Source organism: Silurus meridionalis, chromosome 14 (assembly GCF_014805685.1).
Source record: "Silurus meridionalis isolate SWU-2019-XX chromosome 14, ASM1480568v1, whole genome shotgun sequence".
NCBI lineage: Eukaryota > Metazoa > Chordata > Actinopteri > Siluriformes > Siluridae > Silurus > Silurus meridionalis.
This window is the reverse complement of record NC_060897.1, coordinates 18,461,106-18,533,194: the sequence shown is the minus strand read 5'-3', so window position 1 is coordinate 18,533,194 and position 72,089 is coordinate 18,461,106. Positions and strand designations below refer to the sequence as shown.

General features: G+C 40.2%; 4 protein-coding genes across 10 annotated transcripts in view; 1 reads left to right on the top strand and 3 right to left on the bottom strand.

Annotated features, from left to right (window-relative positions):
• rbbp6 (retinoblastoma binding protein 6) overlaps positions 1-8,810 on the bottom strand; it is an 18,641-nt gene extending 9,831 nt beyond the window's left edge. For all 4 annotated transcript variants that reach the window (XM_046865759.1, XM_046865761.1, XM_046865760.1 and 1 more), the window contains exons 1-4: positions 7,649-8,810; positions 6,325-6,424; positions 5,458-5,494; positions 1,810-1,851 (exon numbers count right to left, since the gene is read on the bottom strand). In XM_046865759.1, coding sequence (XP_046721715.1) covers positions 1,810-1,851; positions 5,458-5,494; positions 6,325-6,424; positions 7,649-7,814 — 345 coding nt within the window. In that variant the 5' untranslated portion in view covers positions 7,815-8,810. The remainder of the gene's footprint in view (positions 1-1,809; positions 1,852-5,457; positions 5,495-6,324; positions 6,425-7,648) is intronic.
• A 4,786-nt stretch (positions 8,811-13,596) lies between these two features.
• On the bottom strand, positions 13,597-42,637 carry LOC124396612 (trinucleotide repeat-containing gene 6A protein-like). 3 transcript variants are annotated; one of them, XM_046865763.1, is made up of 23 exons: positions 42,456-42,637; positions 39,082-39,126; positions 32,493-32,766; positions 32,075-32,122; positions 28,310-30,847; positions 26,433-26,609; positions 25,856-26,010; positions 25,564-25,638; positions 25,048-25,096; positions 24,686-24,801; positions 24,149-24,235; positions 23,883-24,014; positions 23,570-23,707; positions 23,285-23,359; positions 22,438-22,633; positions 22,182-22,319; positions 21,867-22,022; positions 21,523-21,663; positions 21,233-21,340; positions 20,398-20,607; positions 20,200-20,267; positions 18,929-19,068; positions 13,597-18,838 (listed from the first exon to the last, which is right to left on the bottom strand). In XM_046865763.1, exons 4-23 carry the CDS (start codon positions 32,118-32,120, stop codon positions 18,508-18,510), a joined length of 5,076 nt encoding a protein of 1,691 aa, XP_046721719.1. In that variant the 5' UTR covers positions 32,121-32,122; positions 32,493-32,766; positions 39,082-39,126; positions 42,456-42,637; the 3' UTR covers positions 13,597-18,507. The 3 variants fall into 3 exon arrangements, with proteins under 3 accessions (XP_046721719.1, XP_046721721.1, XP_046721720.1); XM_046865765.1 differs by lacking the exon at positions 24,149-24,235; XM_046865764.1 differs by lacking the exon at positions 39,082-39,126.
• Positions 42,638-63,965: 21,328 nt separating this feature from the next.
• On the bottom strand, positions 63,966-69,776 carry ndufab1b (NADH:ubiquinone oxidoreductase subunit AB1b). Its single transcript, XM_046866350.1, has 5 exons — positions 69,601-69,776; positions 68,206-68,328; positions 67,914-68,001; positions 66,525-66,640; positions 63,966-64,095 (listed from the first exon to the last, which is right to left on the bottom strand). The coding sequence occupies exons 1-4, from the start codon at positions 69,733-69,735 to the stop codon at positions 66,549-66,551; spliced, it is 438 nt and encodes a 145-aa protein (XP_046722306.1). The 5' UTR covers positions 69,736-69,776; the 3' UTR covers positions 63,966-64,095; positions 66,525-66,548.
• Positions 69,777-70,023: 247 nt separating this feature from the next.
• Positions 70,024-72,089, top strand: part of rpusd1 (RNA pseudouridine synthase domain containing 1) — a 4,228-nt gene continuing 2,162 nt past the window's right edge. The window contains exons 1-3 of one of the 2 annotated variants that reach the window (XM_046866347.1): positions 70,024-70,239; positions 70,591-70,818; positions 71,524-71,647. In XM_046866347.1, coding sequence (XP_046722303.1) covers positions 70,637-70,818; positions 71,524-71,647 — 306 coding nt within the window. In that variant the 5' untranslated portion in view covers positions 70,024-70,239; positions 70,591-70,636. The remainder of the gene's footprint in view (positions 70,240-70,590; positions 70,819-71,523; positions 71,648-72,089) is intronic. The other variant, XM_046866346.1, reaches the window with a different exon arrangement.

Below are 72,089 nucleotides of genomic sequence, written 5' to 3'. Positions count from 1 at the left end.
CAGTATGGGAAATTTCGGCTCCGTCTTTGACAAATAAAAAAAAAATAGACAGCAGGCGTCGTCTTTACAGCACCAAGCATGCTCATGGCTCACACACTATTTCAGAAAATCACAAAAATCACCTAATATACGAGTTGCAGCTTTCACTCGGTTATGTTTATAGACCACGTGACATGAAAATCTGGAGTAAGTTGCTGTAAGCAGTTAGTTTTCTCAAGTTATTCCACACACACGTCGCATTCTTCCAATTTGACGAAAGATCGGAATCGCAACAAACATTCCTGGATAGAATGAAAGATGGGATTCTCGTTTCTAATGCCGCATCATTATTATAGCGTGCTCATTCCGATACATTAGACCTCTGAAAAGTAACTTACAGACTCACATCGTTTATAGAAAGTCTCCAATGAGAAAAACCTTCTTGAGCATATTTGGAAGGAGTCTCCAGTGTCAGTGCTTTAGAAGTGTGACAAACTGCAGAATCTCTTTTTATGACATTAATAAAGATTTAAAAAAAAAACAATAAAGCCGAAACTGGTGAGGGAGCAACCAGTTACAGCTGATGTGAGTCAGGAAAAGCGATTTTCACACAAAAATACATACAAAACCTCCAAACCCTCAGGTCACTGGAAAATTTCAAGAAAAAGCTGAGCAGTTTTTTAAACACTGAAACTCAACATCATTTAACACAAGTGTCTCGTTCCTGTAGAAGAAACTTCCTGTACACCAAACAGAACACGCATCAAACCACGCATTACTGTAGTAACCCAAAATTCCATCCCTCCATCCATCCCTGAAATCATTCCATCCTTCTACCAAAGCCTCCCATCTAGCAAATCTATCTATTCATCCACCCATCAAATGCATCCATCTATCACATCCATCCATCATTCAACCAATTAATCTATCCATCCACTCGTCTAGCAATCTGTCCACCTATCCGTCGTTCAAATCTATCAATTCCTCCATCCTTCAAATCTATTCATCCATCCATCCTTCAAATCTATCTATCCATTAATTTCTTCATCCTTCAAATCTATTCATCAATCCATCAAATCTGGACATCCACATACCAATCTATCTATCCACCCATCTTACTATCCATCCATCCTTCAAATCCATCCTCCCATTCTGTCATATCAATCCATTCCTCCATCCTTCTAATCGATCCATTCATCCAGTTAAATCTATCCATTCCTCTATCCCTTAAATCTATTCACCAAATCCATCCATTCTTGAAATCTACCCATTAGTCTTTCCAACCACACATCTAGCTATCCATCCATCAAATCTATCCATCTATCAATCAAAACTATCCCCTCATCTATCCATCCATTCATCCATCCTTTAAAACTATCCATCCAATCAAAACTATCCCTTCATATCTCTAAAATCCAGCTATTATATCATTAATCCACACTACAAATATCCATCCATCGATCCTTCGAATACATTTATTCATCCATCCTGCTTAAGATATATCCATATATCCACATCCAACAAATCTCTCCATCCACCCACCCACCCATTATTCCACAGAATTATAAATGAAGACATTTTAAACAGTTAGCAAATTTAAAGAAAAGTGAATTAGAGCAGGACAAACACTGACAGCTGCACGCCTTGTTCTTTTATTTGAAAATGAAATGCTGTTTAACTGTTTGTTACAGATTCAATAAAAGGTTTACATAAAAATACCAGAAAATGTCACTCAGAAGTTTTTCAAACTATGGAATACAGGGACTAAAAAGATGCTAAATTCACATGCACTACACATAAAAGGGGTTAAATAAAACAAATGATATATACCTTGGAGAGCTGCGCCAGAGTAATGGAGGGAGAATCATCGATCTGTTTATACAAAGACAAAATATTGGACAAGATATTATACTGCAGTGACATCCAACAGTGAAATGGCTCCGAACTGAGTGACGATGTAATCGCAAAGTTGTATTACATACATTAAAAAAAAAACAATACACAAACACACATACAGAAATCTGTTTTTAACTGTTTTTACAAACAGCGCCGCATCTTCGGTCGATCGGCTGAACATGTTAATGAAGCCACAGCGGACTTTACCGTAATGAAAGCTCTTCGTTTGGCCGACTTCGGGACAGAAGTGAAAACACGAGGCCGTGGGAATGTTATTATGACGTTTGAAATCGCAGGGATTTTATTGATCAAGCTCAATGATGTTCAGCATCATACAAACAATTACTTTAGTCAAAAAAACAAAAAAATATCAATGAGTGGTACTGCGAGCACTGATGAGACACCATTGCAAAATAAATTATAAGAAAAAGAAGAATGGTGGATGATTTCTTTCTTAGGGGTTTTGTTCAGTTGTAGCAAATGACAAAGAATAAACAGAACATTGAAATTAGATTTAAATATAAATATCTGTATATAATAAATCTGTAGATCATAAAATCCAACATTTACACAAATGTGACCAAAAAGTGTTTTCATACACACAAAAAATATAAATGAAATATATGACCTGGTACAGTTACCGTGGAAACAAGCACAGCGCAATCCAGTAAGAGAAGAAATATATATAAATTAAGATATCAAGATCACGATGGCAGAACAATTCTACATGCAGTATATGGTACATGATAATGCGACATACGTATCAGTCACAATGGTGATTATTGTAATCAAGAGAATCGACAGATTGGACAATCAAATATCTGGTGTAGAAATACATCCCCCACCCCATCAAAAAAAACAAAAAACAAACAAAAAACAACAACACAACTGGCATCAGTTTGAATAAATCATAACCTCCTGTGTGAGTATTATAAGGAAATGTACCCGGTTAGTATTTAATAGAAAATGTTTCATTTTTTGTTATTTTTAATCAATTAAATGCAGATCAACGGTTCCACTCGAGAGAACAACTGAACAATTTATATTAAATTGCACCAACACTCAGAAATTAGAAGTACACCGTCAATGACCCAACCCTCTGTAGTGACCTGTACACAAACATCTATAATCTATCCATCAAGAGAAACAGACAGACAGACATACACAAAATGAACACACGGTCAGGTGTGTGTGTGTGTGTGTGTGTGTGTGTGTGTGTGTGCAAGTAGTTGCAGATCTGAAAACAAATAGACGCTGAACGACGACCCAGTAATACATTAACTGTAGTAAAATGTCTAAAAGAACTATTTTTATTAGTTATTTTAGATTTTGTGTACTCCTGATAAGTTTGGTTTTTTAGATCATTGTGATTGAGCGCTGGTCAAAAACAATACATTTCCTAAATGATTAAAACCACTGGATTTTTTTTTTTTTATTAGTTTGTTATAAATCTGGTCAGTCACCAGTTTTCGGGCCATGCAAAGTCAATCTTTTGCATAATACGTTTAAGCAAAAAACAAAAGCAAAAAATGAAGAAAAAGAAGAAAAAGAAAAGTAAAGGCATGCCTGCTCTGTCGGTATTCAGGTATTCTTCACTGTGCTTTTGTTGACCAATCAAAAGGACCTAACTGACCTGATTTCATTTCTAAAAAGAAAGACTTAAATACTTGCGTCATTTTTTATGACAGCTGAAGTGACGTCCTTTTTGACGTATCTGAAACTTTGCTGCTGACAAAATATGAGCGATCGTTTATTTAAAAAACGATCATGAAAAAGACATCTGTCTGGGGTGATCAACACACCTGGTCAGTTGTTTAAGACCAAGACCCCTATTAACCAGCTGAGCGCAGGCGTTCCTTCAGTTACTCAGCACAACAAACGGTTCATACCCGACTCCGATTGGCCGGAAGGTGCGAGCACAGGCGGTTGAACACACATGTTCTTTTTTTGTTTAATTACCGTTCTGTGTTAATGTTTTGTCTATAACTGTAACCATAGTAACATACAAGGGAAAATCACTGGGTTTTTTTTTTTTGGTTTGCAATTTGGGGGGAAAAAAGGCAAAGGTATGAGATTGGTTTGACAAACTTGGGGGAGGAAAGATGGGAGGGCAGAAAAAAATAAATAAATTTAAGTACAATGAGAATTCCAACATCTGGATTATTAGTAGATACGCAGCACATATGCACTCAATTCACACGCGCTCTCTCTCTCTCTCTCACTCACACACACCTCGCTTTCGCAACAAATGTAGTTACAGCACTACTGTGTATATGAATAAGAGCTCCTGTGTATATAAAAATCTATACTAAAAAAAAGTTTATTTTAATTAATTTCCTTGTGCACAATGGTGGTGGTTTTATCTTGTCAAATGCTGCCAGGTATTCACGTTTTAAGCAGGACGATTCACAGCTTGATGTGTTCTAGACAATTTGAATGCACTTTGCAGAGGCCAGCATCGGGAGGTTCTTTTGCCTCTCCGCCATGCACTGAAATTGTTAAGCGCACACACTAGACTGTCATCTTTTTTGTGATCAGGATTGAAATAGAATTAGTGCCACTTCTACTTATTAAAACAGGTCAGCATTAATTTGGGAATGGGGAAACAGAAATTCTTTATTTAAGAATGGCATTGACTTGTACACTTGTTTGCAGAATGACATGGTTGGAAGCGGTGAAAGCTGTTAATTCAATTGAGAGGAAAAGAAAACAAAAAATACAAAATAAGGAGGGCTGAGACAATTCTCAAGTTTAGAAAATAATATACATATCTATAATATAATTGAATTCCTTTTTTTACTAATTGCTAAATATTTAACTTTTTAGTTAAACAAACGTATACACAGTGTAAAAGGCCGCGGTATTAGTTTGAGATTCATCCGAACGTTTTTGAGATTCACATTAACCCATACTGCGGATCAAAAATGTAAAAAAACTTAAGCAGGGTAACTAAGGACGCAGTCATGGAGAGACAGGAACACACACTCGTTCCGTCATGGTTTATTCCACAGAAACCCTGTTCATCACATCATCGGTTTATCCACACCAGAAATATTTACACCAACATTCAACAAATGTGCATGAAAAACAAGGCTTTTCAGAAAAGTGCACTATCATCAATATAACTTGGCAAAAAAAGGCAGAAATGCGGACACTTTTCTTTCAATAATAGTATTTCACCTGAGCATGAAATAGTTGATCATTACCATTATCATTAAGGTGATCACAGTGGTTTAAACAGACAGTGAAGCTGTTTCCGTAAAGAAATAAATAACTTCGACAAAATGGTTTTTATTCATAAAACAGAAAGACAGATTGTACAAAGTACAACAGGCAGACTTTAAGATCTTATAAAGATCAGTGTGATCAGACAGTACATCAAACTGTACAGTATTTAACCCCCCCCAGGTGTGTGACACGGTGTAGTAGCGAGTGCACGCACCTCCGTACACATGGCTCAGAGTAATTAGCAAAGTCTCAGCACAACGCACGACAGGAAAGAACAAGGAACGCGTGGGTGAGAGAAAAACGGTGTGTGGTGCAGGTGTGAAAGGTTAGAATAAATGAGCTGGTGTTACATACGGCTTTTGAAGGTCCAACTGACTGTTCGGATCGGTCACTGCAACGCAGAAAGAAAAAAAGAAAAAAGGTCAGGGGGGGCAGCGCAACACAACCAATAATGCTGTTCACACACACAAAAGGACGGATGCGCACGAACACACAATGAGTATAATACCTCATTATCTGTCTGTTTTACGAGTCATTCGCACGTAAAGTTTCAGCTTCTCTATCGATCTATATCTACTATATAGACAAAAGTTTGTGGACACCTGAGCACAACACATTTAATCCCCCATTCACTTTTATAATAACTTTCACTCTCTAGGAATATATTTCCTCTAGGTTCTGGTCAGGTACTTGTGTAAAAAAAGATGGAGGCGGCCTGGGGTGCAGTTAGCGTTCCAATTCATCCCAAAGATGTTCATTATGCTTAATGGTCAGAACTCTATTTTAGAAGATCTTCCACTCCAACCAATGTCAACCTTGTAGTCATAAAGATCCTATTTCAAGCGCTACATTATCTACTATCTGCTACTGTATCTGGAGACATTCTATACAATTGTGTGCCTCTGGCGTGTAAAATAAGAAACACGTACGGCTGGAAAAGTCAAGTGTCCCAATACTTTTGCCAATAGACTATCTGTACAGTGATTTTTTTTCCCCTTCTTCGCCACTTGTGTAAATACTAGCTGAAAACCTCTACTGAGCATCCCACAAATGTACTGGAGGTTACACCTCCCAATCTGACTAATCCCACCCTCTCAGGCAGCACATTTCATTAAGAGTTAAGTAAGTAAGAAGTTACACACCACCTGTTACAACAGGGTTGCAATTAGAATTTTGCAGAATTTAGAATTAACCACCTGTAGACATAAAAAGCTGACTTACATGAGAAATGTTTTGCTTGTTGCCTTTACACCACCGATTGGTATTCGCCGGATGATGACGGAGGAGTTTTTGGGGATTAGAGCCACATCATCAGTGTATTCTGTGGGAAAAGAGGAACAAAACACACAAAAAAAAAAAGAAACAAGATTTACTAACGTACAAAAATTCCACACAGACCTGAAACTTAAGGTGAACCGTCCAAGCCAGGAATTCGTTCTCATTTGACTACTTTGTTAAAACTCTGAGCTCCACAGGAGCAAATGCATCAATAACACATTTATAGTATTTTCATGCTCAAACCCAAAGCTCTCAGATTGGCACCAATGGGGGGAGCTTCTATTAATTCCCCAATATACTCGACTGACTCTCTCTGGCACGGACCACCATGGCCAGCTTGGTTTATCACACACACTGCATGAGCAAACGTACATGTACTCTCTTCATGTTGTGTAACATTGCATACTTCGTTTTTTTTATGTGTTGCGGTGGAAGTGTGTGTGTGTGTGTGTGTGTGTGTGTGTGTGAGAGAGAGGTTTTAAGTGCTCCATCTGAGCAGTGTGTGTTCACTATCTAACAGGAAGGTGCAATTCAATGCTGACTAACGAGACTTAAAAAAAAAAAAAAAAACATTCATAACTCATTCATGTGTAGTGCTTTTACATTAAAAGTACAAATCCCTGAGTCAACATCCAGACTTCTGTCTTCACTGCTGAGTCACGATCTCTTTTTCCGGAAATCTAAAACCCTAATGTCCGACAGCAGGGTCTGACCTGCGAGAACATGCGACCACCAAACAACATGGTCCTGGTTTTCATTTGGACATTTTTAATCGCGAGAACAAACACTGTCGCGATATCGCTGTGTATGAACCCTCTTCCGTGTTTTGAATGTGCGCGCCAGCTAACCGGAAACGTCCAAGAACCAAAGACGTCACTTCCTCGCATGAACGAATGGCCGATCGAAATTATATATATTAAGTGTGTGGAAGACGTTTTTTTGTTGCCTTCATTCGAACTAGGTGAAGAAGACACGAGCCTATTTTATCATGAACAGAGCAAATGTGCTTGTAGTGAAAGATCTCCTGCTATGGAGCTCCAACCAGTATATATATCGCCACAAAATCTAGTGGACCATCTTCCAGGAAGAGTGGAGAATTTTATAAGAGCAAATAGGGACACTGTGGGATGGGATGATCTGAAGGGAGGGAATGATTTGTCAGGTGTAAACAAACTCTTGGTCACAGAGAACAGGTCTAATACGGAAGATCTTAACTAGTATATAAAGACTTCAGGTAAGACAGTTGTGTGTGTAAGAAAGATCTTACCTTCTTTAGTCTGGGCGTTGGTGATCTGGAGGTCGCAGTCCGCAGCCTTTAGCTTCTCCCTGCCCATGATCTGGCGCTTCAGCTCGCTCACGGTGATGTGCAGCCCATCGAAAGTCACCGTGTCGTAATTAAGTTTAGAAGAAAACTTATAATGAACACAAGACATGTTTTTTGGGTTTTGTGTTTCTTTTCTTTTTTAAAACACACACGTTTGTCAGATCAGAATATCCACTTTATCATAACACAATGACCTAACGCTCCCTTCACTGCTGCTCTCTCTCTCTCACGCCAAAGGCCTACAATCCCCCATTCAAGCCCAAAGCCCAAGAATTAGCAGCTAAAGAAAACCCGCAGGTGGTCATGCCGGATCCAGAGACGGTTCATGAGCACAAAACACTACAATCAGTCCGGGATAAGGAGCGATCACAGCGGGGAGCGCCCACGGTTCAGGCTCCCAGTGTCCATCAACGCGTCCAAGCTCGAGCGGCGTGTTTTCACCGCGTCAGATCGCAACGTCCAACCTTAGAGACAAACGCACGTACTCCAAAAAATACTCAAAAAATAAGTCCAGGTGTTCACAGAGTGTCCTTTAAAGTATAAATATCAATAAAGAAACTCCTGTAGTGGGAAATCCAACAAAAAAAACATACAGGTGAAGGAAAAACAAAGCGGGAAAAGGCCTAGATTAGTGCGGCTAGGGAAACTAGCAGCAAGCTAAACATAGAAACGGGCTAAAACACGAAAGAAAAAAACAACAAAAATGACCAGGAAAAAAAACAAAGAACAATAAATACAATATCTAAATGCTTATCAATTCGTATATTATGTAAACCAACGCAACATTATATAGTCTGTTTTATTTAAAGTAATACCATCCTCAACGGGAGCGCGCCTTACACCGAACAGGCCGCTCGTTCAACGGGGTCACTTGTGCACAAACGCAGGGGCGACGGCATCGACGTCATAAACATGAGACGAACGCCACAGGCCTCTCTTACTCGTAATTTCCTACGAGGAAAAAAAGACAACAACAACTCGGAGTTCGTGCTCGTAGATTCAATAATGGGCTTCTCTTCCTTCACGAGTTCAGCAATTGAAATCATCAAATCATCATGGCTGCCAAATAGCATGAGCAGAACCCACACGCTGGTTTCTGAACTGGGAAATCGGACCTCTTTTTTTTGTTTGTTTTTTTGTGCGTGACGTCATTTAACGAGCCACAACGTGCGTCATTGTTTAGCTCTAAACCGCCGCCATTTTGATCTCATTATTGCAATCACGAATTTAACAATAACAATCACAACACAGATACAACAAAAAGAAGAGGATGAGATACATACATTACAAAATAATAGAAAATCCAACATTTGTCACCGTTAAAAACCCTAAAAGTTTTTAACAATGGATTTAAGAATATTAGACGTTTTAGAGGCATTTGAGTTAAAAAGTTCTTATGTACCTTAAAGGAAGTAAACAGGGACTTCATATCATAGGAAAATAATTTAAAGTTTGGTTTACAATGAATAGCTCTGGTTATAGGCTGAGAAGACAAAGTAACAAAATGGTATAATCAAAATAAACATTCTTAAAGTGCAAATCTGATTTTAAAAAAAGCTTCTTTGATAGTTTTGAAATAAATACTAGTTTAAATGTCGGAATGATGTCATTCCATGAGCTCAGAAGAGTTCGTGATGGAGAAGAGAGCCAGAGTTTGGGAATTACAAGTTACGACCTTCTAGTTGAACGCAGCCTTTTCCCAATTTTGTCATTATTCTTATTATTATAGGAATTCTTTTATGGTCTTACAGTAGCAGCCAGGAGGTACATACACACAGATATAAGTGAAAAAAACAATAATACATAAATTATATTGCCAAAAGCAAAGTTTGCAGACACCTGGTCATAAGGATGGTATGTGCTTTTTGAACATCGCATTCCACATGTAGTCCCAATTTTATCTTAGAATCTCCTCCACTCTTCTGGGGAAGATGTTCCACTAGATTTTGGAGTGTGCTTGTGAACATTTGTGTTCATCAGCCACAAGCGCTGAGGAGGCCTGGGGGTGCAGTCAGTGTTTCAATTCATCCCCAAGGTGTTCAGTATGCTTGAGATCAGAGCTCTATAGCAGGAGACTGAAGATCTTCCTCTCCAAAGCATGTAAAGCATCTTCATGGAGCTCACTTTGTGCACAAGGGCATCGCCATGCTGGAACAGGTTTAGGTTTCCAAGTTCAAATGAAGGAAAATGTTATTATACTGCATCCAACGATGCCCTGTAAAATTGTGTGCCTCCGTCTTTGTGGTAACAGTTTGGAGAAGTACTACTTATGACAGGAAAGGTCAGGTGTCCCAATATTTTTGTCTATATAGTGTGTATGTGCATATTTATGTGCACTTTTCGATTTTTCACAATTGCTACTATTTGCAATTCAGGTAGATGCAGTAAATCTATCTATCGATCTATCTATCTATAATATATTTATATTATAAAATAATATATTTATTTATATTTATTTGTCACATACATGCAGTGAAATGCTTTTTACGACAGTCCAACATTCAAGCATAAAAGGGAATGGAATATAAAGGGATTAGAATGAGGAAAAATAAACCAAGAAAAAAAAAAGGTATATAAATAAAAAGTATAAACTATATAAAATATATGTGAAAATATGTGTATATACATGGCAGTAAACCAGTAAAATTTCAGGTGAATAATAACTAATTATTTCATTCTCTCAAAATAATGAAATACATCAAACTGCTTCATAATCAATAATTAATATCATGCTAAATTAAAACAGAAGAAGCCAATGTATCAGGTAATGTTTCTTATATGTTTCTTTATATTAATCTATCAATAGAAACGTTGACGGACATAACACATTTTTCAGGCCCAAGCTGTGGAAGAAAAGATCCAAAAACGAGCAGAAAAATCTGAGCATTCGGATAAAGAAAACTACAAAATAAGCGACAAATCTTTCCGTATGCACACAATAAACCGGTGCATTTATGAGGGCATCTTTAATGACTTTATTACTCCATACAAGTTTTCATTCTGTTTGTGATTCTCCATATTGTAGTTTGTCTGAACACAGGTGCAGACTTTCTGCTTTCTACATCTATTCTGTATACACTGTGGACACCTGACCGTAAGATTGAATGCTTTTTGAACATCCTGTTGCACAATGTATCCCCATTACGCTGTTATAATTCTCTCCACTCTTCTGGGAAGACGTTGTTGGATTCTGGAGCGTGACTGTGTAACGGTTTCTTTCCGCAAGCCCTGAGACTTCTCAATACGAATTATTATTATATGTACAGTAATCATTTAGCAGACGCCCTTGTCCAGAGCGACATACAAAAGCGCGTTGAGTCTCTCTCAATGATTTTTTTTCATGTAAAAGACAAAGCAAACCTGGAAAAGTGCTAGTTAAAGTGTTTCAGGAAAAGGTAGACCTTCACCCGTCCCTTGAATAAGTATTCAGTATTATATGGGTAAATTCTGTAGTAGTTGGTGCTGCAGTGTCCCAGTGTCTTCTTTCTCATGTTGCCTTTTCTTGGACTAAATGTCACACAAATGCCTTGCCCCTGTAAGTTCTGTGTCGTGTGTTACCTTTTTTGTGCACTTATATTGAACCTTGTTCCCAGAGCAATGCTGTTTCATTTCACTGTGTACTCTATATGATTGGAACGACAAGAAAAGCCGACTTGACTGGTGTGTGCTCCTGCAAAGACAAGGGTGTTAGTAAAAAAAATAATCAGGTACTGATGCAGGTGAGGAGGCCTGGGTTGCAGTCAGCAGTCCAATTCAGCATATACACAAGGGTTAATTGCTCTATAGGAGGGGATGTTCCACTCCAGTCCATTGTAAAGCATATATTCATGAAGCTGTTTTTGGGTCTCCTGGTTCAAGTGAAGGGAAAATCTCATGTTACTGTATCTATAAAAATCCTATACAATTGTGTGTGTAACTTTTTGGTAACAGCATGAAAATATGAGTTTCAATACTTTTGGCCACTTGTTAAATGTCCTCAGTTTGCACACGCACATTGAACAATCTGTGTAAATGGGCTTAAACCTAGAACGCCAAATGTTTGATGGATGCGTTTGAGACCTCTGCACCACCTGCATTAAATAATACTTTCCTCAAAAACCTGTTGTATACAATCTGAGATTGTCTACTGCCCCCTGTTGGATTTATCAATGCTCTGCAGTCATTAGGCTTCAGGCAGGTTTTTTCCAATATGGCTTCCTTCATGGAGTGACTCACCAAGTTTTTTTTTTTTTTTTTTTTGCAGGGACATCTTTGCTGATTTTGAACAAGTTGTTACTATATTTTTTTATATGAGCATGTACTCTTTTGAAGCAAGTAAATTTATATTTTGGTAGAATTTTTATTGTAAAATCCTGTTGAAAATGTGTATCAAATATGATGTTCATAATACATATATATATATATATATATATATATATATATATATATATATATATATATATATTCATCTGTATATTATTGTTCATAGTACATATATACTCATCTGTAATTATATTTATATTTATAGTACATATATATACACTACTCTGTATATTGTGTTTTACATATAACATATATTCATCTGTATACTACATATTCATCTTTTAATTACTGTTTATAGTCTTTATTTTATTTAACTGTAAATTCATGCTAAATCTATATATCCTGCACTTGCTGTTATTGCACTCTGGTTAGACCCAAACTGCATTTCGTTGCATTGTACTTGTACATGTGTAATGACAATAAAGTTGAATCTAATCTAATCTAATCTAATCTAATACAGCAGGTATATAAGGTCATTTAGCGTAGTCATAAATACAGTGCATTTCAGGATGCCATCTGCATTATTCCTGCCATAATGCCAAATAAAGTTATTTAATAAATATTTAAAAATTTTAATGTAATTCAAATTATTTTTAACCGATTTCATTCTAGTGGAAATGAAATTTGTGATTTTTTTGTAATACATTGAATCTAAGGTTGTAGCTCGATAATGTGTCGTTTCAGTAAAAACAATTAAATTATCATAATCTCAACCAATTTAGAAAAATTCAGAATACAGATTTTTGTATGTAGTATTAGATGCTTATGGATGGCAATTCAAGTGATTTGGAAGTTTGTGGAAGATGAGTGATGTGGATTTTACATTCCAAATACAATAATCAGTTTTTGTTATAAAATAAACATTGTTGTGGTCAGTAAATTGCCATAAATGCCCATTGTATCAAATAAATCAAAATAAAAAAAATTACATTTGTAAATGGTAATCAATCTTTTTTTAAAGACTCACTAAACACTTAAATTTCCAAAATATTTAATTTTCTGTCCATGTCAGGCTGCACAGGGTTAACTAGTTGCTTAAATGCACATATCAAATCAGGTTTATATACGAGGTGGTATCAAAGTTTTCAGACTAATGATGGCGCTATTTTTTACCACGTTTCTTCGTGGACAGCAAGTTAGAACAAAGAGCAAATTCTGCATGAAACTGGGCGAATATGCCACAGGGACGTGTAACGGGAACTCAATGTCCAAATCATTCAGAAACATGTGCATGATGATTGTCGGGAAACAATCCACACGATCTCACTTGCGCAGCCAGATCTACTCGCCAGATTTGGCTCTCGCTAAATATTGTTTTGCTATTCTAAAGGCGAGTGTGTAAAATAAAAACAACAAGAAAATAAGGTTATTATCTAGTGAGCAAGAACAGATGATCAATCGCATGTTTGCTGGTAGAAGATCGAGTCTGTAGTGCTGATTCTGTATCCGGGATTCCTCTCAGGGCAGATCTGTACCCAAAAGGTCAGCAGAAAAAAAAACACAAAAACAGGACAGTGGAACAATTACTGTTACAGTGACGGAAAAAAAAAAGTTAAATAAAAATGACGAATAAAGCGAAGAGACCGTGCTCAATGTTAAACTTTTTATTTATTTATTGCGGGTTGCACCCGGGTTTATACAGCTTTGTATTCTGATATTAAGATCAGAACATTACAAACAGTTAATCAGTCTACAAGTAGAGGCAACAACAACAACAACAAAAAAAAGCTAAAAACCTACTCTACGGTTTTATTCCACTTAAATCGGGCACTAAAAATCGAAAAAACCAAGCAACAAAGAGTGGGGGAGGAGGGAGGGAGGGGGGGGGACAGCGTTAGAGGAAACATTCATCACTACAAGAATGTCTACTTGTGTTATTATTCTTCCACTAAATATTGTTAACAATGACCGTTACAAATAAGGATTGTCCTTCAAATAAAAAGTGCAGTTTCCCCCAAGCTGAACACATCGATGCGAGAGACGACGACGGTTCTGAACGTGGAGGAGACCCCCTGCTCGCTCAGGTCGGTCCTGCTCCGCGCTCTCACGATTTTTTTATTTTATTTTCATCTTTGTATGTTTCGAAAACAGTCCTAGCGAAGCAGTGTGCATATCGAGGATGCGCGCGTTTGTGTGAGCATAAAACCAAAACAATGTGTTTTTAGTTTAAAAGTTTTTTTTTTTTGTACGCTGAGGAGTGTCAAGAAGTCGCTAATCAATACTCCAACAATAACGAACACTAATAATGCTCCAAAGTCTGCTACAACTGGCCCGCTTTATTTTTGGAGAAAAGAAAAATAATAAAATAATAATAATACGGCTGTCAGTCATGGCACGTGTGATTGAATGATTTTTTTTTTATCATTATATTTTTTTTCTTAAAAAAAAAAAAAAAATCCACTTGGGATTTATTTTTTTATTCGTATTTGTTATTAAGCATAAACACGGTATTCTAATGGAAGCCTCGTCCTTCGCTGCATAGACGTTCTCCGAATGTTCTCCAGGATGGAAGAAGTTTCTCGTTCGGCCTCTTTGTGCTGGTTTGTAGTTTTTTTTTTTTCTTTTTTTCTCTAAAGCTTTTAGGGTTTCAAGAATCGGAAACGACGACGACCGACGGCGAGACGCTCTCACAGTTTAAAGTCGAAAATTGCAAACAGTAGGAACGATATTTAAAAAAAAAAAAAAAAGGAAAAGGAAAAATAATAATGAAAAAAAAACAACAAACAAAAAACACACAGCTGACAGGATCACTTAGAAACAAATCAGTACAAAAGTAGAATGTCTATGCCAGATCCCGCCAAACCCAGATCCCAACCGACCCCCACCCACCCACCCCACCCACCCCACAAGTACCGGGCTGCCATGACGCATTATGGGGATTGTACTTTGCCATCCATTTAGCATAAACACACACACACACACACACACACACACCCCAGCTTTTACACAGTAATCCCTTTCCTCCTGCACTCCCTCCCTACATTTGGCATGACAGTGGATTACACGACTGGTTTCTCGTTCGTCCCTAAACACCACATATACAATAGGACAAAATAAAAGCAACTCAGGGGCTAAAGTCCCGCCCCCCCTCTCCACCCTCCTCTTTTCAGTCAGAGGGGGAGAAAAGTGAGCGCAGATCAGAACCATTGTTAAAGCTCAGAGATGATTTCTCCACATCGACAATAAACAGCAGTGTAGTAATAAATGTGTCGTAGTTAAGAGTGTAATACGTAACGGAGACCGCGGCGCGGAAAAAAACAAAAACAAACAATTAAAGAGGAAGTGTGTGTATTGCGACGGGAGTCTGGGATGATAAAGAGCTGGGCATTAACACACACACACAGAAAACGAGGTGGGCAGAATCACACACGCACACAATAACAACGATGAAGAAATGTACACATGAAGTGGAATTAACACCGCACAGAGTCGGACAAACTGAGCAACAGACGAACACCATCACTGAGTCTGTAAGAAAACAAAAAAATTCCCCTCTGGGCAAAATGAGGACACTTGGATGAGGTCTAACGGACGGACACACATTCGAAGCACCACACGTGACAAACGTGTTTGGGAAAAGGAACAGCGACACACAAACACGCATCAGGCGGAACACAAAGTAAAAGTGTGTGTATAATAGGGTGCAGTTAAGAGTGTAATCACACACACACACACACACACACACACACACACACAATAATCCTCTCCATCTCTACAGCTACACTGTGTGGACAAACACTAATCAGTAACTGAACACACCAAGTGCAATCGCAAGGCATTTTAGGATTTTTTTTTTTTATGGAAATGTGGAATCATTCAGCGCACAAGTTTTCGATGAAAGTCGATTTGGTAAAGCGGTTATTTAAAACGGTTCAATACTGGCACACGCAGCATAATAAGTCGCAAAATAAAGGCTAATACTCACGGGTTTGAAAAAGTAATCCCTCACACGCGCACACAAATAGGGAGCAGAAACAGCTTATACATACGCACGCACACACACGTTAAGGTCCATGGCTTCGCCTAATGCTGACATCTCTGTGCATCAACGACGCGATATATACGCTTATGTACATGACTTGAACGTGTGTTTAGGTTACATTCCCCTCTGAGGGTGCAGATCAGAGGCTCCAGCTGTTCACACAGCGACACACCAGCGCTGAGAAACCAAAGGGAAAAACAAAACCAAAAATAACACACAAAAACAAAACAATCATATCGATAATAAGTAGACGACGAGCAATCATAGTGATAATGATCATAGTAATGACACGAGCAGCCAGACCGATCCATATTGTAAAAGAACTTCAGAAACCTACACACACACACACACACACACACACACACACACACACACACACACACACACACACACACACACACACACACACACACACACACACACACTTTACAATCATACTCGATTTGTAAACAGTTAAAAAGCCACGGTGTTGCATCATCTTCGGGGAAGGAAAAAAAAAAAAGGTTTTAAAAAGAACACGTGTGTGTGTGTGTGTGTGTGTGTGTGTATAGAATGTATATTTTATATATATATTATATATATATAAAATAATATGAAATGCAGATGACAGTTAAAAGGTTCAACGAAACACTGCCTGGGTGGCAATGCCCAACAAAAAAAAAAAGGCTAATCTACAATCAATGCCTTTTGGGGAAGGAAAAAAAAAACAAACTTCAGATTAAAAAATAGAAAAAGCAATTCCGTGAGAGCTACAGGAAATGCATAGTTTCTGCTTTTTCTTTCCTTTTAAACCACACTCGAAAAACACTCATAGAACCTGAAAGAGGGAAAGAGACTAGACGAAAGAGAAGAAAAAGTAAAGGTGCAGGAGCAATATGAATGGAAGAAAGTGTGTTAATGAGGAAGCGTGGAAAGACAACCCCCCCACCCCCAACCCCCAGATCATGGGAAAGAAAAAAAAAATCAAGGAGATTATTTTAATTAAAAAGAAAAAAAGAATAAAGCAGATTCAGAGGAAGGAAGTGAGTGGGGCAGTCGATGAGCGCGGTGTGTAGAATGTCTCCAGCTTAAAGCAGGTATTTGGCAGAGAAATAAACGCACTCAGCTCTCCAAGTAGTCGTTTCAGTGCTAAAAGTTGATTATTTCCTACAATTAGGAGTTTTTTTTTATTTGAGGGGGGAAAAAACTGGCTATATTTCCTGAGAACCATGCTGGTTATTGAGCAGACGACAGGATTACATCAAATAACCGACAGCATGGCCGAACACTGATCAGTATTTCCCAGAGATACACCGCATCGTCTTCATCCACAACGGTTTCTGTAGTTTTTTTTTTTTGTTTGTTTTTTTACTTTTAAAAAAATGTTTTTGTAGATTTTTTCCCCTTATTTTATATATTTTTTTTAAAGGTTTTTGTGCATTTTTTTTTTTCTCATTTAAAATGAAGGAAGAATGAGCGTACGTTTCCCCCCTCGAAAGTCTGTAAACAAGAGGAACCCGATGTGGCGCCTCCAAAAAGACCAAAGAAATCGAAAGCCTATCTTCAAAGTGCTGTATTTTTTGCGAGTCACAGCTGTGGCTACAGTTTCTTTAGACTGCAGAATGCTAAATTCTTTAGTTTTCTTTTAAAACACACACACACACACACACACACACACACACACACACACACACACACACACACACACACACACACACACACACAAAGAAAGATAAATCGGTGCAATACTCATTTAACGTGTAATATCACCATCAGGTAATCCTAAAGGTCAGCATCTTATCTTGATCTCGGACTCCACAATACCACGATAAGGTAGGCGTACGTCAAGGCATAGTAGAGAGCGCGCGCGTGCGCACACACACGCACGCACATACACACACTCATTTTAAGAACATCCTTGAGTAAACATCTACACTGGAACTGTCGGCTCCCTCGATATTGCAGAGTTATATACTGAGAAAAACCACATTCAGTGCAAAGTTTAAAAAAAACGACAAAACAAAAAAAAAAACAACAACAAGGAAACAAAAAAAAAGCTCAAACATTGTCAGCAAACAAACACTTAAAAATTGTTTTTAAAAGAACTGGAATTCAGATAAACATGAATAAGCTGAAAGATTTAGTTTTTCCTGTATGTCTGCATGAAGAGCACGACCTGGAAGGTTTAAAACGCATCCTTTCACATTATCTTATTGGCCTGCATGATTCAAGTATTCACACTGATATGTTTTTGTTTTTGGGCTAAAACAAAGTGGACATATGTGCAGAGAGAGGAAAAGAAAAAAAAAAAAAAAAAAAAAAAAACAACCCCCCAACCCACCCCCAAAAAGGTCGTAACTTACTTCCACAGGTTGACCCCGCCTTATTATGATTAATATTATTACGATTGTAAGTGAAGAAACTAGTGCCTTTATATTTGTTTTTTTTTCTCCATAAAGAATCTATATAGTCATGATTCGAATGAGCTATGCCACGCTGAGGTCACAGGGTTTTTTTTTTTGTGTTGTATTTCGATGCATTACATTGAGTCGCCGCTTCCTGTCATGTGATCCACCGGCAAGAAGGAGGAAATGGTGGAGGGGCTGCTTAGCCGATTGCTCCCCTCGGGGCAGGTGCTGGATCCCCACAGGCTGCTGGAGTAGCTCGGCGCCCCCCACAGCGAGGAGGACGAGTGCAGCTCGCCCCCACCGCTGCCGCTGGAGAAGGCGTCCGACGCGAGTCGGCTATGAGGGGACGCGAGCGCCTGCCAGCCCGCAGACACGCACATCGACTGGCCTTGTGCAAAAAAACGGTTTATCTCCTCCTCGCTTGCAAAGTCAGCCAGGATAGTAGTGTTCCCCAACACACACCTGGGGAAAAAAAAAGGGGGAGCGCATCAAGTATCAGCCTGAGCAGCGGTCAGGGGGAGTAAATGAGAACGCGAACAAGACTGTACTGACATGTGCAGTGATTTCTGAGCTTTTGCAGCCTCCTCCTTTGAGCTGTAGCAGACGAGAGCATTCCCGTGTGGCAGGTTCAGGTGGAATGTGATGAGTGGACCGTGCTGCATGCACAGTGTACGCAGGGTGGAGCCATCAATCTGCAACATGTGCACACAATTCACAACAAATTCACACACACAGGTCAAGTCAGTGCTGATTATGTGTGTAGCGCTTTCAATGTTATTGCGGAACAGTGTGGGAGGGGCTGACCACATGAAAAAAAACCCATAGCAGCATCACAGGGTTCCAACAGATTATATTAGTCAGAATCTCTGATCTTTCAGCTTCTCCCGTTAGGGGTCGCCACAGCGGATCATTCGCATGTTTGATTTGGCACGTTTTTACGCTGGATGCCCTTCCAAACGCAAATTTACCCAGGCTTGGGACCGGCACTAAGAGTGGCTGGGGTTGGTTCCCTGACCGGGGATCGAACCCGGGCTGCAGCGGTGAGAGCGCCGCATCCTAACCACTAGACCACCAGGGGACCTTTTTGCTATTACATTACCGGATAATAATTACTGCAAGGTTGTAGCGACTGTAGCTGATGCATATGCACAGCATTTTATTAACCCTGCGATTAGAAAACACTGCAATGGTATTCTATAAATTTTGTTTTTAAACTGTAAACCTACAATCCTACAGCAACAGAAGGATTGTTCATGTGCATTTCACCAAGAAACCACAAAACAGAACTAAAGTCCTTTAACGAACACACACTTCAGCCAGGTCCACAATAAGTTGTTTTTGTTTGAAAACGCATATTTTTTCCCCTCCATTTTGGCCTTCCGCCCGTTTAGCTTAGCAGTGAAACAGAGGCTTTCGGGGAAACAATGACCATTTTTTGTCATCGCCGTGCCATTTTGCTCGTGTGCGGTACGTGCAGGATGTGGGAGTGTGGACGCTGAGCGTCTTAGACAAATATATCTGGATTAGAGTAGCCTTTATGACATTTTCACAAACTCAATTTTAGGTTTTTGGAAGAAGAAAGAAAATAAAACAATAGGGCTCTAGTATAAAAACATACTTTTGGAATTCTCAGTGTTCTTTTCTTCCATACTAATCCAGACCTGGCAATCACTCAAATTCCAGACTTTTTTCATACTGTTCCAAAGTGGGAACTCTGTATTCCCCAGGGCTGCTGGACGATTAATTTTCTATAACAGCAGAGCTGACATTGATGTAGGCCACAAATGAAATCATTATTTTTAGGAAGCAAGAGGAAGACCTACCTGAGGTGTGAGATTTTTTAGAACGAGCCAGTTGGTTCTCCCTGAGCTGCTTTCACCCCAGCCAGAACCTGTCAATGAAATTATAAGAGTTGTGTGTTTTTATGTGAATATTCAAATCATTTGAAAAACCCATCTCAGTACTGATGTATGCTTTATCTACACTTCCACCACCAAGCATCAAGTGCGTGTTTTACTGACCTGGAGTGTATCTGGTTTCAGAATTGCCCCAGGGACCGAGTCTCAGTGCGCCATTGCCCCATGAGGAGGGCTGTTTCTGGCCGGTGAGGCCGGGCGGGGGACGGGACGGAGCAGAGACACCTTTAGATGACAGAGGAACCTTCCACAACTCGTGAGCTAAAGAAGAGTTAGACACTGAACCAGGAGACCATTTAGAGTCATTGTTTCTGGCTGCATGAGGAAACAAAAAGACAAAAAAGGAACAATCATGACATTATCTAAATCAGGGTTTCTGCATGTTTCATCATGTCAAAATTTAGGACTTGAGACCCTTTTAAGAACAAAGAATGAAATTTAAGACCCACATCACGACATCAAAAACACACGCACACATACGTTGTTAGCAACTGGCCTCAACCCAGCCCTAAATTAAAACTGTTTCAGTTTGAATAGCAAAGATTACAACGTTATATAAAGCAAAGACAAATTGTGGCTAGCGGAAAACGTGTTGCCGCAGCCACTTTGACACCTACAAGCTGAGCAGAGAAGGAGCCACTAGGTGGAGCAATACCACCATTCATTTAATCCAAGAGAATCAGCAAATAAAAATATATCCATTCTGATGACAAACACTAGTGACACCTAGAACCTTGGTATTAAACCAGCACCTTGCTATAGATTAAGGACAATAAGCAACTTTATTAAACTCAGAGGTAGACAAATGTTCATATGTAAGGTTTTTTCTACACCCAACCAAACCATTGGTTTGTGATTACTTATCACAAGCGCCCATTGCAACCATACCGTGGCAGCTGAATGATAAATACAACCATGCAGAGAAACATGAATGGCGTACCCGAAGTGCTTTGTGCTGTACTGCTGAGGGAACTACTGTGGTTGGAGGCACGAATGGATGTCCAGGCACTGTTGGAAGGCAGCGTGGTGTTTAGAGATGAGGATGGCCCTGTTAAACATAAAAATATATATACATACATAAACAAGTCTGTTGGGAATTGCGCAGAAATTTAGACTCTCATACAAGTCAAGTCTGAAGCAGAACTAATGAGGGGAGGAGTTTTCGAGGTGGAGAGAAACAAAATATGAAATGTAAAAAAAAAGCAATTTTGTAATCACGTTTAAGCTCACCATTGTTCCTGTCCCTGAGGTGATCAACATCCCGCACTGTGTTAATAGAGAGGTTGTTAATCACACTGCCGGGAGTGACGAACGGGTCAGTCTCAGGGTCGATGTTCGGGTAACCTTTCCATGGCTCACCGGGACGAAACTCTGAAATACACATTTTCAGTGGATTTGTTATGGCTATGGACCTTTCGAAAAACTTTTGCGTTTATCCAACCACAGTGTACCCATGAATTGGCCAGTAATCATAAAATCTGAAGTAACTAGAAAATAATTGCATGGACATAAAACTTTTGATTCTCTCTCTCTCTCTTAAAAAAAATAAAATAAAAATAAGATGGCATCCAAACCTGGTGGCCAGTTGACAGAAGATGAATGAGGCGATTTGGCACGAGTGGGCCAGCCATCCCCTACCGAGCCAGGGGGGCTGATGGGAGAATTACTGGAGTTTATAAAGTCATACGGACCAAAGGGTGGGTCTTCAATCCTCAGAGAGGACATAGCACCTGTAGAATACAACATCAAAACAAATTATTTTATTGGACATCTGCACATACAGTTAGTCTGTCTTTTGTTTGTCAGTGTCAAACCTGTGGGGAAAGGACAATGTAGGCCAGCTCATTCATATGCAACATGGGGAATAATAAAAAACAAATCTGACTCACCAGGTTTGCTGGGGTTTTGATCGAGTGGCGAGTTCATGGAAACATCCATGGCGGTCCACTTCTTGAGACGGGACTGTGGCTCTTTGAACCCAACACTACCAATATCAGGATTGTTTACATTCATGTTTGCAGCCATTCCTGTGCAGGGGACAGACAACGAGATGCTCAGGGCTTGTGTGGCGTGTGGAATGTACTTAAGATCACAGAAACACAGGGAAGAAGAAAACAGGCTGCTGGTGTGCTCAGGGTCACCCACCTAAAGGGAAGTTGGAGAAAGAGTTGAGTGTGTGTTGTTCTTTGTGCAGGTCGGGTGTGTTCAGGCTGATGAAGTTGTCCATGTAGGGTTTGGGCTGGTGCAGTGATGCAGGCTGGGGAGGGGAGGGTTGCTTCAGCAGGGGAGGATCGACATGACGTGGAGGGGGGACCATGGCACCTGCAGGAAAACCACGGACCTGTGGGGGGGGAAAAGTAAATAGATTAGACTTTATAATGCTAAATAAGAAAAGAAATGAACAATGCTTTTCTGAAACAAACAAATTTTAAAATACTCAGCAAAATCTGCCATGGCTGTTTTTTCTTGTTTTTGTATGAATTTATCATAAAAATTGAAGAACAAAAGGATATAAAACACTACATTTATGCAATAATGGCACAGTTTAAACATTTTAAAAACAACATTTGCTCTACACGCAGTGTTGTGCTTTGGTTAACAGTAATATATATATATATATATAAAAAAAAAAAAGTTGTAACAAGTAAGAATCCCAGTGCACTCACTATGTGCATTTGTGTATTGTATGTATATATACATTGTTTTATATTAATGTGTTGTCTATATTTTTGCACATTTCTTTTTCTTTGCTGCTGTAACAGAAATTTCCCCACTGTGGGACGAATATCTTGTGTCCAATAAACCCTTTTTTTTTTAAATATATATTTTCGGTCTCCCTTGAATGGGGAAACTAGTCTTTAAATCTTTGAGGTGGTATACGGAAAACTGTCATGTTACTTGGCTACTATAAAGCTACAATGCACAGGAGCTGAGGGAGAAATCTGAGGCAGTTTGTAACTATGATAGCCAGTGTGGAATAACAGTTGCTCACCTGCTGTTCTTGGGTTTGGCGGCTGTTGCCAGTCATGACTCTCTGATTCTGAGCTTTCTGCTGAATAAGGAGACGCTACAACATGTAGAAAAGAGGTGGTGAGAGCATTGAAGCAAACTCTACAGAGGTATATTAACCGCACTGTACGTTCTGTTTTCTTACGGCTTCTCCAGCACACCGCTTATGTGACAAGTTACTCAGCAATGTCATTTCTATTTATTAAGCTTTAATAGTCAAAAACAAAATATCCAGACATCTGTCTTTACACAAGGTGGTTGGTTTTACCTGCAGCTGATTTATTTGATTGAGCTGAGAGAGCTGGTTGAGCTGGGAAAGCTGATTGAGCATAGCCATCTGCTGTGGACCAAAAATAGTATTCAGACCTGCATTGTTGGGTGGATATTTCAACAATGATGGCGGGACCTTGAAAGGGGCAAAAGAAAAGCAAATACAGAGAACAAGCTATTGTTAATAATCCTCTTACCCAATCCATGAAAGTTTAGTTTAGTCTCTATCAGTAATCTAATGATGTAAAAAAAAAAAGTGCAACACTATTTAGAAACACAAGGATTAAAGTTGTAGACGTTGATGTAGTTACCTGAGAGGGGAGCAGTGGAGGAGGCACTTGGTTGCGTAAATTGGACTGAGTCGAGTTCAGAGGTTGTGCTGGAGGCTGCTGGGTGTTTCGGCCTTGTGCTGCTGAGTTTCCACCACCGTACATGTTAACATTCTGCAAAAAAACACACGCACAAAACCACCTTAACACACCAAATGAAAACATCTTTAAAAAGCAGTGAACTCTCTCTCACACCAGCCGACAGTCAGAACTCCTACGCTTCGGCCTGAGCGCAGGCGACCACTCACCTGCCTGCCTGCAGCAGGGTTAGGAGGAGGAAAGCTTTGCGCATTTTGTTGCTCTTCCACTACAGTGTTATCGTAGGGCAGCGAGAGCTGAGGGCAAGCACAGGGAAAAGCACAGAAGAAAAGGGGAGGAAAAAATGCAAGAGAGGAAAAGCAGTAAAACAGGAGAGAAGGCGGAGAGGAAAGAGTTAGTGCAAAGCTGGAGTGCCGATATATAGCAGTTAATTATAAAAAAAAAAAATTGTAGTGTGTTTAAAAAAAGTAATAATCTGAATTTTAACCAACACATTCTCAATTTTTTTTCCTACTTATACCCCCCCCATTTCCCTTTCAAGTAATATGTATAAAATGTTGCAATAAGTAATCATTATTCGAAATTCTCAACAGATGATTAAGTGCAAATAAAAGCTAAGTGCAAATCATGACCTCCTACAGCAGAGGGGGCTACAAAGGACACTAAGCTTGCAGGAGAAGCAGATGGGGGAAAAAAAAAAAACAAAAAACAAAAAACAGCTGTTTTGACATTAAAAGCTTACTGACCTTCTCCATGTACGAATTGCGATCGATAGGCGGTGGATCTTTGTGAATTGAGTGGCGTGAGGCTGATTGCATGTTAACACTGTGTTTATCCACATCCATCCTCTTATCCATCATTCCTGTAGAAAAAAAAAATCAACTGCTTTAACGAGGTGGCTACTGTTAAAAGGATAGACCGTGCCTTCCGTCCCAATAGGGGGACGACGACTGTGCCTTCCGCCCAATGGGGGGGGGGGAGGAGGAGACGACTGTGCTTTCTAATAAGCCTTTAAATAAGTGACTGTGCCTTCTAATAGTAAATGGGGCAAACCTCCACTTTTTTTTTTAATATTAAAAAAAAATAATACCTGCACACAACCACATACCTGCAGTCATGTCCATCTTATTGCTCTTCAAAGAATCTTCTGAATCCCTCTAGAAACACAAACAATGAAGTAGTGAATTTCTACCTTTAGATCAAGTTTTTTTTTTTTTCTTTCTTCAAAATGGTGAAAAGCCTTAAATTATAAAGTTTCTGTTAAAGCTATTCTTTACCTATTCAACACCACTACAAATTCTTTTGAAATTCTCAGTAAAACAAAAGGCCTTCTAAAACCTGGGAACTTCTTTGTATACAAGCAAAACACCAAATTAGCCAACACCACTGCTAACACATCGGTGACGCTCGACACGATTGTTCAAAACATTGTCTTCATTCCTCATGCTAGACGTCACTTTCCGGCGTCCATTGTGTCGGAACGCGCTGGACAAAACAAACTGCACGTGTGAAGCAGAAAAGCAGCCAGCACTGCTCGAATGTTCAGGGTACGGTCTGTGAAAATGGCTTTAGGAGTTTTTCGTTTAAAGAGGAAAGAAGGGAAAAAAAAAAAGCCAATGCTTACAGTGAAATTCATGCTGTTGAACTGCTTCATCATCTGGTTCATCCATGGATCATCAGGTTTTCCAGGGCCTTTCATCTAGTAAGGAAAACCAAATATGAAAATAAATAAACTTTAAAGAAACTAATATATACACATATATAGATTGGCTGGGTCACTTTTATGAAGGTAAAAAATGGAGATGAATGGAGATGAAATGGAGAAACAATATTCAACATAGTGACAACGATATTTTCTCCATGTCCACCACAAGCTAATAAACCCTAGTGTCTGGGACACACTCCTAAGTGGCTACCTTAGGAGGGACTTTCTTCGGGTAGGACCAGTTTCCCGACTGATTCACTTCCTGTTGCGTGTTGTTGTTCCACATGCCGATCTCCACCTCCTCCTCCTCCTCCCAGTTAGATGGAGCCATTTCACCATCCCAGCTGCTCTGCACAGGCTTCGGTCCTGGAGCATGGCAGAGGGAACAGAACGATGATGGGGTGAGAAACATACCGGGCGAAAATCTGAATTTAGTTGCAATCCCATGAAATTAAAGAATACTTAAAAATAACTATTTATGCCATGCCCTGTTTGAATAATTAATTCTGATTGGCTGGAAAATGCACAGGTAGGTCTCGAGTTCGATCCAATGGCTCGTATATAAAATACCTATCCTCATCCAGTAGTAATGACAAGTTACCATGGTATATGCGAGATAATTCACAACTAGGTCCGTAATACATAATTCTAATAGAAACCACTTGGTTGTTTGCCTCTATGTATTTCATAAAAATCGTATAAGGCACACTTAGTAAAGGATCATGACTTATAATAAATGTTTGTTAAAATCAAATAACTCGAAATCAAAGTTTTATTCTCAGCCTTACCGGATTTGTGCTGTGATTGGGAGCTCCACCCATTTCCTGCGTTCTCTCTTCTCGGATTTTCCCAGCTCGACCCAGAATCCATCGGCTTTCCCCATGCAGATGTGCCAGTATCCACTGCAGGCTCCGTCCATGATGAGGACTCGCCCTTCGGAGCCACGTTGTACGGCTCTCCCCATCCTGCACGCATACACGCGATACGTCATGAATTCTCGACCCCTGGTTCTTGGGTATAGTAAACTATCTAGTGAACTATGAAAATTTACATCGGGGATGAATCTATCTAACCATGAAGGGAAAAAAAAATTCTGAAAAGAACTGAACTCTGTCTGATGCAGCCCATTTAAAAGTGCATTTCTGGGAGAAATTCCCTTTTACATCATATTTTGGCTACAGTATGTGCAAAACGTGCAAGTTGTGGAGTTGAAAAGATAATCGCAACGCTTTTATGATGCGCATTATCACTGCTACTGCAATGGCGGTTAGGGTGTATTCCGAATGAGATGCAGCATGAATAGAAGGGTCATGTGATCGCGTCTCTCTACTAAGAGATTAATAAACATCAACTCTGATTCGTCTTTGTTTACATGCACATCTCCAAATAATCGGAATATTACATCCGAGAATAATAGACAACTCCGTATGTTTTGATGAATGAAGCAGTTTCGTGTACAACACTGTCCTCCAGCGCCAACCTACATATCACCCTCCCTAATATAAACACACTTATGTAAGCCATGTTTACTCAACACTGCTGATTGGATCAGTTTGCATCTGACCACCGTGGAGTTTCTGCACTTTCACCGTTCAGCGCATGTCCTGCATTCCTCAGACGGAAATAGCTCGGTTCAGTGTGCCCCGCTCTCATGTTGCTAGCATATGACTGTAACTTTAGCCTGCTTCTCACCAAGTATAGCTAAGCTCATCCAAGAGAAGAATCGTGTTGACCTTTCGAAGCAGAAGTTGCAGCTGCAGTACAAATCTGCATTGCACGCACATGCACGCCCCTCCGCTTGATTGGGCAGCTGAAGTTTGCTCATTTGACTTGAGAGGCAATGGGATGAAGAATAAAAACACAGGGATTTAAAAAAGGTATACCTGTCTCACTCAGCAGGCTGCCCTTACTTAATTTATCCACTGAAAATGGAGCACAAGCAAAGAAAAACATTGTTTTAATACTAATTTATTACAGCTAAAACCCGGTGCTATGGTCTCTCCTTATCCAATACTCGTCAGTGATTAAAATTTCGCTCCTTAAAATCAGCTTCAGAGAGAAATATGTTCGTCTGACTCGCTATATACACACTCAGACATTGCTCCTCATTTATTCCAAATGCCAAACTAAACAACAAATGCTTCCCTACCGACTTTTCAGAAATGGCACAGCTGGACAACTATGAAAGCATAACATCTGGCTCCTTTTCACATGTTTAACACAGCATTCATATACTCTCTCTCTCACTCTCTCCTAAGTCAAAATCTAAATGCACAGCCTCTTTAAAACAGTGAGAAACAGAGTGCTCATACCATCTCATAAAACAGAAGAAAGCTCCTGCAATTTCACTGAATCTGTAGTTCTGTGTGGTCTCTTCCTACGCACGTGTACTACAATTTTGTACGGTTTGATTACAATAAGTAGGCATGAGCAAAACAAGGACCTAAACATGACATTATGGCTTTGGTAGCAAGCAATTACTGAAAAAGAATGAAGGGGGAGGGAAAGGACGGAAAGTGCAAGTAGGCAGGAGGACAGTGTGCAGAGAATTCCTAAGGCATGACTGCAGAGCAGTAAATAAATACAGACTGTGAGTCACTGCCAGAGCACACGGTAGAGGGGATTGAGAGAGGGGAGGGGGAGGAGAGAGAAAAGGGCACCATACCTGAACTGCAGCTCTTCTCTTTTTGCCCCATGGAGCTTGGGGCTGGTGGAGGCGGTTGCTGCTGCGGAATGTCCTGCTCTGCGGAGTTATTCTTGTTCCACATGTTCACATTGCCATAGTTGTACTTGCTCGGATCTCCCCACGCGGAGGTGCCGTCATCGATCTCCATCCGTCGCCGGACGTATTCAGGAGACGGCTCTTCCCATCCTGTAGGCTCCTCTTCTTTAAGAGCAGCAGGTATAGGACCTCCCAGCCATCCAGTCGGCTTGTTTTTCGCTCCAGTTTGAGAGCCATTTCCTGCCCTGAAGGTTCCCACATTGGCATCCTGGCCTTTTCCCCACTCTGACTGGTTGTTGGATTTTGTAGCTTCACCCCAGGCTGGGTTGGAGTGACTTTGTTTGATTGGCTCCCCCCAGCCTTGGTTCTGATTGTTAGTCTTCACGGGATCGCCCCATCCAGCTGATTGACCACCTTCATCAGGAGTGTTAGCACTTCCGCTTCCTCCCCAGGTGTTGTTTGTGTTACAACGCCCCGTCTCGTTCCACCCTGAAGCGGAGCGATCATTATCGCTATCCCAACCTCCAGATACAGTCTTTGGCGGCTCCCCCCAGTGGTTTCCCCGTGACCCTTCCGCTCCCCATCCATCTCCAGAAGAAGCACCCCAACCCTGTTTTGTCTTTTGTCCATTGTTCCAGGAAGATTTGTCATCCTTGCAGTTACCCCAAGATGAATTACCTTTATTCATTGCAGCTGAGGAGTCTTCCCAGCCGTTTTGCGCTTTAGTCTCCCCCCAGCCAGAGGTGGGCTTCTGCTCGCCCCAACCAGATGCACCAGCGTTATTAGTGTTGGTGCTGGGTGCGTCTCCCCATCCGCTCTGGGAGCTTGATGTCCGAGGGGAAGCAGTACCCCATCCTTGTGACCCATTTCCAGCCTTCTTCTCCGAGCTGGATACATCCCAGGCAGTGTTTTGCCGAACTGGAGTCTGTCCCCATCCTTGGTTGGATAGCACCCTCGGGTCCATGTCGGTTCTAGAGAGAGCTGCTTGTATCAGGTTTTGCTGGTTGCCCCTTCTACGGTTGGCACTATGCTGTCCATCCTTCTCACTGCAAGTTCCCGAGCTTTCGGCGCTTCCTTCGCTGCCTGTGGATTTGTTCCATGTGCTGCCTTGGGATGACTGACCACCGCTTCCAATACCAAGAGCATCATCTTCCAAGGACTTCCACCCATTTGTTCCCTTCCTGCTCCCGCTTGTGCCATCACTGGAATGCTGATTGTTGCTGGGCAAGGCGCCCCACTCCCCACTTGAGACTTTAGTGCCAGTGTTTGAAGACGTTGAGGAGGACGACGACGAGGAGGAGGTGCTACCCCAGGGACAAGAGGCTCCAGCAGCACCCATGCTGTTACCTGCTCCCCAAGCTAGATTTTGAGAGGTGTTGGACTGAGAGTCCCAGCCTCCTCCGCAACTGGCCATCCCGTTATTATTTTTGAAAGAAGAAGCGCTCGCAGAAGGTCCATTAGCTCCGGACTGCATTAGAGTTGAGTTCACAGTGTCGCCCACAGCTTGGCCTTTTGGGACAGAACGTTTGTCTCCAGAGTAAGTAGTGCTGGGCGGAGCACCCCATGCCGTACCGTAGGACCCACTGCTCATCCCATCACTGTTGCCATGCTGAGAAATGGAAGTGCCATTCGAGACAGGAGTTTGGAGCTGAGGGGAGCCCCCTGTGCTCACAGGCCAGGATCGCTCATTCATCTGAAGTGAACCTGTAGAGTTTGGTAAACTAGAGGTCATAGGGTTAGTAGTGTTATTTGGTCCGTTAAATTCAGTGTTAAGGTTTTGAGGCTGCCCACTTAGAACGTTGCTTGTACCATTTACTTCAGATTCGACCACCTTTTCCTGCAGGCTTCCCCAGGACATCTTAGAGTTAACACTCTGCATGTTGGGCACTTGACCTACGGTGCTTCGTTGAGTGTTGGTGCCCCCACTTCCGTTGCCCAAAGGCCCATGGGAGTTGGGGCCAGCATTCTGCAGAACGGGCCAGGCACCATGGTTGGCATTTGGGTTCAAAGTGCTTGGATTTACACCTCCATTGCTTGCAGGACCTTGGGTAGCCCATGCATTCAGTTTTACATGACCACCATCTGCCAGCTTGTCACTGGAGCTCTCTCCAGAACCTTGAAATGTGCTTAGCACTGAGCCCCAAGGACCGTTAACACTCCTGTTAGCCACATTATTGCTGCCATTTGCAACCAGTAAATGAGAACCTTGTTTGCTGCCTTGCCTATTGCCATTGCTGTCGCCACCAGTGATGCCAGGCGCCATCATACATAGGTTTTTCTCTGACCCGGAACTGGAAACAGAGTCAGCATCCATACATTCTGAGGCCAGCTCTGGGTCGCTGCCAGCGATGGAAGGCCAGGCCCCCTTATCACAGCTGTCTACAATCACTTTGCCCCAGTTACTGTTTGAATCACTGCAAGGTGAGCCAGAGCTCCAGGGTGAATTTTCATACTGAGGATCCAGACCGGCATGATCCAAACCTGCAAACACAAGAATCCAGTTAAAACAGTTACAACACTACCACAATGTGCTCACAAAAATCCAACCCTCAGAACACTCTCACCTAAAATAAAATAATTGGTATTAATAATAGTATTGTTCTGTATCATTCCAAAAAAGCTGCTAGAAAATTACTTTGTTAATTTTCTCCCAAATTAGCCACTGAAAATCATCTCATTATTTAGATCTCTCCCTTTCGTCCCTCTCAGCAAGTCTCCTAACATACGCCCAAGTTGAGTCCGAGATGTTCAGTGACCCAGGCACTGTACTACTTCACTGTACGTACTAAACTGGCAGACGTTATGCGCTACAGGAAGCGTCTGGATCCAGCTTGGCTGAATGAGAAGCACAGCACCCACCATTTTGTTAAAGCAGCATGATGCTGCAGCTTGACAGAGGATCAGACAGTCAAAGTCAAAATAAAGCACAGCCAGAGGACAAATCGTGTTTTAAATGGTGTATGGATATATTTAAAAAAATTAATTAAACAAATTAAAAACCTATGACAAAGGTGACAACATTCATGAACACGCAAGTTCGAGCCGAAATGTGGAATGTTAAGCATTCCTCTCTGTTTTTCCTGCAAAGCTATTCATGCTAGTCTGTGCTTGCTATTCCAGAAATGGCTGCCAAATCTCACAGAAGAGCTGCACTTGCCAAGTCTTTGGTTGTTCTCATTGAGTGGGTTAGCAACGGACACAGCAAAATAAAAATAAAGAAACCAGTAGACATTTAGAAAAAGATACAAACTAAAAATACACCAGAATGTGACATTACATCTAGCACTTTTATTTTTTAATTATACTTTATGTAACAAACAGGTCAGAGTTTCAACTCTCCTTTCCCCTTCAGTAAGGTGACTTTTTCCCCTTAGTGTGTGTGAATCTTACACACGTTCGGTCTGAACACTGTTTTAGCTGCAAAAGCAAAGGTGTTTTAAATGACACCGAACAAAAAGGTAAAAAATGTAATGTCACTTCTGAAAACGTATACTATTTGAAATAAAGTACAGGGGAACAAAATTTTTACATATTATATAGTGACATTCTAATGCTCACTGGGACGTTACACTGTGCTTATGTTTAAAAACATGTACATCAAACATCAATCAGCACAGCTACATACCCACTCACAACAAAAGAACACAATTAGAAACCAACATAAACAAGAGAATGTAGGGGGAAAAAAGTAAGAAAAAAAAAGGTCACCTGTTTGGTTAGGAGAGTGGCTGACCGAGTCCCGAATGGGAGCCATGCCTTAGAAACAACAAAAATACCAATATTTAATTCCATAATAATAATAATAAAGGTGAATGTATACAGGGCCACAAAGAGAATGGTGTTGAGCACATAATGAATTATTAAATGTAATTAAATATATAAAAAGACACGCAAGGCGAGAGAAAATCATATGTAATTAAGACAAGCATTTCGGATCAACCGAACCGTTTGTCTCGTCACTGGTCTGAGAGACGCATAGAAGCACCATTATACCCTCAATGATGAAAGCGTAAGCTGAATATAACTGTATAAAGTGTGAAAGCTGGCATGAATCCGTTACATACGACAGCTAAAAAAATAAGTGATTGTGATAATTGTGAGCGTGAGAAGCGATCAAAGCTGATACCTGAGAGGTGAGCTTTGGTGCAGTGTACTTCAGGCCCCTCGGCGTTTTGCTTCCCTTGGTGAATGGACGTGAGCTGCACTTGAGTTCCCAGGATGGCGGCAAGGGCCGCGGCACGGCGCTAGACTTTCAGCAGTTGCTTACGGCTGAGATGTGGCGGGCGCTGGAGGTTTCTGGGCCAGTTGGCATCGCTGATGGCGCAGGATCCGACAGAGGTGGCGCTGTTTGAGATCGGCAGAATCAGGCTGGCAGGAATTGGACTCCGTTTGTTCTGGCACTACGTTGCAAAAGAAAAAAAAAACAACAAACATGATTCATTCTGGCCCATTCGGTGTTCTGATTAAAACGTCTGCTACTGTTAATGCTATTTAAGAAGTGGCATCAAGGTGACGTTTGAGTGCCGCGTGTGCACCAAACACGTGGACATGCTGCAGAAACAACAAATCCTCAAAGTATTAAGCAATCCTGAGAAGTCAGCCATTTAAATCTCTGCATTTTAGGGCTCTTGTGCTGCGATTTCAATTCGTATTTTAGTTTGGCTGTGTAAATTACAAAAGTAGAAATTGTACAAAGAGATTCCGACCCCTGCTGGCAAAGCCGATAGGTGTACGGGGGGAAAAACCTCAGTGAAAACTTGAGCCATATATTGCATTGATATGAAACACCAAATCTTTTATTCATTTATTTTTTGATTTCTGAAGAATTTAATTGGCCTGTGCTTCGTGACAATTCGTATCTAGTGCAATTAAGGCTTGGGTTTCTATTTCAGCAACAAGAAGGGAAGCGCATGAAGAAACATCTTTAGCCCTCGTAACATCAAGCTTGTCTGGATCAATTCCAAAATCTAACTAGTTTATCTGCTGGTTATAGTGAAACTCCATATAACAAACTTTCAAACATTCATGAATGAGATATCATGCTACCGAGATATACCAATGCCTTCACCACAGTGTTGCAAAACAAAGGATGAGGCATCAAAAATAAAACACTGGATTATAGAGAAAAGTCAGAACATGAGAAGTGTTTGATGTGTACTTCAAAATTTATTCCAGAATCTAATTTCAAAGATGCACATTGTTTGCAGAAGCCATGCTTCGGCTCAGTGTCCAACATTTTAGGGCGTTGCCTCAAACTGTAGAATTCCTACCTGATTAAAAGGAAAAAATAGCACTAGGGAGCACAATTCATTTACAGGAACCTTACGTGAAGAATATTTTTTATTTTTAACAGAAGGTGAAATGTGAGTTGCTTTGCATATTGGAATTTATTTAGTCACCCTGTAGAAAACACGCCGCTCTCAGTCACCACAAACTCTAACCGAGCATTGGGGCAGGGGTCGTTGTTTTCTCTTTCAACACTACAACCAGGTCCTGCCTGTAAACCTCTTGAAACACCACAAGCCTTTTTTACAACCATTTGAGACGTCAGAAGCAGATGCAACACGCACTGCTTTCGCTGACAGCTAGTTCACTTGACGGTGGACCCTCAAATAATAACACATTGTTCAACCTTCTGCAACAAAAAAACAAACTTTCTTCACCCGATCGATTTTAAATCTCAGAGCAGTCTTAATGTTCTTATTTCACCTTGTGGGTGGTCAGAGTTGTAGAGAAATCATTTGTAAAAACTGTAGATTTATATTTACATCTCAGCCCCCAAAACGATCCCTGTAATCATTTATCATCAACTCCCAGTGTCAGTTTATTAAAAACAGCTGTTCTGTACCAGAAATACAAAATATGATTGTATATATGATTGTAAATATGACTGATGTCCAACATTTATCTGTTAATCAATTAAGTTAGCCATGCAGGTCTTTTTTTTTTATATCATCTTACTTCAAAGCAAAACATGCATGAGGCCCTACAGGGGAGATTTCTATTTAAACAGGAGCCATGATGGGATGAAGAGTCGTGCTGCTAAAAGTATGGCGCAGAACAGATAACGCTGTTTGTAAATTTGACGCACAGAGGTTTATTTATTATTCTTTGTGCACTGCTCTACCATAATTCAGTTTATTAATTATTATTTGCAAAAAGGAATGTTTTACTCAGTATTGCTTGAATCTACAGAGCAAACAGAGACAAGGTCAAGAGATAAAGCTCTGAATCACCAGACTTTCCATTAACCTCTGGTGCAAAATAATAATGACACTGAACACGGAACACTGCAGAGGCAACGTGTTTGTCCGTTCCCCCTATAAGACATCTTTTACCATGTATGGTTGAGCCGAACGTCGATCGTGAGCCGACAAGCTCCGTAGATCGTAACATCAATCAAGGCAGAAAACTTTGCTTCGCGAACAGCAAAAAAGTAAAATGCGCTGGACAATCTTTGCCCGTGTAACACCTGACCCGACCCACATCACCCTGGGACAGAACATCTTTGTGATGCATCTTATCTTCCCTGTTTGGTGCTGCCAAAGAGATAAAACCTTAAAGCAAATCCCGAGCAAATCATTAAGGAATTTGATTTAAGAAAATTAAACGATGATGTTTATCGGAGCAACTTCACTACAGTACTTAAGTGCGTTTGTTGCTGTTCTCCATGATGCACATGAAGTTTATATCCTTTAATTTCCTATAATTACACTTCACCAAAACGTCAAACCCCCTTTTACCCCAAAACCCTTCCTTCTTACCCTTAATTTGCAGAAGGATCACCCTGCCATGACATGACTGTGTCTGCCCCTTTAATTTCCTTACAAACGTAAAAATATAAACACGAAAAGGTCCTGCTGCTGCGTTATTTTTAGTGCTGAGAAATGAGCGGTACGATCGCGAAGGAAACGCTTCAGATAATCTTACAGGATCGGTGTGGCAAAATACACCACCACAGACAAATAGCTAACACATTACAAGATGAGGTGAGGACTGTTTCCATTTAACACATTCTACTTAAACTCACTAAACAGGCAAAGGTTTGTGGACACTCCGCTAACATCCCACTCCACATTTACTGTTCGAATAAATCTTCACACTCCATAATCTAGTGGAACATCTTCGCAGAAGATTGGATTTTACTCTGTCAGTGTTCCAGCTCAAGCCGAAGGTGTTCAATAAGGTGGAAATCAGAGCTCTATCGCAGGAGATCTTGCGCTTCAAACCATGTGAAACAGATCTTTATAGAGCTGGCTCTGGAACAGGTTTGGGTCACCTAGTTGAAGTGAAAGTTTCATGCTACACATACAGAGACGTCCAGTGTGCCTCCAACGTTTGGGGAAGAACCACTTATCACTTTCACTAGAATATAAAGGCAGACATTACTAAATCACCCACATGGAGCTCCCTGACTATCAAACTACATGAGACCTGCCTAGTTTTTGTTTAAGCAACAAGAGATTGTCGCCATATAAATCCTTAACAGCTCTCGGCAAGAAGGCCTATGTCCTTCCGAAGGCATGTGTCCTGGTTTCATTTTTGTGTCATTACTTAAGCATTTTCCAGCATGATACACTTCACTCTTATACAAACCCCTTTTTCATTTTTAACTATCAGTCCTTGCAAAACTTTGCCTTATCCAGACCGGATTTTATTTACATGGGGTCCTGAAAACCTCAATTTTTACCAGTGCAGGTTAAGGCACTTTTATTTTCATCCAAATCCGACATGGTGTTGTTTCACCCCATCCACCCTATCTCCGAGAAGACTACAGGTGTCTTGTGAAACTTTTTGGTCACACATGGTTAATGCTTGCGATTTTCAATAGAGACGCTGCCTCGTGTTCATGGCGGGGGTGGGGGGGCTTTAAAGTATTGTCAGTAAAACACGTGCTTCCCCTATTATTTATAACCTTTTAATCTTTTGGAAAACACTTAGTGAAAAACATTTAACATTATGCTGAACCATATACTTGAGCTGGTGATGCAGCATTTCAGGCGGAGGAACAAAAAGTAATACTACACACTACAAAACACGATCCTTGCAGTGAATTTATTTCTGCACAGATGCGAGTTTTATCACTGAGGAACAAAAAAAAATAGGTTTACTACACACCCCCCACTGACAAATCCATACCAAAATGCTATTCAATTGAACCACAGCCCTGGACCCAACGCCAGTGTATCAAACCTGACCACTGCTCGATTCTTCAGGTTTGAATAGGTGCTGAAACAGCCCACAGAAAAATGACAAGAAACCAGTAGATCAGGCTTGAGATGATTGGTGACATGACGATGGCTGCTAAAGTGAGAAAATGTGGTGTCTGCAGCTTTAAAAGTGTCAAACATGAACAGTGTGGTATCACACAGAATGATTCTGTAACCCTATAAAGAACCTGAAGCAGGCTGAAACAGGATAAATTTCACAATGAAACAAACACGAATTAACACACGTTACGGAACATGAGCTAGCGTCTGAACCTTGGGATGACCTAAATACGTTTATAACCTCTCCTAGTGAGGAAGCATCAGGTGTTCGGCATGACTGCAAAATTCTTTTAGCAGAGTCTCTTCCGCTTTTCACTTGACGGCGTGTAGCGACGGCTTTTTATTTTACTGTTCAACATTCTTTAAATACGAGCCATAGAAATGGTCTAAAACAGCCATGTGACTAGATATCTTATCAGCTGCACTTGGACTGTGCCGACTGTGAATGAAAAACGAAAAATAATCTGTTTGTCCAAAGCACCAGGATGGCAGAGATGACGGCTCTGTACTTAATCTATTCGTTCATTAATCAAATGATTACATAGAACATTTCGACTAAGAGCAATAAACATTTAACATTGAAATAAAATAATGCACACTATAAAGAAAAAAAGGTTCAGCCTTCCGTCTCGTAAACAGTCTCATCCTTAATCGTCTTCCTCAGATAAGGCAACCACAAACACACACACAAAAAGAAAATCATCATGCTATTCTTCATCAAAGCATGCAGACATTTCATCTCAACTGTCATTATATTCTGTTTAACACCACACCCCTTTCTGGTCATCTGACCGCTCGAAGACACCCAAAAGCACTGGGGGACAGTACTGTTCTGGCGTCAGAGGCACTGTTCAGACCTGGCATTAACATGCGGCTCAGGTAATCGGGTCGGAATTGAGCAGCGGAAATGGACAGGTGTTCAAACCCGGCCTTTTCAAGTGTCTGAAATTACGTCTAAAACGAACGCTTGCGGTTAGAGAGGGTGGGCAAATCTCACAAAGGCACTTAAAAACCAGCCTGGATATTACTGTTCCACTGAAACTGGTTTCACTAAATCGTGAAAATGAGGTGTAGGTCAGGCACATTCTCTGTGCTTTACTCATCAATGGCATGCATGGGAAGAAGCGTTTAACCAGAATACAGGAACACTATTATGTGGAAAAACTGAGTTACAGTCTTTGGTGCGGCCAAGGAGCAGATTTTAAGTCCTATGTTTTCTTTTATTCTTACTTACCTCCCTATTATGTTTACTTTAACACAAAAAAACCACAAAGGAAAAAAAAAACACAATTTGCTTCTTACTTTCGTTTTCATGCCTCCCTTTTCTTACAGTTGCTGCTTGCTCAAACTCCTCGCCGCCGTGCTCCCGTGTCATCACAGTGGCGTTCCACAGACAATCTGTCTGATTTTGATACTATTAAGTTTAAAAAAGTTTTTTTTTATTCATTATTCATAATTTAAATGAAGTTTTGGACTAATTACTGTTCCTGAAAAACCAGGAACGGGGATGGAAACTGAGCACAAAGCTATAAGCAACAGCTACCTTCTTATTAAACACTTTAGCACTAGCAGGACCTGCTTTCTTAAGAATCTTTTCTTAAAACGCTTCCCCTAACGACCTTTACGTCATTCAATGTGGCAACATAACTACCTACCACACACACACACACACACACACACACACACACACACACACACACACACACACACCACTTTGCATGTTCAAATTCACTTTACCACCTAAATAACTTGTGTTACTAAACTACATCACATTTAACCTCGTCAAATACTTTTCCAGGTACCAAAACGGGGGACAGGGTAGCACACTGCAGCTTTCTCTAACCCAATAGGCGATCCTGCCCGACTCACACCCACACACAGCCCTAATGAACTGATCAAAGGGCACAAGGCTGGTGTCGCCGCAGCAGTGAGAGCTTCACCATCAAGTTGAAACGAGTGGTACGGCTTCAGCACCGCCGTGTCGTTAAGTAGACCAGACAAAATTTCACAGTCTGTAGTAGCTTACAAACGGTCTGGGCATAGTGCCAAATATTGCTGCATATTTCCAACAGAAAAGCAGATTTCGATCGCACCTATTTGCTGTGTGCTTTTTGTCTTTTTCGAGCCACACTCCGGCTGTGGTACGAACACAGGGATGGATGACCCTTTCGGAAAATGAGAAAATTATTGAGATCTGGGAAGTGAGCACACAAAAACAACATCTCCCCGTCTTACACACACACACACACACACACACACACACACACACACACACACACACACACAGCCCAATAAAGATTTTGCAGCACTCTGAAATCATGTAACACAAAAACTTACGCTAGCAGCCTCTGAAGCATCTTTGAATAGGAGGCACGGATTGGGAAAAAAAAAACAAGAAACGTGCATGTGCATGTGCACGCAAACATGAATTAGTGGAAAACTAACCTGTTTCTTCTGTCAATGTCTTTGGTGACAGCAGCATCCAATTCGCTAAAGAAAAGACAGTAAAATAATTAAAACAAAGTCAAACACACTATTTATTGCATTTAAATCTAAACAAATGATAAAAACCCTTGTTCTAGTGTGCAGTCCCAAATAACGCCCAGTGGTGGCTGCACAAGGTGTGAAATAGCGGCTTTAGCACCCTTCGGAGTGCACTACAAAACGGACAGGGAGCCACTTGGGTGTCGGCCAAAAGCGCCATTAATAGCCAGTCACTTTTCCCCTGTCCTCGTTGCAAGCCTACACAACAGCGTGTGCATGTTTAACAGCTAATGTGACATGTAAACAGCGCACACAGTACAAAAATGATTTACTATAGGTCAATGCCAAGGGAAGAGATCTAACATACCATACTGTGCTACCAGAAGGGACATTTCAGATATCAATAAAGACTATTTATTTAAAATAAATAAAGCAATGATGTTTATTTTGGGTTGTGAGCAGTACACTAACATTTTTTGTGTTTCCTTAGTGTTCCTTGTGTTTCCAAATTAACCCAACAACCACAAACTCTACAGAATTATAAATGTGGACATGTTTTGGCATGTAACTGAAGGTTTGGCAACATTTACTACAAAACGGTAGATACACACATGTCTGAAATAACACGTTCTCAAAGGACTCTATCTCCCGCAAGAAGAAAGGTGTAGCACTTTCCGGTCAGACGTTCCAGGACGCAAACTCTTACAATGTGTGCATATATACAGTACTACAGAGTTCATTCACATTGAACTCTGAGTCTCTCAGAGAATGCGATTTACCCTGGAATCACCCCAAACACAGTGGTGTCCACCTGAATCCCAAGCCAAGTTATAATATTTACTGATCTCGTACATAACAGACCATTTCTTGTTTCTGCCGTCGTGACTCTGCCATGATCTGTGTTAATCACTGCACTTTTCAAAACTACAACAGTACCTCCTTTTGGGACGCGACAGTCAGGGTGCATTTTTTACGCTGGCTTTTCCATCGTACACAAGGCACCAAAGTGTATATGGGATAAACAATGTGAACAGGTACGAACCACCTTCAAACACGTCTGGAAATCTCATCCCAAGAACTGTGAGAGGACGAGATCTTGTGGTTTTGTGCTATATTTAGAAATAACTATGCATTTCATAATTTCCATTCATTTGTCACACTGATCTGTGTATTGACCAATACTGTGGAACAAGGATATTTTTAGCCTTGGTTATCATGCCTTATAAATTTGAACAGTGTGGCAACCACACACCTTATCAACCCATGTCAGCTAAAGAGAGAGAGAGAAAAAAAAAATATATATCCGATTATTATATTATATAATTAATATATATATATATATATATATATATATATATATATATATATATATATATATATATATTTTATTTTTCCTCCCCCCTCCCCTTTATTAAGGGTGTAGCAGTACATATTCGTTCAGATTTTTTTTGTTAACTGCGTGTACCGTTACATCCTTAATGTATACAGATTTTAACTTTTTTAAAGGTAACAAATTTTACACGAAAAATAATCTGTAAAAACTCAAATACAAACATTTACATATATGCAAATGAATGTTTATTAGTAAGTCCATACTCAACATACAGCATGAAGACAATATATTCTTGTAAATGTATAAAAGCAATTAACAATTTGTGTGTTTTTATATATCTTAGAAAAGAAAGGACTTCGTGAATAAATGTGTGTTGCGTTTAAGGTTTTAATTTTGCCTCCTACACAAATACATCTTAATAAAAATGATCAAACAGAAGCGTGCACTGTATTGATCATACATTATAAATAAGCTAAAAGTGTGAGGTGGCGACAAACTTGCTGTCCGACACTTAATACGTTCCTGAGGGAAACTCGGAGAGTAACTATGTTCCACACGTAAAAAGGGCCGAAGAATTTCGGCACGAATACGTGCACCGTTACACCGCTAATGTACAAACATACACGATTTTCGGTACAGGTTTAGTTTGGTTTCGTCTGTGTGGAACGTAGTTAAAATCTGAGTTCCCTCAGGGACAAATTAAGTGCAACCTAAGCGCAGCAAAAATGATCTGAATCGTGACTTAAAAACCGAGGTAAGTACCGAACCGTGAATTGTGTACCATTACTCCAGCACACCTCCCCCCACCGCGCCGCGTCCCAAACCGCCCCCACCCCCCCACCGCGGAGTGCGCAGCGCCTGCTGTAGAGCCCTGCACGAGCTCGGATTATTATGTTATTGGAGCGCAGCCAAAAGCATTTCGGTAACAGGCAGGCGGACGCCTCGCGCCCTACGGAGTGTTTCACTCCGCCCTGTGTAGTGCACTTCACACTGCTAGCAACACAACAGCGCTCCTGCACCCATTACAATGTTTAATTCCACCACATACCATTTATCAAATAAAATAAATAAAAATAAACGCTGTAGACCAAAATAATCGTCCGTGTCCAATCAGCTCGATTTTCTTCCTCCTGACACAAACACTGCATATTTACCTCAGACCTAAACACACCCGCTTGTGTTTTTTTTTTTTACTTTTAATATCCAGTGCACTATTATAACATTTTAAAAAAGAAATAGCACCAAAGTAAACATCTTAATCAGTCCAAGTTCAACCAATAGGTCAAACAAAACGCGGCGTCGCGACCCAGCTAATGCTAACTAAATCCCTCCATTATATAACCGAATAAATCAGACAAACTCATCATTCACACCAACACCACATATATTCAAATCATATAAAGATTAATCCAGTTTATCATAATCGTACGTATATTGTAACATGTATATTTTTAATTTTTTAACAAAAATCCAAAGCAGAGGTCGAACACATCCGAGCCCCTGAGACGGTCTGAAGAAAAAATCCGTTTAAGAAATAAAGGAAAAGGGCTGTTTAGGAATTCAGACTGGCTTAATAAAATAAATAAAATAAACATGGCCAAATTTAAATACACCAGTATTACTATTATATATTAATTGATCGAATAGGAGGTAAAGCGGGAGGGATGCTAATGCTAACCAAACGGCAGCTTTTATGTTGCGCGTGCTAAAGAGAGGAAAAAAAGGGAAAAAAAAGGTTCGGGTTTATTTTATGGCTCTGTTGTTGCTTTAAAAAAAATCGAGTAAACATTTAGAGCGAAGGAGGATTTTTAGCTCCAATGTGTTTTATAACAACAGAACTATAAAACAGAACAGAATTAGAAAAAGCCGGCTATGGAAAAATACATGTATATAAATATAAATAGCCGCTTTGATATAGGAGGACGCTCGTGCGCATTTTGCACGGCAACCGCACACACAAACATAAACCCGGAAAGTATAAATGCAAAAGCCCAAGACTCACCTCGTAAAAGTGTTTAAAGTGCAGTAGAGAGCAAATGAAAGCAGGTGATAAGGCGAAATATATATTTATACATAAACGTAACGCTTTTGCAGAATCTAGGAGGCGAATCGTTCGTCCGGCTCAGCCGCCATTTCCTTCACTCGCGTTGCTTCTGTCTGTCACTACCCGAGCACCGTCCTCCCCCCTCCTCTCCTTTCCCCAGCTGCGATGCGCATGCGCGGCATACCACGCATGCGCGACAGCGCACATGCCTGAAAAGAGTGCGCACGCGCAGATAAATAAATAGATGGATGGATGGATGGATGGATGGATGGATGGATGGATGGATAGATAGATAGATAGATAGATAGATAGATAGATAGATAGATAGATAGATAGATAGATAGATAGATAGATAGATAGATATTTTAGACTAAATAGATAGATAGATAGATAGATAGATAGATAGATATTTTAGACTAGATAGATAGATAGATAGATAGATAGATAGATAGATAGATAGATAGATAGAGAGATAGAAATATTGCTAAGCTAAGAAACATGTTGTCTATATCTGATGCAGAGAAGCTCGTCCATGCATCCATGACCTTCAGACGATAGTAATGCATTACTAGAGGTTTGTCCTGCATCATTAATAAACAAGCTACAGTTCGTTCAAAATGCAGCAGCCAGAATTTTCACAAGGTCGAGAAAATATGACCATATAACCCCAATCTCCTCATCCCTACACTGGCTACCTGTTAAGTACAGAATTGACTACAAATTACTGCGACTTACTTTCAAAACACTAAATGGTTTGGCTTCCAATTAGCTGTCCAGTCTTCTAACACGCTACAATCTGTCACGATCTCAAAACTCTGGACTTTTAGTAGTTCCTAGAATAGAAAAGTCCACTAAAGGCAGTAGAACATTCTCACATTTAGCTCCTAAAATTTGGAAAAGTCTTTCTGACAGTGTTCATGGTTCAGACACACTCTCCCAGTTTAAGTTCAGATTAAAAATGTATCTTTTTAGCGAGTCCTACACATAACACCCATCACATATGATAACCTTGTGCTCCAGTACATCCGATCATATGCACATTATCAACTTGTGCTTGTTAATAATATGAACAGCAGCTACGCTAATTCCTCTCCACTGCTTCTCTTTCTCTACCCATCCCTAGGCATCATGAGGTTGCACCAGTCCCATTCACGTCCCACCTCATGAAGATTGTGGACCGTTAAAGAAGTAGATGCCGACCCCATAAACATCCCGAACCATCTAGAGACGTACCAGCATCATTTGGAGTTTGGACATTGGACCCCCTTGAGTGTTTAAAGGCTCTCGCATGAAGAAGCTGGTGTTGGATCTATGATGATGTCAAATGTTGAGCTATTTTATGAGTTGCTCAGTAGCTCCTGGTTCCATAATCTCAAATGAATGTATAAGACTGAAAGGACACTACTCATAATCTTACACAGTCCAGTGCTCATGTTAGTTTTTTCTCTCCAGTGTTCCATATTGTTTAAAGACTATATGTTGATGTCACCCAAATGAGGATGGGTTCCCCTTTTAAATCTGGTTCCTCTGAAGGTTTCTACTTCATAACATCTAAGGGAGTTTTTCCTTGCCACTGTCACCATGGCTGCTCATCAGAGATAAATACACATCGTTCACGTTAACTCTTAAATTCTGTAAAGCTGCTTTGAGACAATGTCTGTTGTGAAAAGCACTATAGAAATAAACTTGACTTGACTTGACTTGACTTGACGAGATAGATAGATAGATAGATAGATAGATAGATAGATAGATAGATAGATAGATAGATAGATAGATAGATAGATAGATAGATAGATAGCACAGTATATATAATTATATCAAATTCTTTCGTCACATATCCCAGTGTTGTTAGAAAGCTGGGTTCAGAGCACAGGGTCGGCCATGATACAGTGCAAATAGTAGAAATTGTGCAAGCTGACCAGTGACCATACATGTCGAGCAAATTACAACACTACACCTCAGGTTGCCTTTTTTGCACTGTTATGGTCACTTACAATAGTACTATTTCTGTGTTTATCCTCACATTTGCACCTTATATAGTATTATTGTAATATATACTGCATATATTTGTATATTTATATTAGTTTTATTTATATATATTCTCATTTACACTTCATTGTACTCAGCACAATGAGAATAAAGTTGGATCTAATCTAATCTAAACCAAAGAAATATAAAAGCTCTGGCAGTGAAAAATTTGTTAAAGTTGTTGAACAAGTACAACAAATAAAAATATAAAGGCTCTGGGCAGAGTAAAAGATGAGCACAGGCAAGCTATTGTGGTCGTGGTACTAAGATTTCACTGAGTCACTGAATGATAGGATTAAGTACACCAATAAACAAATAAATAAATAAATAGCTATCATCATAAGTAAGTAAATGTTTGTTTGGATTACAAGGCAAAAAAAAGATGAATCTGATTCCATGCATATAAGTTGTTTGGCATCACTTTATAAGTGACTGAATATATTCAGTAAATGTAGGAACATTTATTTCAGTAAAATTTATATTCAACTTTCTATTCTGGTGGATCTGGAGCTCATGACAGGGAACATTAGACTGGTGAAAGGAATACTGGGAGGTGAAAGGAAAGCCATGGAGATACAAAGAGAATAAACAGACAGGGTGAAACGACCTAGGATGACCTGGAAATGTGTGTCAGAAATGCTCACTTACATTTTGTTTAATGAATATACGTTTATTTTAAAAATACATTTGATCAATTTCTATTTTATTCAATAAAAATGTAAAAAAAATTATATTATTTTCTATATCTTGCTATTAAAAAATACTTCAGGTTTAAAGCATTACACAGACAGTCAGGATGCACACAAAATATCAATTCAACTGAATTGAAGTCATTTCAAGAATGAAGATACACAGACATCCAAAACACATTGAGACAGAAATCCTTTCATACTGTTGCTACAAAAATAATAATAAAAAAAAACTTATCCACAAGTCTGATTTTACTTTAAATCGACTCAGTGATTTGATGTTTTGTGTCTTTAATTTTAAGCTATAAATTCGACACGGCTAAAAAGGAGTTATTCAAGGCTTATAAATCTCGATCAGTGTCATTCTTCAGTGTTAAATGCTGATCCGACTCTGAACTTTTACTTTTTGGGTCGCACTGACTATTAAAGGCATTATAAAATGCTGGACTGCCAAATGAAATGCAGGGCTATTGGCGCTTCAGCTGGCACGTGCTCCCACTCAAGCACACAAACACGCAAGATTATTACGCGTTATCATTTTATTGCCTTAAACCCAGGTAAAGGTTACTGGGACTGAAAATCTGTTTATTCGACTCTCATGTACATAATAAAGGTGATCCAATATAACAACAAAAAAGAAAACTAAAGACCTTTAAAAGCTGCCATACGTATTTAAAAAAAATAATCAAGAAACATTCAGTGCTTGTAAAAACTGTGGAAACAGAGTCTTACAGTTTTTAAAACACAGGCAGTCAAAACCACGCAGGAACTGGACAGTGAACGAGTTCAAGAAAGCTCATTGGACAAATGCGTCCAAATTTGTCTCTAACAGAAGAACTTCTTTAAGACATGGCACAGGAGAGAAGATGTTAGCCGACTGCTTTACCCTCAGAGTCAAACAAAAAGTGGAAGCTTCATGGTTTGGGGTTGTATTGGAGCAGGGAATGTTGGAGACTTATTCCCGGTAAAAGAAACCAACATGGCTACCATTCCATACTTCAACATTATGCAATTCCACCTGGACTGCGGCTCACTGGAACCGACTTAACTATACAACAAGACATTGAGTCGACGAGTACGTCCAAGCTCTGTAAGCATTATTTAGAGAACAGGAATGACCTGCCCAATCACCGCACCTACACCCTATTATACTGCTCTGGGATGAACTGGACCACAGGGTCAGAAAGAAATCTCCAACAAGTGAAAAACAACGTTGGAAACTTTTACAAGAGGCAAAGTATTTCAGCTGAAAGTTTGAAAAACAAACTGTCCAGATGCCAAGAGTGTCTAAAACTGTTATTCATTTATTCAAAGTATTTGGTCAAAGTAAATCTACATTGCAGTGCAGGTGCTCATTTAGATGTTTGCTTACTAAAACTGAATTATAAAACCATAAAATTGACCATTGAAGCTAGCTTGTAGAGACAGATGTCTCAATGAAAAAATAAATGTGAACACATAGCTAGCCTGTGTGGTTAGCAAAGATAAAATATTCTGTAATAAATACAACAACAACAACAAAAAAAAGCTATGAGTGCAAAAGTTAGACCTGGTTTGCTAATTTAACATCAATTGGGACTGGGACTTGGACCTCAGCAGTTGTGCCCAACTTCAGTTGTTGACATGGCAAAGAAATTGGAATGTCATCTTATGACATGGAAATGTAAAATCGATAAGAAAACATTGCTAATATTCATATTAACATTAGCAAAGAATGTTTTTCTAAAACATATGACAAGGCTCAATAAACAAATGTCAGTGATGTAATCCTTCATTTAGCTGCACATGAAACAGAAGTGTGTGTTAGTGTGTGTGTGTGTGTGTGTGTGTGTGTGTGTGTGTGTGTTTTGCTCCTTGTGTGCTCCAAGCACAAAAACACCAGGCAAAACCAGAAACGTATTAGCAACAATGTAGAGAGCGCATACAGGAATCTGCCTACATGTTCAGTTTTCACACAAAGCGAACACACGCAGTGGAAAAAAATAGCACTGCACTGTTAACTGCAGGTCATTCTGCCTCAGTACACACACACACACACACACACACACACACACACACACACACACACACACACACACACACACACACACACACACATCCTGAAGTTTAACTGCAGCAGTGTTAATTCCCATTTTTCAGTATAATTATTTTATATTCCAGAGGGACGGATAATTTAAGGACATTATTAACGTAGTTACCATTTGTTTTAAACCTGTAATAAAATCAAACCATTCACATGTAATTTAGATTCTGTTTCAGATTGAGGCGGTTACAATTTTAAATACAATCTAATTTCAAATTGTGGTTTAGATTCTATTGTGGTTTAGATGTGGTTCTAATTCAGATTGTGACTTTGATTCTGATTTAGATTCTAATTCTAATCTGATTCTGATTTAGGATCCAATTCAAATTGTGATTCTGATTTAGATTCTAATTCAGATTGTGATATAGATTCTAATTCAGATTGTAATTTAGATACTAATTAAGATTCTGATTTACATTCTAATTCAGATCATAATTTAGATCATGATTTAGATTCTATTTTAGATTCTAATACAGATTGTGATTCAGATTTTGGTTTAGATTTTAATTCCGATTCAGATTGTTATTAAGATTCTTGATAAGTTTTAAGTTGTCACTTAGTCTCTTATTTAGATTATAGAAATACAATTATGAATTAAATTACAAAAATTCATATTATAATTTGGATTCAAGTTCTTATTGAAATTCTGATACAGTTTCACATGATCATTTATGTCTCAGTTAAAACCCTATTTCATATGTGATGCCGTGGTTTATTGTAATGTTTGTTGTTTCAGTTTGTTTCAGGATTTAAAGTAAAATTCAGATTGTGATTCACACTGAAATTTTAATAAGGATTCCGATTCAGATCGACATTCTACTTTAAATTCTTATATAGATGCTAATTTAAAATTTAGATTTTAATTCAGATTCTGACATACAATAAAATGTCAATTTAGATTCCAATTTTAGGATCAAATTTATATTCAGGTCCTTTCTTCATTTTGGGATCCAAATTCTAATTAAAATTCTGATAATGTTGTTGGAACTAATTTCATTTTGACTCAGACTTTAATCTATATTTGGGTGCTAATTCAGATTAGGAGTTACAGATTAAATGTGTAATCTAACTTTAAATCTAGATTCAGATTCAGGTATAAGATCAAACTTGGGTTCTCATTGAGATTCTAAATCTGAGCCTGTATGTTTTACATCCTGATGAGGTTGGTATTCAAGTTCTGATCTAGATACTGCTCTATGGTTGATCAAAGATACGCATGTGTGACAATTCACATTTAATTAGATATATGAAGGTAATTCGAATGGGAATTTAATGAACTGTTGTGACAGATATGTAAATGAATATTTGAAAAAATATGCTTCAACAATCATAAAGATATATTAATATTATAAGTGATGTACGTGTCATACACCTGTTACATTTGTACATAATTTGCATTCATGTAAGTTTAATAAATTAAAACCAAACCTTTATTTAACATTATCTTTGTATATGTGTATGTATGGGATGGTGGGTGGAGGGAGGGGTAGAAGGGGGTAGAAGAGGGTACAGGGTGAGAGGGTTAGAAAGAGGGAGCGAGAGGAAAAGTAAGAGAGAGAGAGAGAGAGAGAGAGAGAGAGAGTGAAACCAGACGTTCATTTGTCATGCAAAGTCGTTTGTTCTCAGTCTGGAGACACACAAAGGATTCTTACACGTTCCCAGGACCCTGTCCCTCTCTCTGCACTCACCAAACTGACCTCTGTACCTCTAACACACACACACACACACACACACACACACACACACACACACACACACACACACACACAGAGTGAGCATCAATATTCAGGTCTCATGCAAAATTAATTCTGACTTTGACAGCATCCAGTGTGATGCTCTCTCTCTCTCTCTCTCTCTCTCCTCAGTGATGAAACAGTAACACACAGAGGTGTTAGTGCAGTTCCAGTGTAAGGTGTGTTTACTTTTCATTCCATTGAGAATTTCAACTAATAAAGTGCTCATTTATATTACAAACAGATAATTATGTCATTATCAGCACAAACACACTTGTACACTTATGTAATGTGTATAAAATAAGTATGGGGATGATTAATGTTTGTGAGCATTTGCTTCTCAGCACTGCATCCCAATTTTTGCATGTCTGTCTTTCTGCTTTATTCGGTCTCTCAAACCCCCCCCCCAACTCTCTCTCTCTACATCAGATTGCCAGCTGTGAAATGGATTTGTTGAGGCTCAGCTACACGCAGCATCCACTCAATTACGTGTCTGACCATACACACACACACACACACACACACACACACACACACACACACACAGGCCCAATACACACTCCATTGACTCTAAAAATACTAGAGACCTTTTCAGCCATTTCAGCACTTCTCCGTTCTATCGAGTGTTTCAGAATAATATACAAAATAAATCTGTTCTACATTTATACCAGAAATAATGCTAGATAATCAAGAAATAAAAAAATATTACGTGTAATGGAAAAATAATCAATGGCCGTGAGGTCCAATGTTCCAATATTAGTGCTTTATCCTCTTATATAACACCAATTCATCCAGGCCTATATATTTTGATGTAGTAAAGACTGCTTTTCAATTATAATTAATGCCATGAAGTGTCCATAAAACATAATCACTTTAAATGATCACAGCTATAATTAGTTCTTCCCTTCAAATTTTTCTTCAAGTTAAACATAAATTCTACAGATAAACAACAAAGCACAATGTCCTCTGTCCTGAAAACTCTGTTGTGTTACAAAGAATAAAAGAAATTAATTAGCCTCTTATATAAGACGGATACAAACCTCTGATACCGGAGACTCCTTCCATAAGTTCTCCCTATATAAAAATAGAACCTTATATAGACATAAGACCATATACAGAAATATCTCCTTATATGATAACTAGGGGTGTCAAAACGCAATTTCATTTTAACAGCACAAATTTTATCAATTTTTTGACCATTTTTATTAAAAAATATAAATAAATAAATATAAAAGAGGTGAAATTAAAACCTTCAACCCAGCACACAATTATTCACATGTCCTTTCTTTACTCAGATAAAAAAATAAAAAATAAATACTCCACGTAAATATAATTACTAATCACTAGACATTTGTTTTGATGTGCCAAGTCTCAAACCAAGCACCAAAATCTGCCATAACCCACACATCCGGCAATTAAAACTGTCCGTGTGGAAACATAGCAAAAGTTCCCATTTGGTGTCCTGAATATATATATATTGTCAGGGAACAGCCTGCCACCTGCCACGCCGTCCCTCGATACTCCACACACTCGTAGTCTATCCCCATCATACTAATACCGGCATCTGATGCTCATTAACCACGCAGCCCTATATTTACCCCTGCCTTTCTCACAGTCATTGTCCGTTCTACTTGCTTTAGTGGGAGAACATTCCAGGACTCCTAGCGTGGATTACTTCCTACACTCTGCTTTATAGTGACTATTTCAGTAACTATTGCTCGTTTATGGTTTGTTGTATGGATTCTAAACTCCGTCATTAAAACCTTCATTCCACTACTCCGGTTTCTGTTTCCGTCTCTCCGAAACTCTGACAGAAAAACGGACCTTACAAAAAAAAAAAAAGGGGAAAAACCAACGGAAGCGAAAGGTAGCCATTCCTATGGAGCCACAGCCAAGTGCGAGCGCGGATCTTCCGCGGGAGCTTATCGACGTGCTCCGGGCGGCGGTCGCCACAAACCCGAGCTCCGCCTCCGGTGCCTTCCCCACCTCCCGGGATTCCGATGGCTCTCCCGAGCTCCTTCTCCGGGGATGCTTCCTACTCCAAGTCGAGCTCTACGTAGCCATACAGCCACACCGATTCTCCTCCGAGCACGCTAAAATTGCCTTCCTGATCTCGCTATTTTCCGGGAGAGCTCTCGCATGGGCCCGAGCGCTGTGGAGCGCAAACAGCGTAGCCCTCGCTTCCTTCGCGGCATTCACGCCTTCACCCCACACGTTACCGAGGTTTTCTGCATGGCAACGGGTATGTTAAGCTTCTGAATCTTCACCAAGGGGCGGATGGAGTCACGGGAATACAGTCTTTGTTTCGTAACCAAGGTCACTCCCTTCCACAATGTACGGCTCGACCCCTATGTACCGAGGTGAGCAATATCGCGTTCCCCGCCGATATCTCTCGTTAGCTACACTCTCTGTAACCCTCCTCACTCCTAATATCTCCCTTTCCACCTCTGCCCTAGTCGACTCAGGTTGTGCCGGGAACTTCATCTCCCAGGCGTGCCTAGACCAACTACCAGCTACGCCGGGAGCGGAGGACACTGCAATCTGGCCATCCAAACCATTCGAGGGCACCCTTTCGGGTGAGGCTAGATCAAGTTCTGCGCTCCCATCATCACCCTCCAGGTCGGCCTTTCAGTTCATGGTCTTAGAGAACTCAACCGTAAGCATCATCCTGGGACGACCATGGTTGATTAAGCACTCACCTCGGTGTTCATGGAGCCCATGCGACATCCTTGAATGGAGCTCCTGGTGTCACGAACACTGCCTCTGCCACCTTCCCACTCCACTCTCTAAAGGAGTAACCATGGCCACAACACTGGTGAAAGAGTCCCCCACACCATCTCAGGCGAAGATCCCCTAGGAATACATTGGTTTTGCGGACGTGTTCAGAGAACAGGTTGCGACCCGACTTCCTCCTCACCGGCCCCAGGATTGCATTCCCTTGTCCGTTCCTGAACAAGCATCCATGGAAAGGTACATACAACAGGCCCTCTAACAGGGATTCATTACCCCATCATCTTCTCCAGCAGCCTCTAGCTTCTTCTCTGTGGCGAAGAAAAACGGGGGACTCCGGCCGTGTATCGACTATCGTAACCTCAATGCCCTCATCGTATCTCTTCCTTACCCACTCCCGCTCTTCCCTGCTGCACTGGAGGATCTCCGAGAGCCACGCATCTTCACCAAGTTAGGCCTAAGGATTGCATACAACCTTGTGCGCATCTGGGAAGGGGATGGATGGAAGACCGCCTTCATCACCCCCGCAGGCCACTATGAGTATCGGGTCATGCCGTATGGCCTTTCAATTTCACCGGGCATGTTTCAAGGCTTCATGAATGAGGTGTTTCGACCGTTCCTACAACGGTTCGTCACCGTCTACATTGACGACATCCTGATTTACTTCCGGACACCTCAAGAACACCATGACCAGGTGACCCAAGTACTATAGCTCCTGTGAAAGCATCACCTCAACCTCAACCTCCCTAAGTGCGAGTTCCACCGAACCAAGGTCCAGTTCCTCGGCTATGTGATCAGCGCGAAGGGGATTCAGATGGACCTAAAGAAGGTGCAGTCTGTGCGAGAGTGGCCACCCCAGGTTCCGTGAAGGAGTTGCAGAGGTTCTTGGGGTTTGCAAATTTCTACCGTACAAGGTTTCAGCCAGATCACAGCCCCACTCACCTCCCTCCTCAGGGGAAAGCCCAAAACGCTTTCCTGGATGCCTGAGGCAGAAGAGGCATTCCAGGTACTGCGGAATAGGTTCTGCATCGCTCCCCTCCTTAACTATCCGAATCCCGAACGGCCCTTTGTCGTGGAGGTGGACGCATCTTTCACCGGGGTCGGGGCTACACTTTCCCAGTACTCCGGAGCCCCGCTCAACTTCACCCTCTGAGCCTACTTTTCAAAGAAGCTGTCCTCCGCCGAACAGAATTACGACATTGGGAACCGGGAGCTCCTCGCCATCAAGCTGGCACTCGAGGAGTGGAGGCACTCGCTTGAGGGTGCAAAACACCCATTCCTGGTGATTACAGACCACAAGAACCTACAATACCTCAGCGAGGCCAAGAGGCTGAACCCTCCTGAAGCCCCGGTGGGCCCTATTCCTAACTCGGTTCAAATACACCCTCACCTACAGGCCGGGTTCCAGGAATGGCAAGGCTGACGCCCTCTCCCGCGTCTAAAGCCAGGACGAACCTACCGAACCAGAACCCTTTATTCCTCCCGAGCTGTTTGTCTGCCCAATCGTATGGAACCTCGAGGAGAAGATCCGCTTGGCCACAAGTCGAGAACCCGCGCCCCCCGGGTGCCCGGAAGAAAAGACCTTCGTCCCTAAAACCTGTCGTCCTGCCTTATTGAACACCATCCACGATACCCTGGGATCCGTTCTCCTTCTCCTCCAAGCTCAGTACTGGTGGCCCAACATGAACAGGGATGTGGTGCGTTACGTCCAGGGCTGCCCGGTCTTTGCCATGTCAAAGGTTCCACGCCACCTGCCTGTGGTTAAGCTGGTCCCGCTGTCAATTCCTGAGTGGCCCTGGTCCCACATGGGTATCGACTTCTTGACGGATTTACCATGGTCAGAGGGACACACCTGTGTCCTGGTTGCGGTGGACCGGTTCTCCAAGGCCTGCCACTTCATACCTCTCCCCAGCCTTCCTACTGTTTTGGAGACCGCCGAAGCCCTTTTCCACCACGTGTTTCAGAACTTCGGTCTCCCAGAGGAAATTGTGTCAGACCGCGGGCCACAGTTCACATCCCACGTCTGGAAGGCGTTCTTCCCACTCTTTGGCGTGGCGGTTAACCTGTCATCTGGTTACCATCCACAGTCCAACGGTCAGATGGAGAGGAAAATCCAGAAGCTAGGGCGCTTCCTGAGATCGTACTGCCACGAGGATCAGACTGAGTGGAGCCGGCAACACTGGCCTGACACCTTTTCAGTGCGTGCTGGGGTTCCAGCCCCCCCTGTTCCCGTGGTCGGACGAGCCCTCCCAGGTCCCTGCCATCGATTATTGGTTCGAGAGAGCATCCGTGTGTGGGAGTCGGCCCACACTCAACTCCGTCGGGCCCTCCTGGACACACAGAGTCATGCATCTTCAAGCTTCTATTGGTATGTCATCGGGTCCTACTGACTTTCCACTCTTCATCCTCTTAATCGCTGCTCTCACTTACTAATCCTATCCACTTCCTGCTTCACCATCTCCACACCATCCAACCTTCTCTCTCTCTCTCTCTCTCTCTCTCTCTCTCTCTCTCTCTCTCTCATTTTTCTCATTCATCAGCTGCTCAAAATACTTCCTATATCTTTTCAACACACTCTCCTCACTAGTCAACACATTTCCATCTCCATCCTTTATTGCTCTAACTGGCAGCACATCATTCCCAGCTCGGTCTCTCTGCCCAGCCAATTGGTACAAACATTTTATCCTTCTTTAGTGTCCAACTTCTCATACAGCTCCTCATATGCCTTTTTCTTGGCTTTCACCACATCCATCTTTACCTGCTGCTGCATCACCTTGTACTCCTGCCTACTTTTTTCATTACCTTTTTAACTGTCTCCCTTATCACTTCTGCAGTAGTTGCCCAATCATCCAGCACCTCTTCACCACCACCGAGCCCCTGTCTGACCTCTTCCCTGAATCTCATACTACAGTCTTCCTCCTTTAGTTTCCACCATCTTATTCTTCTTTCAGTCCTTACTCTCCTCCTCTTCTTCTTCTTCACCTCCAAAACTATCCTACAGACCACCATATGATGCTGTCTAGCTACACTGTCCCCTGCCAACACATTACAGTCTCCAATCTCTTTCAGGTTTAATCTCCTGCATAGAATATAGTCCACCTGTGTGCACCTTCCTCCACTCTTATACGTCACCCTATGCTCCTCCTTCTTCTTGAAATAAGTATTCACCACTGCCATTTCCATCCTTTTAGCAAAATCTACCACCATCTGCCCTTCCACATTCCTCTCCTTAAGGCCATACCTACCCATTACCTCTGCATCACCTCCGCATCACCTCTATTCCCTTCACCTACATGCCCATTTAAGTCTGCCCAATCACCAATCATTCATTTCTCGGTAGACCTTCTACCACTCCATCCAACTCACTCCAGAATTTTTCCTTCTTCACCATCTCACAACCCACTTGTGGAGCATAGGCACTGATGACATTTATCATAACCCTTAAACTTCCAGCTTCACGTTCATCACCCTATCAGAAACTCTCTTCACCTCCACTACACTCTTACTGTTCTCTTCCTTTAGGATCACCCCTACACTATTTCTCTTTCCATCTACACCATGTTCAACCCCCCCTACAATATTCTTGGTCTTACTCCCTTTCCACTTGGTCTCCTGAACACACAACATTTCTCCTCTCCATCATATCAACTACCTCTCTCCCTTTACCATAGAACCAACATTTAATGTACCAACTCTAACCTCTACTCGCCTACCCTTCTTCTTTTCCAGCTGTCTCTGTAGACGTCTTCCTCCTCTTCGTCTCCTCTATCGGCCAACAGTAGCCCAATTTCCAATTGCTAACAATACCTGTGGCGGTCGTTGGTAACCCGGGCCTCGACCAATCCGGTATGAAATTCTGTTTCCATATTTGATTTGGCACGTTTTATGCTGGATGCCCTTCCTATCACAACCCTCCCCATTTATCCGGGCTTGGGACCAGCGCTAAGAGTGCACTGGCTTGTGCTGGGGTAGATATATCTTTATACATTACATAGAAATATGATAAATAGAAATATCTCCTCATATAGACATAATACCTTATATAGAAATGGATTATTATGAGGAAACAATATATAGAGAAATATTCTTATATAGTAATATGACCTTAAATGAAAATATCTCATTATATAGACATATGACCATATATAGAAATGTCTTTATATAGAAATATGACCTTATATAGAAATATCTTCTTTTATAGAAGTGTGATCTTATATAGAAATATAATCTTACATAGAAATATCCACTTCTGTACTTTCTGTGCAATATTACTCCTTATTTATTTTTGTTTATTAAAATGTGCAACAACACTTTCTTATTCTTTGTTTTTCTTTTTTTTTCATTTCTTTATGTTTATTCTTATTTATCATTTTCTAAAAATTGCAACTGAAAGCTACTTTTAACATCTTTGTAAGCGCAAATATACTTGGCAATAAAGCTCCTTTTTAATCTGATTCTGATTAGAAATATGACCTTCTATAGAAATATTTCCTTGTATAGAAGTATGATCTTATATAGAAATTTTGTCTTACATTTTATCTTTGTCTTATCTCCTTATATACAGTAGACATGTGACCTTGTATAGAAATATCTTCCTGTATAGAATATCATCTTACATAGAAATGTCTCCTTATATAGAAATATCTCCTTTTGAAAATCACCATATACATAAATATATCCTTGTTTAGAAATATAAATCCTTATGTAGATAGAAAATCTACATTAGTTCTTCCACAAAATGCGTCATTAAAGTCACACTTTACCTCATCACCTTCAACTCATTCAGTGTTTCACAGTATTCTAACACGTGATCTTTCTTTCACTTGTTACATTTAATAGCAAAATGTGCAATATATTGTGGCACTCATGTCATTAGAGCTGGATCTTGGTAAAGGATGATTTCAGCGTTAGATAAATAAATTGACATATTAATAGAAAAAAATGGCTTCTAAAGAACTTGAGTGGTTGTTATTCATCTACAACAAGCACAGTTCACTGTAATGCTGAAAAAAATATTTTACTCTCTGTATACATTTATAGAATATTATTACCCCTACTGACTCAATCCAACAGAACAGAGTTCTCAAACACAGAAACCAGAGGAAACACACACACACACACACACACGCGCACACGCCCATACAGCCAGACAGAAGCTGCACAGGAAACAATAACTGAACGACTAGAGTTCAGTCATGCATTCAGGATGCAACATGCCCATGCTCAGAAACAAACATGATGCCAAACAATGGTCTTGATGTTGCAGTCGTGCAGTCACTTTAAAGCTAGATATCTGTTTCTAAATGTTTGTGTTTGGGTGTGCATGTTTAATTGTGATCACAGTGTGTTTTTCTGCTGCTGTGTGCCGCTGAACTATTTTTCCTCGTTACTGCGAAAGGTGTGTGCAGCCTTTCTAGCTGGTGTGACAGATGTTACCATGGCAACAGCAGCGCAGGCTGGCAACAGACTGCGTCATAGTTCAGCACAAGACACTGTAAGTGTGTGTGTGTGTGTGTGTGTGTGTGTGTGTGTGTGTTCTTGTGTGTGTGTGTGACAAAAAATGTGGATTGATTCTAATATACCTAAAAAGAGATGAAAATATAAAATAATAAGAAACATGTCTTTAATAAATACGTTATATACATATTTTGAACTTGCAAATGCAAGCAGAAATCATCACTGAAAGAGCCAATTAAAGAAAAGTAGGAAGCTCTGACCTGCTAAAACTGTTATTGTAAGCTCTGGGAAGTAACACCTGAAAGCACATTAGGGGAGTCTTACTTTTTTTCACTCCTTTTCTATGACCACACCCAAATATCCAAACTGCATAAAAAAATCCTTGTATCTTATTTGTTCCTGTTTACATTATAAGTGCAAATCATGCCAGTGTTGAACATTAACATTTGCTATATGGACAAGTGTGTTGGGACACCTAATTTTTCAGCCAATTGTGGTTCTTCCTCAAACTGTCAGCACAATGTTGGAGAAAACAGTTGCACTGGATGTCTTTGGATGTGGGAGCATTACATTTTCTACAAATCTCCATAAAATCTAGTGCAAAATCTTCGCAGAAACGTGGAGGTCACTATAACAGTAAATGGGGACTAAATGTGGAATGTGATGCTCAAAAAGCACATAATCATATGCTGAGGTGTCCACAAACTTTTATCCACACAGTGAATATGTGAAATATGCACGAGTTTCATTTTAGTCTCCATGTCACATGATTTGCTTTTTAATCGGATTATTGTGGAAACAAGCACAACAGCACCGCCACTGGTTGTCAGAAGAAACAAAAGTGAAACTTGACTGGCTGATTTCTTTCCATCCCAAACTATAGATTCATGATTTTTCACTGCCATGACTTGTTCTCTATTTGGACTCATTTGTTTAGTCCTCTTACCTGACACAATCCATGACGTTCCATGTCAGTAGCAGTGAATGAGAAGACATGTGTTCAATATAGTCCAGTCAAATTACAAAAACATTGTACAAAAGAACAGATGACCGAACTGTAGGTTTTTTGTTCTGAATGAAAAGACTGCAAACTTTTTGCAGTCATAAAGCATTGCAGACAAAAATGTGTAATTACTATGCTTTTCATGCATGAGTGGCACTGTCTTTCTGTATTATCTGTACACCTGGAGGAGCAAAAGCAGGGTCCACATCACAACCAAACCATTTAGATTAAGCTGTAATGCTCAGCAATATCATGCACAGCTCTGATTCTCTTTTAAACCTTTGGCTGTCTTTGCGATTGTTGTCATGATCCTATCTCATACTGAAAACCCTCACATACATTACAAAAAAAAATCAAGGTGAATAAATATTTAATTATGTTAAACTTATATAAATCTTCCTCAAGCATATTTTTGGCAAACAACATTTAAACAACATATTTTAGAATATTTTACAAGTAAATTGGTCAGTCTAAAATCTAAAGTAAAAGTAAAAAGTAGTTCAAATTAGAGTCACTTCAGTGTTACTTTTTTTAACAGTGGGGGTGCGGTAGGGGGGATTTCAGTCTGGATCTATAAAGGCAAGGAGATATAAATCTTGAACAAGTTATTTTTAATTAAATGAAACCCTTTACCAAGTGCAATAACAAAATAATTACCAAAAGAAAAATACCAAAACACTACAGTCTGTGTTTGAGTCTAATGTAATTTATGCACTTTTGCAGCAAAACAAACAAACAAACAAACAAAACAATAGTCCAGTTATAATGTCATTTATGATAATAAGAGAATTTACAAATGCAGATTCGGAAATTCAGACAGTGAGCACACATCGAACAACTTTTGCGCATTTAATAATTAAAAGTACTTTAAACAGTAGAAGAACAAAAAAACCCACTAAATTACAGTAACGCGAGTAAATGTAATCCGTTAATTTCCACCTCTGGTATTATTGCATACAAAAGACCTCATGATAACAGTATAATGCAGTTCCATTTGTTGAGCTTTTGATATCTGTTTGATTTTAGGCTTCTCTTCCTGCTTTCTGTCTTCCAGACATTTCACCTCCCCCCTTCTTTTGAATCTTTCCTCTTTTACTACTCTTCCTTCACCTATTTATTAGTCTTTCCACACCTTCTTTCTCATTCTGTCTGGTCTAAACCAAATCTAATAAAATCAATGAAACCTCCCAACACACATATATGTCATTACCCTACCTTGTTGCTGTTTGATGCTAAATTAAAACCCTGCCTGTGCCATTCTATTTGTTCACTTTTATGTCTAGTTCCTACAGAGACTTGCATTGTAGCACATAACGATCGAGGATACACACTGCAAGAGCTTAGACGAGGTAACGCCATCAGAGGAATGTGTGACCTCACACACTTTATGTGCCAGTTTACCTGCTACACATACTGAGGCAGACTTACAGACACTACATGACTGTACAAGCAACTGACTCGCAGTTTCACCTGAAAACCCAAGAGCATGGAAAGGAATCCGGCTCTGTAACACTTAGATTTTTCGCTGATTTTTACCGCCAGAAATATAAAAAACAAACATAAGTAGCTTTTTCACCTATCTGTATTTTACTGAAGTATTTCCATTTTGGGAGACTTTAACTTACTACTACTACTACTACAAAAAATATTGTACTTTTTTACTCAGCTACATTTCGCAGAATCAGTCGTTTATTTTTATTCATGAGTGGATATAAACTAAACTGGTCAAACACGCAGTAAGCCACCAATCAGGGTCGAGCACGCGCTCTGTTTTGAAATTGTTTTGATTGCCGTTTGGTGGTATCTAATTAGCACCAACATACAGTTCAGCATCAGTTCATCAGCAAGCAAAACATTTTAAGAGGAATAAATGATGGAAGAAACTCCTGATTCGAACTCGCCACGACACCCGTGGCCATATTTGCGCGATTATTTTGAAGCAGTTGAAAAGAAGGTTTGACTCATCAATAGTGTTCTATTAATAGATCGGTGTGCTGAGTATTTTACCTACTCTCTCTCTCTCTCTCTCTCTCTCTCTCTCTCTCTCTCTCTCTCTCTCTCTCTCTCTATATATATATATATATATATATATATATATATATATATATATATATATATATATATATATTTATGAACAGGTGTCTGCAAATTTTTGGCAAAATAGTCTGTCTGTCTGTCTGTCTGTCTGTCTGTCTATCTATCTATCTATCTATCTATCTATCTATCTATCTATCTATCTATCTATCTATCTATCTATCTATCTATCTATCTTCACTTGTATCTATCTACACACACACAGAGAGAGCTTGTGTAACAGTAACCATGCTTGTGACAGAAAACGAGCCGCTGTGGACACGTTGTGAAGGAAACGGCGAGTACAAGTGTAACTGTAGCCTCCTCATGTATAAGTAAAGGAGTGTATAAATGGTCCCGACTCCTCAGTGCTTCATCAAGTGGAAATACTGAGGCATGTTGTTGTTTTTTCCATTTAGGGGATCAACACCTCAGGGTTAGTTATTAGTCGGTTACATTCTGATCAGTCAGAAGTTGCTGCTTCTTCTTTTACACCAACAGAAAGGTGAGGACCACAGTTTATAAAAAAAGCTCTCTTTCTAACATGGCATTGTTACAATAGGAACAGCTCAGTCGGGTACTTATGTGGGTGAGGTGAGGAGGCCTGGGGTGCAGTCAGTGTTCCAATTCTGCATGTTCAATAGGGTTGAGGGCAGAGCGCTACAGCAGGAGATCTTCCACGCCAACCCATGTAAGGTATATCTTCATGGACCTGGCTTTGTGCACAGAGATAGCGTTGTCATGTTGGAACAGGTTTGACTCTTCTAGGTGAAGGGAAAATTTCATGTGAACACATCCTATACAATCATTACTTTCTGGTGACAGTTTAGTGAAGAAACACATATGCCTGGAGAAGTCAGGTGTTCCAATACTTTTGTCTATATAGTGTCTAATCCTGGTGCAGTTAATGCCTGTTTTGCTATCACTAGTGCAACAGATCTTCTACTGAGTGATCCGCTGTGGCGACCCCTAATGGGAGAAGCTGTTGCTGTTAACCTTTATATAAAGGAAGAAAAGCAAGTCTTCATAAATCAGAAAAAAAATCAAAATGAACCCATTAGAGAAAAAGGCCACATTAGGTTTGGCCACGTATGTGTTACTATTTGGGACATTTAAAAAAAAAAAAGACTGCACAGATGAGTTTAGGAACTTCAAAAGACCACCACAGAAAACTAGGGTGAAATATTCTTTCCATCCCTGGTGAAGAATAAGCTATTGACACAAGTTGGCCAGGTCAAAGAACCTCATCCAGGAGGTAGGTGGATTGGTGTCAACAATCAAAGTCAACAACCAAGACGAGTCTTTGCCATTGGTAACCCTAAAAAACCCCATGAAAAACCCTTTTTTAGGTTTTTAGATAAAACACCAAAAAAATCTGCACCTATAAGACGAGTGGAATCTCCAATCCCAGTGGATTTTCCTGGGAATCACAGGAAGAAAAAAAAAAGAAGTATATGGATATATGAGGTCACTGCACAAGTGCAGAACCTGTCAGCAAAGTTGTAGACTGAAAGTAAATGATTAATGGGGGAAAAAGACATTTTAAGTAAATCATTGCAATGTCCTTAACGGGCTAAGTTACTTTTTTTTCTTATTCGTTGTCAAAAACACTTATAGAGTGATATAGTACATCGATAGTACCAGCACACAATCAGTACAGAAATGGGATTATTGTTGTTTGTGTTGGTTTAAACCATTTTAGGTGTTTAATAGTTTTTATAGGATCAATAATGTAGTTTTAGTTCTATTAATGTCAATGGGTTTAGTGGAATGTTAATACGTTGCCTTGTATTATTATATAATACAGTGTACAATAAACATGAACTGAGAAATGGATGGATAGATGTATGGATGAACAAATGGATGAAAAGATGAACCGATAGATAGATGGGGAAACAAATGGATGGCTGGATGGAAGGATGGGTGGATGAATAAACAAACAGAATGATAGATGAACAGATTGATGGACAGATGGATTAATGAATGAATGAATAAATAAATGGATGGATGAATAAACAGCTCGATGTATGAATGGGTGAATGGTTAGATGGAAAGAGAAAAAATAGATGGATTAATCAACATGATAGATGATGGATGGATGGCTGAATGGATGGATGAACAGACAGATGGATGGGTGAACATATAAATGGATGAACCTGTAGATGGGTGGAAGGGTGAATGTATGGATGAATGGATAGAGGTAAGTGAACAGATAGATAGATAAATGAGTCGATGGATAAACAGATAGATGGATGAATAAATGGAAGGATGGACAGATGAACAGATAGATGGGTAAATGGATGTATGAATGGAATTAGAGAACATGAATCCTTGATCTTAAGTGTAGTAGAGATTTGAAGATACTACTGTGAAGATGTAAGCAAAGGCAGTGAAACAAAGAAACACTTATTAAATCCCTTAACACACACACACACACACACACACAAGTAAACACACCCATCTGCACAAACTCAAGATAGTGCTGAAGGGAACCAGGGAGAGAAAAGCAGAGAGTGAGAAAGAGAAAGAGAAACTGAGGTGTGTGTGTGTGTGTGTGTGTGTGTGTGTGTTCAGTCAGCTTCAGCACAATGAACGTTTTGTCTCGCTCTTGTGGTGTGGGGCTGAGCAAAGGAACAAGTGTGACGGCTCGTAAGGTGTCCCAAATGTATGTGTGTGTGTGTGTGTGTGTGTTTTAGTCTTCAACAAAGAAAAGCATTCACACAAACTCTGCATCGATGGGTGGAGTCAAACCAGACACACCCACCTTATACATATTTATTACCCTGGACAGTCCTGTTAATATGCTCCTCTCTGTGTGTCTGTGTCTCGGGTCACCTTGACTTTCTCCTGACCTGGTGTATTTCCTGTTTCTTTCTCTCTCTCGTCACCGGTCTTTTTCTTTCTGCATGCCTCATGTTTTTCTGCCCTCTTTCAATTTCCTAATATTTTTCCTCAAATCTGGGCCTCTGCAGAAACCTCATAGCTGCAGAGCCTAGAAAACACACACACACACACACACACACACACACACACCACACACACCCTAAGGGGGAAGAAACCTATGTGCCCTCTGCTGGCTGTATTCGCTGCTGCATGAAACCAAATGTCACACACACAAAAACGTTTTATTTTTGCCCTGTGTACAGTAACACCAATATTCAGAACACGCTATCTCACACACACAATGATTGTAAACACTGCCTTGCGTATACATCTTTACAATAAAGCCCGCTTCAGCAATGCCTGAGATTTATTTGGCAATAATATCAGTTCTTTGAATATTTTCATATAAACACGACTTTTTCCTCAAAAAAAATAAGACTTTTCCTTTTTTACTCAGACAAAAATTTATTTTATATATATATATATATATATATATAGGTCATCTGGCACAGCACCCCATCACTCTCCTTCTTGGTCAAATAGCCCTTGATGCCTTCAGTGTGACTCTACAATTTTAAAAATACAAAATAAAGAAAACTCTTTGAATGAGAAGGTGTGTCCAAACTTTTGGTCTGTACTGTATGTATGTGTGTGTGTGTGTGTGTGTGTGTGTGTATATATATATATATTTATTTATTTATTTATTTATTATATAAAGAATTGCAATATAGATTTTTTTAAGTTATGCATGAAAATATTCAAACATTGAAATGAAGCTTCCAAAGCAAATACTTTTCGATTTTTACATTTATTTTTCAAATGTACACTACAATCTTTTCTATTAAACATTACACACAATGACTGACAGAAACAGAGCGATGTTCAGGATAGAATCGGCGCAGGGCCGGGATCTTGAGGCCTGTGGAAACAGTTAGAAACAAACATGTAAACCAAAGAAAGCACAAAAAGGACAAAAATGTGCACTTTCAGAACATCCATTAGATATTTATTATAACAACAAATGAGCACTAATGTGCAATCTTCTGGAAGATGTTCCTCTAGACCAGGGGTCACCAACCTTTTTGACACCGAGAGCTACTTCTTGGGTACTGACTAATGTGAAGGGCTACCAGTTTGATACACAATTCTAAAATAAAACAATTTGCTCAATTTACCTTTAATTATAAGTGATTATTAATAATTAATGATATTCTTCTAATCAGGGGTGTCAAACTCAATTACACAGGGGGCAAACCTCAAAGCACACTTTAGGTCGTGGGCCGAACAGGATAAACATTTATTGTACACACTAAAACAATGTTTTTTTTAACATTAAAATATTTTGCTCTCCATAAAAATATCTCGTCAAACACCAGACGTCTCACATCATGAAGCTCTTCAGAAACTCTCCCTCAGTAAATCTGTTTTCACACCAGCTTCACTTTGGGATTTTGCTCTGGTGAAAAACGTCTGCTGAAATGTCAGATTCTTCTTTAACTCTTCTACTTTCTGTATCTTCTGCTCTGCATTCAGGTTTTTCAGCTTATCTCGATGTTTTGTCTCGTAGTTCAGTCTTAAATTCAATTCCTTAATTACAGCCACATTCGCTCCAAATATTAAGACACACGTGTTTACCGGCAGTGTCGTTAAACATATACCGTAATTTCCAAACTATTAAGCGCATCCATATATAATCCGCACCCACTGAATATGACAAAGATTTTTATTTTGAACATAAATAAGCCGCGAGTGTCTACACTGAAACTAATGAACTTTACACAGGCTTTTACGAAAGATAGTGTCTGTTACACGGTGTAACGGGTGAAATATGTTGTGGCTCCTTTAAGAGCAGAGCGGCATTTTGGGAATAGCCTCCGCCGCATTTTAAATTTTTTTTTGCAGCTCAGAACACAGGTGAGGTGCGTTTTTTCGTTTCCGTTCGGAAATTTCATTGGTCTAATGTTATGGGGCTCAGTTTTATGGCTTGAATCTTGTGAAACCGGGAAAACCGAGGAAAAATCCATAAATAAGCCGCTTCGTTGTTTAAGCCGCGGGGTTCAAAGCGTGGGGAAAAAAGTAGCGGCTTATAGTCCGGAAAATACGGTAATATAGCACTCTCCATGTGGCGCACAGTCTCGCTTGCAAAAACAAACAGCGCGTGGAGTCAGTGATTTGCCTCTAGAGGCCGCTGTAACTCAGCGTGGATTTTTGCCGATAGCCAGCCGAAAGTCGTCATGAGGGAAGGGAAGGTGGCCTGGTCTGGTAAATCACATTTACATGTGGACGGCCAAATGCTAGAGTGTTCTTACCTGGGGAAGCAATGATACCAGGACGCATTATAGGAAGAAATTGATCCGGTGTGTCATTGTGATGCTCTAATAGGAAACCTGGGGACCATGTGGATGTTACTCTGACAAATCTCACCTACCCAATAATAATGTTTCTTTTATTCATTCTTTCCTTGCCAAACAATCACACTGCAAATAAAGTTTGAGGACCATCACTTCCAGGTGTTGATTCGGCCTCCAAATAAAGGATCTGATGCTTACGTCTTCGTATTAGATACCACAACACATCGTCAGAGGACTTGGAGTCAATGGATAAGTGGATCAAAGGTGTTTTTGTGGAACAAGGAGGAGCTACTGACTATTACATAGTCAAGTTTAATATCGATTTCAGTGACAAATATTACATTAAAATTTAAGTACAAACTTTTTTTTGTTTTCACATCACACCATTTTCTTTTGACCTCACCCTTTTTCAGTAATTCCTCTGGAGATTTCTGACCTCAAGTGATATGTTCATTGCTGGAGCCTTTCAAGTCATTTCAGCTGGTGAGGTTTTGGCTTTTATTACATTCTGAAAATCAGCTGTGCCACACACACACCTGGTAATTTACAGGTTGGATTCAAAATGAATTCATTTAATTGATTCATTTTTATCTGTATAAAGCTTTTAACAATGGACATTGTCTCAAAGCAGCTTTACACAGGTTATAAAGTGGTATACAAATTAGCACCTATATTATTGTTCTTTATAATTTGAAGCTTGTCCCTCATGAGCGAGTCAGTGGTGACTTGTGGAAAGAAAAAGAATCCCTGAGCTGGCATGAGGAAGAAACCTGGAGACTCAAAAGGGAACTTGTCCTCATCCGGGTGGCACCGAATGTCTATTCATTACATTACGAGGTGACCGTTGTTCCACAACATACACAAGCAAGAACAAACCGTGTTCCTGAAACCTCCGCCGGGAAAGTTTTAATTCACCTCAAAACATATGCACAACATTTTCACACAGATTTCCCAAGAGACTGATAAATGAGCCGTGACACTGTGTGTGAAAACAGACCTTATGTGAAAAACAGAGCCTTGGTTATTGGTTCACGTCCTTTTTCCTCGCGATGTACTGTACAACTTCGGCAGGAGTCATGAGCTTCTCTGCTTCCGTGTCTGGAATCTCGAATCCTGCCGGAAACACCGGAACGCAATATAAAAACACTTAAGATGTTTGCAGCTGCTATAATGCTACCGAAAACAGGAACTAATTGGTCTGGTGGATGTTCATGACAATAATCGATGTTAGAAAATAGAAAAATTGCTATTGTCCATCACCCAAGCCTGTTATGTTCCTATGTAGCACACGCTACATTGCTCAATCTCTTAAGTAGTCACTTCCAGAGACAAGAATCAATTTCTTTGCAACAAAAATTGGAACGCTCCAATGTTACATGGAATTTCATGGCTTTGTGGGCAGATATTTAGATATCATTCGTTACTGCATTTTATTTTTTTCCATCAGCACTTTACTGAAGTATTTCCATTTGGGGACAATTTAACTTCACATTTCAAAGGCAAAAATTTTACTTTTTAACTACTACATTTTATGAAATCAGTCGCTCCTTTTTCATTTATGAGCGGATAAAAAATGGAACCATTAAAGCACGCAGCAAGCGACCAATCAGGGCTTCCCTCTGTTTTAAACTTGTCTTGATTGGCGCTTGGCGGAATCTACTCATCACCAACATACAGTTTCAGCACCAGTCCAACAGCAAGCAGAACATTTTGAGAGTCATTAATGATAATCTCCATGCTTTTTTTTTTTTAAAGTACAGTAATCCACCGTTTATCGCTGTGGTTACGTTCCAAAACCGCCCGCGATAAACAGACAGCAAAAAATTATTTTTTTTGTTTAAACCGTAAATCATCCTCTCACACACAGGAAACATTTGCAAGAATAAGGCAATTATATTTTTATTGATAAATGTCTATTTTACCGTAAAACTCCTTAATTCCCTATAAGTTTTGTTTTCTATCCTGCTAGCCGTGAAAGACCGGGAACATCAGTCAAACAAATTAGTAATGTGGCAAATGCAATTCTGCGTTAAACCAGGGGTGGCGATATTCGAACCGCGGTAAAGCGGGGGATTACTGTAAATGAAAAAAGAAGGTTTTCGGCTCATCAATCGATGTTCGACTCATTCATATCATCCTATTAATAGATCGGTGTGCTGATTCACATAAACTGAGTTGATTATGCGAAGAGTTTTGTGATAAAAATGATAAAAGGATCATCATAGTACTTTGGATACTTCAGTACAATTAAAGGCAAAAACCTTTGTCCTTTTACTCAAGTGAAAGTTTAAAGAGAGCACTTTTACTAAAGTAATATTTTACCTCATGTATCTCTACTTTAACATAAGTACATAGTTTGTGTACTTCGTCCACCAAAGGCGCTTACCAAACTCGTCTTCCATCGCCATGATAATCTCCACCTGATCCAAACTGTCCAGCCCCAAATCTTTCATAAAGTGAGATGATGACTCAAGCTGTGAAACAAGGAGGGGAAAAAAAAAAAAAAAAAAAAAAAACTCATTTTAGATCAGCAGACATGATTTGACATCAAACTACTGTACATTTAACCCCTTAATTTCCATCCTGACTCGTTTTCACGCCACATGACACTGCAACTACTTGAGACTTGAGGTTTATTCAGGCCGCTGGAACGTGACGATGTGACGACAGACTCGTACCGTCTCCGGCTTGATCTTGTCGTATAGGTTAAGGACGTTCATGACACGCTCTTCGATGCTCTGCAGGGTCAGAGGCCGGGAATCGCAATACTGCCGACAGAGCTGCAGCGCAGGACTGGAGACCTACGTAAACACAAAACAACAAATGCACTCATCATCTACTACAATAGCTGTGACCAAGCTAGCACACAATCGTTTCCTTGGGCCGCAAATATCTTATAGACCAAGACATGTCCAAAGAACCAAAGAAACTTTGCAGAAGAACATTAAAGCCTCCCGAAACGTTCCTTTTCTTCTCTCTGCTGAAAAGTGAACACTGTTACAGCAGAAAGCAGGTGTCCAACTCCATATTTAATGCCAACAGAACAGAATATTCAACATGGCAGACAATCGGTGTGATCGTCAGGTGTCCACATATTTTTGGCCAAATCACCTCAACGTGGTACAAACCAATAACAGGCTTGCCCTTCTCTGATCACATGACCTCTCCAGGTTCCGGTCTGATCCCAAGTCCTCATGAACTGCGTGAGGTAACATGAAGTCCTGAAGTCATTTCCACTCGAACAGGAAGTCATGGGGGAGACGTTTTCGAATGGATGATTTTATAAATCATCTAATATCTTTTGAATATATCGCAGCTGAGTGCAGCTCGAGTAATACTGAGGTATTGGATGCAGACGATTGAATAAGTCTTTTTCTCCACCCAAATGCACCTGTCCCAGGGAGAATCTTCAGTCAATGAAGACAACGACTAAACCCTGGCCTACAAAGTCAGGCTGTATCCATCTGAGCCAAAGAACACACACCTTCAGCAAGTTCATGGGACATTGCAGGCTCTAGAGTGGTTTAGATTGGACAGACAGTTTAATGAGAAGTGCAGGATGTGCATCAGAATGTATTTTTAGAAGATCGAAAAGTGCAGGAGGCGTGAGCATGAAAGGTGTCTGGCGTTCCTGGGACAGACTTTAGATCCAAGGTGAATGAATGATCATGGAGGCTTTTTGATCTGGTCCCCAGATTCAGTGTATGGGAGAATGAACCCATGACCTGTGGCTTCATCACTTCATGGTGACGATGATAATGATTATTATTTATATTTACAGCATTTGGCAGATGCCTGTTTCCAATGTGACTTACATCTCTCTCAATCATCCAACTGAGCAACTATGGAGTTAAGGGCCATGTTCAGGGGCCCAGAAGTGGCAACTTGGTGCAGCTTGGATTTGAGCTCACAACCTTTGGATCCAAAGTCCATTGATGATGGTGATGATGATAATGATCTGAGCCTTCATGCCCTTCACACACTTCACCGTGCACCAAAGACACCCCAGGGTCACAGCACTGATCCAGCACAAGGCCCCTAAAGCGGAAAGGATGCATTTTAAAAAGCCTCACCGGTGAAATCCATGTCGATGGTTGTCGAAACGAAACGAGGCTCAGTGATCTCCTGCTGGCGGATTTCAGGACTCCGCCACTGTGCTGCAAGAGCCTTACAGATCGGACGCAGTGCACCAGCACCCGGGACGCCATGTCTGTTCAAACAGTTACCCAGCATGCACAGCACCAACATATAACACACACGGGGAGGAGTGGTCTTGCGCATGCGCGTGCGCAAAGAGCCTTCTCTGGTTTACACTTAAACTCAATTTAATAACAGTTTATGCTACAAAACACACACACACACACACACACACACACACACACACACACACACACACACACACACAGTTATTTTTCTTGGCTATAATAAATAAGACGTTTTAGATAGAAATGAAAAAAGTTATAAAAACTAATGATATAAATAACAAATTATTAAAAAAAAAAAGTCTCTTATTTTGAAAAACATCCCGGAAGTACATTGCTCCTTAAAACTAACAGGCTGTCACACATTCCTGCTCCTTTTTTTCCCACCTAAATATATTTTTAAATATATATTTCAGTTTCATTAGATTTTAAAGATGACGATTTATTTCCCGCTTTTTATTATCCAGAATATTCCGCTGGTTTTTGCGGAGCTCTGAATGAGAAGGTGAGGTCAGTGCACGTGCAGATGTAATCACACACCAATGTCCGCACTTTTTTACTGATTTATTTGATAAATAAATCCGTTTGCTGGTCCATATTTGTTTCAACTTAAAGATGACCTACACTGTTTTTATTTTATTTTATTTTTTGCAGTACTGTACATTTCGAGGGCTGCCGCCTCTAAAAATGACGTCACAAATAGGCTTCTGATAACATGAAGCGAAGTCATTGATTTGTGACGTTACAAAAAATCTGCATATGACGCTAAAGTGGAATAAGAATGCGTTTTATGGATTTAAATATCTACATCCATGTCTTCCACTTAACTGTACTCATTATTTTTATGAATTTTTTCAATAGTGGTCTGAAGTGGCCCCTTCATGATGGACCTAAGAAGAACCTGAGCATGGAGCCGGCGAGTGTGGAGAACCTGTGCGTGTTGTACCACAGTGCTGATTACCTGGTGCTCAATAAACACTGGGACATCCGCATTGACAGCAAGCTGTGGAGCGAAACACACACGGTCCAGAAGCAACTGATGCACCGGTTCCCTCAGCTTGCAGATCCTCAGACGCACTACGGCTTCAGGTAAACACACACACGGAGACCTTCACAGCATTATCCAGAACATCTAGCAGTTATTTCATTTATACATCTGGGAAGATGCTCAAGGATGCAGCAATGGCTGAATTGCAAAGTTTTGAGTTACTCAGCAACTATATGGATCTTTAGGATGTTCATGTGGAACCATCCTCAGCTGCACAGTGTCTCGTAGGGCTTCGGTAGGAGCAGTAGGCTCTGAAGTGAAAAAAGAGACAGGAAACACTGGTCCCTCAGGAGCATGTTTAACTTGAAAAGAGAGGGAGCGAGAGAAAAATGGAGAGAAATAAGGATTTTGGGGCGATCGTGGCAAGGAAAAACTCAGTTATGAGGAAGAAACCTTGAGAGGAACCGGACTCAAAAAGGGGAAATCCATCCTCATTTGGGTGATATCAAGAGTGTGATTATAAATCTTAAAAACAATACAAAACACCAGAGAGTGAGAACTACCCTGAGCTCCAGTGTGTGAGATTATGAGTCATGTCCTTTCTACAGTCTTGTACAGTCGTTTGACACGTCACTATATGGGTCGGGATGTTTGGGGGTCGGCATCTACTCCTTGAAGGTCCATAATCTTCATGAGGTGGGACACAACTGGAACTGGTACAACCTCGAGATGGATAGAGAAAGACTGTGATCAGGGTTTATTATATGTGTTGGTTGCTAACTGGCTCCTTCACGTTTTCTGTGCAGGTTCTGCCATCAGCTGGACTTTTCCACCAGTGGAGCGCTGTGTGTGGCTCTGAATAAAGCAGCTGCCGGACAAGCGTATCGCTGTTTCAAAGACAGAACTGTAACCAAGGCTTATCTTGCTCTGGTACGCTTTCATACACACGTCTGACACACACCTTTTCACTCTTAAAACTCTCTTTGAACTCATGTGTGTTTGATTTTACTGTTTTACAGTATCATCACTATGAACAAATCTCGCAAGTGTAAAATCATTCTATAAGGAGAAATATTTCTAGAATGGCATCATCCTGACCCGTTTCTGGACTTTTCTCTGTGCACCCTGTAACAGCTGGAACGTGTGCTTTAAATCAGTAATATTTACTAAAACAGCTGGAACGTGTGCTTTAAACCAGTGATATTTAGCGAAACAGCTGGAACGTGTGCTTTAAACCAGTGATATTTAGCGAAACAGCTGGAACATGTGCTTTAAACCAGTGATATTTAGGGAAACTGCTGGAACATGTGCTTTAAACCAGAAAATTTACTGAAACAGCTAAAACGTGTGCTTCAAATCAGTAAACTTTAGC

Excerpts from the sequence above, each read along its gene's own strand:
- LOC124396612 (XM_046865763.1), bottom strand. The coding sequence starts at position 32,120 with ATGGCTCCCATTCGGGACTCGGTCAGCCACTCTCCTAACCAAACAG. Across the intron at positions 25,097-25,563 it reads TCAACAGCATGAATTTCACT|AGGGATTCAGAAGATTCTTT; the intron begins GTAAGCATTGGC and ends TTGTGTTTCTAG. Across the intron at positions 20,268-20,397 it reads TGAAACCAGATACACTCCAG|GTTCTGGCTGGGGTGAAAGC; the intron begins GTCAGTAAAACA and ends TTTCATTGACAG.
- ndufab1b (XM_046866350.1), bottom strand. The coding sequence starts at position 69,735 with ATGGCGTCCCGGGTGCTGGTGCACTGCGTCCGATCTGTAAGGCTCTTG. Across the intron at positions 68,329-69,600 it reads CATCGACATGGATTTCACCG|GTCTCCAGTCCTGCGCTGCA; the intron begins GTGAGGCTTTTT and ends GTGTTTACGTAG. Across the intron at positions 68,002-68,205 it reads ACAAGATCAAGCCGGAGACG|CTTGAGTCATCATCTCACTT; the intron begins GTACGAGTCTGT and ends CTTGTTTCACAG.